A 72,089-nucleotide genomic window follows, 5' to 3' on the forward strand; every position below is an offset into this window, starting at 1 on the left:
ATATTACTCCTCCTCCCATTTGTCCCTCAACTATTCATCTTTATCTTTCCCTTCCTCTTTCTTCCCTTCATCCCTTCCTCTTCCCTTGCCAAAAAGGCTTAGAAACAAATGTTAATCGGATCCAAGTTTTTTCCAATGTTCATTGCAAGATTTACTATTCATTAGTGAATAGTATCTACCTCCTAACACTTTTTATAAAGGTGTAAGAAGTTTAGTTCCTCGCCTTATCGTTCACATCCTTCCATTTCCCTTTCCCTGCCTCTTTTTGTGTCCCCTCATTCTCTTTTCCGACCTATATCCTTTTCCTCTTCTCCTTTTCCTCTCCTCCTACTATTTCTCCTCATCCCCTTACCCCTCCCTCCCCCTGATAATTACCCGCTTCACATTGTAGTCAAGGTCGGTTACGAGTCCGTCATCGACCATCTTTACAAGTTATTATCACCGTAATATGGCATCGACTTAGTGTTCTCGTGAAGGATAAGAATTTAGATGGCAATACACCTGCGCTTCTCTAGAGTAATATTTTGGTTTACATGTATCTCCTTGATAATAATAGATCTCTTGCTCGTGTAACTAATCATTTTAAAGAGACTTTTCTACATCTTGGTTCCCGATACTATGTGAATGGTCATTTGTTTACTCACCCTTTGTTCCAATCTATTTATAGTTTTTTTTCCCCTATTGATTTTATAATATTCCCTTTTTTTTTATGTCCAAAGTACTCTTTTAATGTTTTTAGCATCTCGAATGTATAGCATCTATAAGCGTAACTTTTTTACGATGACCATTTTTATTAGGCAACCATTTTCAATAGTCTACCATTTTTCATGTCACCATAAGCCTATCCAATAATCAGAAAAGGTAACAAAGAGATAAATTACATGATTTCAAATATTAACTACAAAGTAGACCCAAATAAAAACTTAACTTCAATTCAAACATATAGGCTACATTTTCTACATTCTCATTTCTCATCATACTTAAATTTCAAGTCAGTAGATAGCTTGGATTTATTCGTGAAATACCGAGTTATAAATCATTTATCGTGAGGAGTATATGTACCATATACGTGTAATTCAGGAGCATGAACCATCATTACATAAGCGATATAATGTATTTTTACAAAGGTAACAAGGAACTTTCATTATTGAATCATCTTAGAAACGAAATATTTAACTACCGCGCTTTAAAAAGTTGATGGATCTTGTTTTCCAGCTCGAACCTTTAAGAGCAAAGATTCAATACAATTCCTTGAGAAATATTTGACCCGCTATCATAAAGAACACCCAAAAAGACCTTTGCACCTACCCGGCTAGGAATGTCGTTTTTTTTGTTTAAATGTAAGTATATGTGTTAAAAAACAAATAAGATCAAATATACAAAGGGGTACATGAGTCAATTGGCCACAAGAGGCATTGACCTCATTTTTTCAGAGACACGACCATTAAGACAACAAATCCAACTATAACCAACAAAATCAAATTAATCTAATCCCATCAATTTCCTCATCTACATACAACGAAACACATCTTCAGCAAAAGAGCAATCCATTCACCTTCCTTCATCCTCCTCCCTCTTCCGTCTCCATTTACTTCAGTAATCTTGTATTTTGAAACCAGATCTGGTCTTTTTCTCCAAGGGGCAGTTTAATTCTATCACCAATTCTATGCTTTGCATTCTCGATTAATTGTTTCACAACTTTCTCGGGTCTATCAATGGCACCATCTATTTGAGCTTGATTTCGTTGGTTCCATATGCTATACATTCCTGCAACAACTATCATGGCTTGGATCCATCTTCAGAGCTTTGATCCTCATCTACCCATACACCATCTCAGGCTATTGGTATGTGCTATATTCAATCCCGTTTGATAATTCAGATCCTGTATAATTTTCAAATTTGAATTCACATTTTGAGAAGAGGTGATCCGGGTTTCCTCTTCTTTTGTACAGACTCACAGAGGCAACAGTAGGCCTCATCAAAACCCCTATCTTTTTAGTGCACAAACATGAGTCCCCGTTCTCTGCCAAAGTAGCATACTTGATGGTCATGTAGCTTGATGACACCACTTCCATCATTTCTCTACGCAAATTATTCGTTATTATATTTTCACACAGTTCAATAAAACTTATCTTTGAAATTTTAACTTTTATGATAATAAAGGAATTAAAATCTCTGATGAACTTAGGAGGCTTAAATCACTAAGTTGAAATCCCGAAACGACATTCTAGACCCTCGACATTATTAATTCCAAATCAATGCTCTGACATCGATACTTTCTAATCCGTAAGCGCTCTGAAAATATTAGGCACTAAAAAATATTAGACTAATTAACTCCTGAAAATCTCTTATGCTCTGCCTTCTACTTCAACAAGACAGGTTGAGGTAATATTCCATATACCCAAACATAAAGAATTGCCAATAACGACATCTACCGACGAACAATATTACTGTTATTTAAAATTAACTGTATGGCACAATCTCATCCCAGATCATACGCCTCAATTACATATTGTTGAACATATATTGTGATGGTCAGTTACTCGGGTTTCATGTACAGAAGTTCTAAATGATAAATAATTAACTACGGATATACAATGAACTTACAAGCAATAATGAGATTTTCCACGTAAGACATAGTGTCATCTGCCTCAATCTCATTTAGCAGCGAATAAAATTGATAAAATTTAATATATAAAACAGACAGACATGTTATAACCCATAATACCAAAAACGTGTCATCTTCCCTACCAGCCTTTTTACTTTAATGCTTTTCTGGTATTTGGGGGGTTCCGCCTAAGGTTCAGAAGGTGTTGAATTTTTGAAACAGATTAAGGTGAATACACGCATTTTAGCTCTTTGTTTTCTAATCCACTGTTTAATGCTGCTCTGTAATAAGCGTTTATAAATAGGCCATGATACCTAGAGCGTCAACCATAATACATAAATGACTCGCAAATTTATAAATAGGCCTAGCGAATAGATCTCCAAACCTAAGTTTGATGGGGTGAGATCAAAGCTGAAGTCCGTAAACGAAAGTCCCAAATGGACCGAATCTAAAAACAGATTGAAAAAACAACCTCGGAACCAACAATAGGAAACAATCTCAAAATCTAAGCTCGTTGGGGAGAGCTCTCGCTTAAGATCATAGACTACCAAATTTAAACTAAGTTTAGGAATCAACCTGTACATCAGAAGTCGGTGGTGTGTGCTTGTAGTTGATGATCGTAGATGCGTTGCACTTACATTGGGCAAATACAAATCTGCTCCACAACTTGTGCCATTGCCCATCGCCATATCTCAAAAGCGGACCTAGCGACGATTTTGGAGAACAATCTGGAAGAAACAAGGTTATCATTTGAAGACTAAATTAACATAACAATAATAAAACCTTTACGAAAAGAGGTGAGCATACCTCAAGATTGCTGCATAATTTTCCCTGAATCCAGCTGACTGAAAAAAAATGAGAACAATTAAGACAACCATTACAAATTATAACGGCTTCGAAGAATGGCAAAATTCCAAAAATAAATATACGATTAATTATATGGAAAACCAGCTATGACTAATCTGTTGGACACGAAAATGATTTAGAGATACAAAGTGGGTACTAAGCCCACATTTCATACAGTACGTTACCAAAGTAAAGCCTCGACATCAATTACATCATTTTGGAACACAAATACCCATGCTAACACTTAGCCATAAATGCCACACATAAACAACCTTATAAAACACAAACTAAACCAAAACTCGAATACCCAGCACAATCTCAACAACAATTGCGCAACACAATGCAAAAATGATCTCACATGAACAAAGTTTGCTTATTTAAGCAAAATTAAGTAAAACCTTCCTGAAGCCTAAAAAAATGATTTCATAACCCACCAAAAATGAGAAATAAAAATCTAGATCCTAAAGTAGGTGGGACAAAAAGTACACTTATCCACGAAATACCACAGTCTCGATATGTACCTGAAGCTCGTATAAAAGTGACCCGCAAGTTGTTTCAGCTAGTAAAAGCACGTCAGTTGGTGCACTCATCATATTTGGAAACACACCAGAGTTATAATCTGAAGCTACATTAACACGAAAGAAAACCAACCAGGGAAAAAAAGTCAGTCAACCTTGTACTCCCTCCGTCCCGGTCAATTGTTGTCCTTTCATTTTGGCACAAAGACTAAGGAAAGAGAAGAGGACCAATAAGTAAATGACATATGGAACAAATTGAATGAGAATGATCAAATTACTCATCAAGTTCATTCTTAAAATAGAAAGGAGAACAAATGACTGAGACACCCCAATATGGAAAAAGGACAACAAATGACCGGGACAGAGGGAGTACTTCTTTTGAAACTGAGTATTCTGTCTTTTAATTTTAGGAGGAGCCCTTTAGTGATCTGATAATAACAGCGAGCGAAAGCACACTATGAGGACTATCCACTTATATTCAAATTCATCAAAGCATTTTAAACACTTTAAAACACTATAAATTGAATAGCGGGAGAATCTAATAGGCAACTATTACGAAAGCCCGCTATTTGAATGATCATAGTTCTATTAGAATCAGTTTGACGATTTAGATTTGAATTGATTGCAGTACTGCTATTGATAGCAAATGCGAGGATGGAAGGACCATTTAACTTAGACCCAATGTTTTCTTTGAGTAAACCTAATAAACAAAACTAAGCAAATATTGCGCCAACACATATAAAACGTACAATTAAAATTATTCCAAAAATGCTCGATGGTCTGAACTTTCATCATCGTCATCGTAATAATCATCATCGATCAAAAATAATAATAAAGGGGGAATAAGCTAAAACCAATGATAAGATCGAAAACTAAGCATACCAGAATGCCGATGAACGGAATGAATCTGCCAATTTGAACCAGGCAACACCATCTTCGACTGAATCAACTTCTCCACATCCTATTTCATCAAATCAAAGAAACAAGACCTTAAAAAATCATCAAAACCTTTAAAAAATCAAATAGGGAAAACCTAACATTCAGAAATGGCATCTAAACCAATAAAAAATAAAACCAAGCCTCACTATTAGATATCACAAGAACGGCGCCATCGTTCTAATAATCAGAAATGGCAAACAAAATTACCTTTCGATTAACCGATCATATTAACAAAACAAAATCAAATAATTAAATAATCAGAAATGGCAGTGAATCGTTCTAATAATCAGAAATGGCGCCATCGTTCTAATAATCAGAAATGGCAGTGAATCGAAAAATTCACCAAAACAAAATCAAATAATTAATCGAAAGATTAACCGATCATATTAACAAACATTAATGGTAAACAAAATTACCTTTCGATTCGACACCTTCGTTGACTTTCTTAAAGTATTAGGTTTCCATTTCATCTTTTGGGTAGCAGAGCAGGAGATATGGATAAGGTGTGGTGAATGTAGAAGGAGCACATGGGGAAAGATAAGAAAGGGGAAAAGGAGTGGTTGTGGAAAGTGCACATAGAAATGATAGAAAGGAAAAAAAAGGGGTGTGGTTGTGAAGACTGAAGAGGAACACCGAGGAGGGATAACAACCATTTGGGCTTGATAAGAATAAGGAATGATGAGGATAATGTAGAATGTAACGTGAGCCAGTCAAGCCCAAATCGTTGAGTTCCTAAACCCGCACAAAGCAGCCCAACCCAATCTCGTATCACTATTCATTAGTGAATAGTAACTTGGAGCATACACATTTAAGGTAAGGTGTAGATATTTGAAATAATAATAATAAAACATTAGTTTTTTTTACTTTTAATTACATATATAATTAAAAAGTAAATATTATAAATTTTTTGTAACCTTTAATAATAAAATAATAATTAAAATAACTTAATTTTTATAGTTGTGTCAATATAATTAATACTCCCTCAATTTCCTATTATCTTCCCTCTTTCCTTTTTTACACTAATTTGATTATCTTTCCTCTTTCCTTTTTTTGGTAACTTTCATTCTTTTTTTTATTATTTTATCTCTCCTATAAATTTTACCACTTACACTACTTTATTCATTTTTTATTAAGGATTTTTCTATCCTATGCCCACTAGGCATAGAAAAAGAAACCCAAAAAGGAAAGAATTAATGATGTTTATATGGGAAATTGCAATATCCTATCACTTTGCAAGAAAAACATCATTAATTCTTTTCTTTTTGGGCTTCTTATCCTATGTCTAGTGGGCATAGAATAGAAAAACCGTTTTATTAATTATTCATTCTTTATTATTTTCTCTTTCCTATAAATTTTACCACTTACACTACTTTATTCATTTTTTATTAGTTTTCTTATTTATTGTGCCAATTTAGTGTGATTAAGATACTAATATTAAATATGTTTTAATTTTTTAAAAAAATATTTTATCGATTTAAAAATAGTGTAAAAAAGGCGTTGGACACTATTTGTTTTCCCGTATTCTGATCACATCCGATCTGTAACCCAACTCGTAACTCATATGACCCAACCTGTATTCTGAACCGACTAGTGACCTGGCTTATGACCCCACTCGTTCGACCGGTTTGACAGGTCTACCAACATCCGTACAGCATGTGAGCTCAACCTTATATAAAAAGTTTAGTGAAAAATATTTATTGACGCACCTAAAATTAATTTAATGTGATCATAATACCCGGGATTTGTCTGATAAATCATAATTCAATAAAATAAAAGCATTTCTTTGACAATATTAATTAGGATTGGTCCTCCCCAAATAACAAAAGTTACTTTAAAAAAAATTATTACATGTATTTATTCCCAGGAAAAAAAAATTATTTTACATCTACTTTCTTGTATACTGGTTTCGAAGAGATTTTAATTAGGAATAGAATAATTTTTATTTTTTGTTAAAATAACGTTTTTTTCCCTAAATAAAATCTAAATTTATTAAAAGTTTGATATCATACAACGTAATTATTATACGTAATCAATGTCATTAAATTAGGAAATAATTTTAGCAGTATATCATTTTGTTTTGTTTTAAGATGCTCTTATTTACCCATAAAATGACATGTCATATTTGGTGAAATTATATAATGTCATGTCAACAGTAACTTAGAGGATTAATATATTATATTATATTATATTATATTATATTATATTATATTATATTATATTATATTATATTATATTATATTATATTATATTATATTATATTATAGAGTCTAGTGGAAATAATATAATTTGATTAAATATTAATTTTAATGAAAATATAATAGAAGAACTGAATTTTGATATTAGTTTTCTTATTTAGTGAATGAACATAATTATCATCAGTTTGCTTTTTTCAAAATAAACATTTTGGCGGGAAAATGGTAGAAATTACCTATTCCTTTAGTAAATAGGGTATGCACAAATCAGTGAGATAATTTCTTATTTCCGGAACAAAAGTTCCTAGATGTACATAGTAAGATTTGCCATACATGTTCACTACATTCCACTATTTCGCAGTTGAAGCTCTGTTTGGAACCTCGGATATCTCGGCCTTAGCCACGACCACCATGCCTTGTTCTCTAAAATTTTTATATATATCACCTTTGTAAAACTTCCGAGTCCTAAGAACCGAAATAAAAGAAACTAATGACCCGAATAATGTAGCGCCTGTAATAATTAGAAAAGAAATCTTGTAACAATTAGCACCTATACATTTCAAATCTTGTCCTTGTTTTCATGTTAATCCCTTTGCATCTAACTGCCTTAATCCCTCTTGTTCATAAAATTTTCCGGTGATTATGACATTAAACACGTAAGATCCAATCGGGGTAGCCACGGCCCCAAAATTAAAGAGTGTGGAGTATTGTAATATGTAATTCGTATATTTCATATATTCGATTATTCAGTTGTGATAATTACAAAGATACAAGACTAACATATAGACATAATGTATATCGTATATACGGAAGTAAATCAATCTTAACAGCTAGATAATAAAGTAAGGCAGGCAATGGAAGATTGTTGCCTATTATGCACTTATAGAACCGTTGGAATGGGCTTGGCTAGCCGTTGGGTTGGATATCGTATTACCTCCCCTCAAGTTGGTGCGTGGATGTTTGAGACGCCCAACTTGGACAGTACGCATTCAAGGTTGTCTGGCTAAGAGCCTTCGTAAGTATATAGGCTAGCTGAGATTTTGTGTGGACGTAGCTTGGTTTGATAATGCCATTGAGGATTTCGTTCCGAATGAAATGACAATCGACTTCGATGTGTTTGGTGCGCTCGTGGAAGACGAGGTTTCGAGCGATGTAGAGTGCCGATTGATTGTCACATAGAAGATCAATTGGTTTATAGGTGATGCCGAGAAAAGATAAGATACCTTTTAGCCATTTAAGTTCGCACACCGTGTAGGCCATTGCTCGATATTCTGCTTCGGCGGAGGATTTGGACACCGCATTTTGTTTCTTGGTTTTCCATGAGATAGATGTGCTACCAAGAAACACAATATAGTGGGGCACGTGGCGTAATCTGCGTCGCAATAGGCGTGCAAATGAAGATCATTGCCCGAGCGAAGTAAGAGACCTTGGCCCGGATTATTTTTAATGTATCGAACCACCTGAATAGTTGCGTTCAAGTGATAGTGAGATATACCAACCGGCCGACCAGTCTTCGATAAGGTTGAGAGTCAGCGAGGATAGCCGAGCTCGAGGTGGCCAAGTGATGGTTTGACTCCATGGGAACCGAGTGAGGTTTGGATCCTAGCAAACCGGTTTCGGTTAAGATATTGAGGTCGTACTTTCGTTGAGAGATGAAAAGCCCACTTGATTTGCGTGCGATTTCCAAACCGAGGAAGTATTTTAAGTGGCCGAGGTCTCTCATATGAAAGCACTTGTTGAGATACTCTTTAAATTGATCGATCATGGACGGTTGGTTCCCACAAATAACGAGATCATCCATGTAGATAAGGACATGGACTTCGGTGTCGGATTTTGTAAGAGAGAATAAGGAGTGATCATAGGGGCATTGTTTGAAGTCGTATTGAAGTAGAGCAGAGGCAAGCTTGGCATACCAGCAGCGGGGGGCTTGTCGAAATCCATAAAGAGATTTTCGGAGGCGACAAACCTGATCCTTAGTGGCTGTGCTGTACCCGGGAGGCTGTTTCATGTATACCTCTTCGTCGAGATCACCATGGAAGAATGCGTTGTGAACATCCATTTGGTGAATAACCCATTTCCTTGCGGCGACAATGGTGAGGAGGGTTCGTACCGTGACCATTTTGACATTTGGAGCGAATGTTTCTTGAAAATCGACTCCTTCGATTTACCGGTTCCCCATTACTACTAATAGAGCTTTATTCTTTCGATTGTACCATCGGCATGGTATTTAATTTTATATACCCACTTCGAGCATATCGCCTTCTTGTGTGGCGGGAGAGTTTCAAGAGTCCATGTTTTATTTCTTTCAAGTGCGTCGATCTCGTTTCGCATTGCTTCCTGCCATTGTGGAACCTGTATTGCATCTTTAAAAGAGATTGGCTCGTGATTGTCTGCTAGAAATGATTTATGGTTAGTGGAAAATTTGGAGTAATTGATAAAATGAGAGATCGGATATTTTGTACCTGACGATGATGTTGATGCGGTGAGAACATGTGTCGAGGGCTTAATGGGTGGGCGAACAAAACCGTTTAGACGAGAACTTGGTATTTTGGTACGGTGCCCTTTTCCCATGGGCTTGAGTTCGGGGTTGGATGTGGGTGTCGTGTTGTCGGGGGAAGAGTGGGTAGTGTCGTTGGGGATGGTGGTTGTCGAGTTGGTGGAGGGCGGAGGTGGGATATCGAGGGTGGTGTCATGATGGGCAGTAGTAATGGTATTGGTTGTCGGGTTAGGTGTCGGGATGATAATTTGTTCAATGGGGGCAAGGGATTCCTCGAGATTCAAAGGGGTAGGAATTGGTTCGTCATGTATATTCAACGAGACATATAAGAATTCATGTTCAACAAATATGACATCGCGTGAGGAAAGTAAGAGCCGGTGTCTAGGTCGTATACTTTCCAACCCTTTTTCCCAAAGAGATATCCTAAAAAGACGCATTTGCGCCCTCGAGGGGCAAATTTGTCACAGGAACGATTGATGTTGCAGGCATAGCAAAGACAACCAAAGGTTTGAATATGGCTCATAGGACGGGGTTTTTGAAAGAGAATTTCGTACGGAATCTTTCCTTTATGTATAGAACTCGGAGTTTGATTTATGAGATATACCGCAGCGAGAATACATTTACCCCAAAAGAGGATACGTAAACTTGCTTGAAAAAGATACTACGCTATAAGGAGGTGGTCGAAAATCTCTGAAATGATGGCGTAAACCAAAGGCCAATTCGCACCAAAGCAAAAACCGAGGATCACCGAGGCCGCGTATAGCGAGTTGGGGACTCCAAAGGCTATAAGGAGGTGGCCTATGCATGAGACGTGTAGGACTAGAGTCATCATCATAGGACGCGGGAACTTGTACTTGGCTAGGACAACCTCAAAGGCAAACCCTGATACAACTCGACCTAGGTAGTTCCATATGCTCATTAGAGAGACAAATATGGTTATGCTTTTCGGAGGGTATCAGACCCTATTTGACCGAGGATGTGAATGGATGTTAGGGTCCCGCACTCTCGCCTATGCCACATGTTATGAAGAGGATCAACATGTCGATGCTAAACAGCGCTTGGAGTATGGTGTAGTCATCTCCTCTGTTTGGTGGGCTGAATATGTTTGCAAGGCAAGATTCGCGGTTCTCTTTGTCGTCCTTGAAGGCTTCAACCGGTGCTGGTTTTGTAGTCTCTTGAATGATAACCTCAAGACTTGAAACACTCTCAAGAAGCTCATCGTTTCTCCTTCGTTGACCCACGAGATGGTGTTCTTCCTTCGCAACAATTGCGAAGGGGAGGATTAGGAGAAGCACGACAATAGAAACGCTTGCATAGTACTCGACCCTGGTGAAACTAACCCTAATTTGTACTACAATCAAAGCCATGAGAAAATCGGCTAAAGCGAGGGATATATAGAGAAGATTATAGAATACCTTGACCTCATTTTGTTGATGGACAACCTTCAAAACCCGTACAGTTCGAAGAAAGACGATCCATACAACTGTAGGAAGCCAAGCAACGAAGAGAATGAAAGCTTTAGCGTCCTTACCATAGAATGCATGGTAAAGTTGTGTAAGTATTGCTCCGTTTAAACCGATGAAACCCTTCAAAAGCCCTAACACAATTCCTCTGCTTTTAGGAAAGTTGTTTACACGAGTGACTAAAGCTCTTGTGCTTGCGAAAGTTTGAGTGTTCGCCCATACGTAAGTGTACAAACACATTTGCTAGACATGAACACGCTAGACAGGAACACGCTTGAGATGACCTGAGACAGCAAGCCAAATCATGAAATAGCCGAAGTTCATGACGGCTCCAATAGCAAGGACTACCCATGGGGATGTGACTTCGTTGATGAGGGCGGATATAACACCGACATTCCCACCCATGTCCTTGAAGAAACTAAGAAGATTTAGAGTTGATTGATCATAACCCATCACGGACTTTAACTCGTTCGAGTACAAGCCAAAGAGGTAGCCGGCTCTAGCCACCACCATGACTAAGGTTGACGCAAACACCATGAACCATCTACCAAGGATCACCTGTAACCCAAACCGACTCACGTTTGTACAACCACTCTTTGATACGGTGAAAGCCATAATCTCAAAGTCTTTTTTTTTTTTTGTTTCGAAATTAAGCACCATAGCTTCCTGATATATATGCAACTGCTTAGTAGAGTGGGAGACTAATTGAGTTTGTGGCCGAAGTGGAAGACCTAAGCAATTCACATCAGTCAATGTACAAGAAGCGTGAGACGGCAAAGTCTCGCTCTAAGCCTCTAAATTCCACAACAATCATAAAAAAGAAGGGAAATAATTAAACCTACAAAATCTCCAAATACAAAATATGTCATTCCTTTGATTAATTATGACATCCATTATATAGCACTATGGTATAAAATATAGGTTGCGAGTCTACAATACTGCATCACTCACATTCTGGCCTACAATGAAGCGTCCAATTGTCGTACACATTTCCGAGTATTGAGTGTTGTACACGGGTACACGAGGGAATAAGAAGAGTTTGAGTAACTTACATCATTACTAATTTATAAAGGTTTTGGAGATGGAAGCGGACACATTTTCATCGAGGTGGTATCGACTGCACTTAAGACACCACACACACGATCGAGTTGGAGCGATCAATTTCAAAATTACAAGTGAAACGGCTATCGAATACCATATTACCATAGAAACAGTAACACTATAGCATGAGGTATGGAACTGGAATTGGAAATTTTTCCAAAGACAATAATACACACGGCTCTTACACTTTCTATATGACATATAGTACACATTAGCATCATGAGGTAATGTGTACCTCATGAGGTTAGGTTCAAATTCCGCAAATTTTTGATTAAGACGGATATAACCGTTTTAAACAAAAGACGGGTCAAATAAATGGATAGGACAAAAGCAAAATGTCTAGGAAATGATAAAAATCTTGTCTCGTCTATCTGAAGTAGTATTTGACACGTTTTATCCTTAAGACGGACATGACTGTCTTAAGGAAGACCAGTTGTTTTAATTTTAAGCATGAAAATGTGAAGTGCTTCATAAAAAGGATAATTAGTGGTTTATTTAAAGTAGGGTGCGTGGAAAAGAAGGAAGAAGTCAAGAACCAATTTTTTTTTTTTTTTCCTACAATAGTCCCGAGTTATTTGGGATCGTCTGACGTGAATCGTGTAGCTAAGGGATAGAGAAAAAGGAGACAAGAAAGCACTTATACCTTATCAACACATCATACAACATTAATGGTGTGACAGTAATATTAACTGCAGTAATTAGGGAAGACTGATGAATTGATGATGCTGTCATACAGGAAAACTCTCACAAAGAATGGTTAGCAGGATTAGAGAAGGAACACAATTCCTTGTGACGGAGCAATATAATCATTTTATGATAAATTCACTATTACTCCGTATATGATAAGTAATAATTCTTGGACGATTTCTTATCATAAATGTATCACATTTTCTCCGTTGCAAGGTAGTAAAATAACAGCAATCTTGAACTGAAGTGTAGTTCAAGACTTGGAGGGTAAAAAGAAGGAAAAGAAACAGTAGTATAAGTTTCATGTGCTTCGAGAGTTACTTGCAATTTTTCGTTCTTTCTAAGAATGATGAATTCTTTTTCATTCATATTGTTCCATGACGTAAAAAGGTAGCAGGTGTAACCATACTCACAGTAAGAATCACGAGTATAAATATATATACAGGAACATTTACAGGACTGATTTGCAAAAAGTTGAGCCGGCAGCACGGCCAGGCCGAGCCATCCAGTGATGTTGGCCAACCTTACCCTCTGTTTATTCATACATTCTTTTGAAAGGGATCCCTAAATTTGATATAGTTTTAAAAATGACGAATCTTGGCTGATTTAAGAAATTGTATGCGATCCATTGCAGCAACGTATGAAGATTGAAGGGTCCTGAGAGCATTAATCTTCCATATAATTTTTTAATCTCATATATATAGAACAGAAACGAAACTCACACCGGTCACGACTCTGTTTTTGTAAACATTCAGTCCTCCTTTACATGAAAATATCATTTCTTCACGAAACAGGAGATGCTGACACCGATAATGACTCTGTTTTTGTAAATACTGATTCCTTAGAATCAAGTGCATTTATTTCTCTGCAGGAGCCTTTCAATGGAGAGCCACACCGATCAGCCCTCATATCGTCTTACTGTTACTGGCTTGGTTAAAACGCTAAGGGAGTTCACGGTGGAAGACAACAACAAGAAGTCAAAAAGAAAGTAAACCACCGACAAAAACATCACTGTCCTCTTCCTTCCTATACGCATCCCATCCAAAATTCACAGAAATCAACAGGTAAGGAGAATTCATCAAAATCCCACCACAACCACTGACAGCATTTTTGCTATTCTATACGAAACAGGTGAAGTACACGAGAGACCCCATCTCTCAACACGGTCAATTGAACATTGTAATCAATAGCAACGTTCAGCAGGTCTTACATATGCTACCGCGTTATTAAATCAAGGTCACAACACCCAATAAACTTTGGCAAACAGGATTTAAATACTTACATGGTTCATAATGATCACCAACAACCGCGGAGGTGTAAAGCTTCCTAGTTCGAAAGTCCAAACTGGAAGTTTCCAGTTTCCATGACACAGCATTTAAATACTTACACGGTTCATAATAACCACCATGAAGTTATCATATCTATCAACACTGCCTTCAATAATCACTTGGTTAAGATGGGTGCACTCTAATTCACACTAAAAATCTACCAGAATGTTCCATGGTGAAATTCTGCATCCTCACTCCAAATTACAGCACCTAGTTCAAAGGAAATCATGCCTCGAAGTTTATCGTGGAAAAGAGGCGCAATGATAGCACAGTTTAGAAGGATGCGACGGGCACTTGCTCAAGCTCAGTTCAAATCATGGAGTATAAGTAACATAACTGGCAACTAAATGCCAAGTTCATTGAAAATAAAGGCCAAAACAAAACAATCAAGACACATTTTATTGATTTTAATGAGATTCACATTTTCACCAAAAAAAAAAAAGACACATTTTATTGCTGCCAAAATTCATACGTTTTGTAATAGAAACCCAGTCATTTACATACTAGGATACGTGTAAACAGTAAACACGCTTATCTAATGCTTGGTTTCAAAAAGTTTACAACGTGAAGCTCCTCACCTAACATAATAGGCAGTCAGAATATACAAAAGACATAACGTACCAAACCAAACATACCAAACTACAAGCTGGCAAATGTATTACATAATGTAAAAAGAAACAGTACAAAGACAATTCCTTAAAACCATACCGAAGCTCAAATTCAGAGATTACCCGATTCCATTTACCCTGTTGGTGGAGGTCCATACAACATCAGTGCTGTGACCATTGAATGCTCTTAATATCAATACCTTCTTTATACATCTCATAAAGGGGACTCATCTCCCTCAACTTCTGAACCTGCTTCGTCGTCAGCGCAACCGCCCTATCAATCTCCTCCTCAGTCGTAAACCTCCCAATCCCGAACCTAATCGAAGTATGCGCCATCTCCTCATCCACCCCAAGCGCCCTCAACACATACGACGGCTCCAAACTAGCACTAGTACACGCACTCCCACTCGACACTGCCACCTCCTTCAACCCCATCAACATACTTTCCCCTTCCACAAATCGAAACGACAAGTTCAAATTCCCAGCGTACCTCCTCTCCTCACTCCCGTTCACCACTACCGCATCAACCTTCTCTCTAATCCCCTTCAATAGCCTCTCTTGCAAACCTTTGATCCTCTTCTCATCATACTCCATCTCCCTGGCCGCAATCTCACACGCAGCCCCAAACCCGACTACCAACGGAGTCGGCACTGTACCGCTCCGAATCCCCCTCTCTTGCCCACCTCCGTTCATCTGAGGCTCCACCCGAACCCGCGGCCTTCTACGAATGTACAAGGCTCCAACCCCCTTAGGCCCATATATCTTGTGCCCGCTCAACGACATTAGACTGATATTCATCTTGTCAACATCGATCTCCACCTTACCGAGGGCCTGGGCAGCATCGGTATGGAAGGGAATCTTATGCTCCTTGCAAATCTGGCCTATTTCTTCCATGGGTTGTATCACTCCAATCTCATTATTAACCATCATGACGGAGACCAGCCCTGTCAATAGAAGTAGTAAATAATATTAACAACAGCACTTACTAAACTCTATTTCAAGTGTTCTTCCCACTTTTTCAAAATACGTGACAGCTTGTTTGGAACCTCGTAATTAATTTTGAAATTCAGATTTAGCCTAAACTCATTGTTAGCCAATCCTAAATATGTGGATTTAAATTTAGTCAAAAAACATCACCCATTTAAAATGACTCCTTTCGCCTTCTTATTTTCAAATACCAGACAATCTCTTAGCCTACATCATTCCGATACTGCACAAAATCCAATCACTCAAACAACTCCGTCTTCTCTCTTCTACCTAAAGTCTTCTTGCACCTTTTTTTTTCTTATAGGAGTCAATGTCGGTATTGTACTTGGTGGCGAAGCTCTCTAAGATTTGAAAACAAATTAATTCTAAGGTTTTCTACAATTGGTTTAGGTCTCCTTACGCTTGCTTATCATTATGAAATTTCTCACATTATAATAGGTGCTAATTGAACTGAATATGACACATTTTAAAGCAATAAACTGAATACTCTGATACTCTTTTCCCAACTAACAAAACCGAATGCCTGAAACAACATAATTGCAGATTCCCAAACACCTTAACCGAATTCTACATCTAAAATGCAACACTTCACTCTCCAAAAATCCAACTTCACCCATCTAAAATGACTGCTCTTGCCCCTTCTTATTTTCAAATACCAGACTACCTCTTTACCTACAGCATTCAGATACAGCACAAAGTTCAATCACTCAATCAAACAACTCCATCTCCTCGCTAATCCCTTCTGTTTCCATTTTTCTCTTTCGGGAATCGAAGTCTTTTCGCACTTGATGGTGAATCTTTCTAGCATTAAATTTAGTCAAGACAATTAGCATTAATTTTTAAATTCAAATATAGCCCAAATTAATTATTACCCAATCCAGGTATTTAGATTTCAATTTAGTCAAAAATCTTAACTACACCCATTTAAAATCACTCCTCTCCCCCCCTTCTTATTTTCAAATACCAGACTATCTCTTTGCCTACATCATTCCAGTACTGCACAGAACTCAATCACTCAAACAAACAACTCCATCGTCTCTCTCCTCACTAATCCCTTTTGTATCCATTTTTTCCCCTTTCGGAAATCAAAGTCCTTATTGCATTGGTGGAAACTCTCTTAATATTTGTAAACAAATTGTCTCCTTAATATGCTAAACTTTTACGCCACTTCTAAGATACACTTAATTGGTGTTAATTGACCTGAATGCAATACATTTCAAAGCGATCAATTGAATACTCCCAACACTTTTTTCCCATACTAATAAAACCGCAAAAGTGGTAATTAGGCCCCTTAACTCTGATCAATTGTGAAATTAGGCCCCATAACTTTTATTTGGAGCAATCAAGCCCCTTAAGTTTCATCAAAAGTGAAATTCAGCCCCATTTTTTAAATTTACACAAGAATTTTAATTAAAAACAATTTATATTGGTATTAAATAATTTATTAAATAACTAAAAATTACTAATTGCAACTTTACGAATTTTTACATAATTTATTAATCATTGAAGAACATTTTTACATACATATTTGGTAAATTATTTATAATTTATATAACATTCATACATATATAATAAATTGTCTATATATTATAAAATTCAAAATAAAATAATTCTCAATATTTAATATAAATATAAAAGTTCTAAAATTATAAAAAATATATTTTATATTTGATAAATTGTATTAAAAGTGATATTAATATAAGAATTTGGTGAAAATTATGAAAATGGGGTTGAATTTCACTTTTGGTGAAACTTAAGGGGTTTGATTGCTCCAAATAAAACTTATGGGGCCTAATTTCACAATTGAACAGAGTTAAGGGGCCTAATTACCACTTTCGCGCTAATAAAACCAAATGCCTGAAACACAATTATTGCAGATTCCCAAACCCCTCAAGTCCTCAACTAAACTGTACATCTGAATTGCAACATCTGAATCGTACATCTGATTCCCGAATACCTCAACTGAATTGTACACCTGCAGATTCCCATACTAATACATCCGAATTGTACACCTCAACCGAATTGATTCCTTATCTTAATTTTAGGATTTTCTATAATTGGTTCACGTTTCTTCCCGTATGCTAATCGTTACTCCATTTCTAACATTAAAGGTTCAAATTGAACTGAATATGACACATTTTAAAGCGATAAATTGAATACTCCGATCCTCTTTTCCCAAACTAATTGAACTAAATACCTGAAATAGGATTACTGCAGTTCCCAAACACCTAATCTAAATCTGAAACGCAACATTTAACTCTCCAAAATTAAAATGGGAATACCATCAGTGAATCACTTATACGACTCCTCAATTTCCGTCTCAAAGAGAGACAGGGGTAACAAATGACTGAGACAACAAAGGGAATACCATCAGAAACCGGGATAGGGACAAACAAAGGTAAACAAATGACCGAGACCACAAGAGGAAATACCAACAGAAACAGGGACGGGGATAAAAAAAAAGGTAAACAAATGACCGAGACGACTTTTTGATTACCAGTATCGGGTCGAATAGCATCCTTAAGCTGATCAACATCAATCAACCCATCCTGCTTAACAGGCAAATACGTAACCTCAAACCCTTGCTGCTGCAAATGCCGACACGAATCAAGAACACACTTATGTTCCGTCTGAGTAGTAATCACATGTTTTTTCGTACCGGAATGAAACCGCATAATCCCCTTAACAGAGATATTATTAGACTCAGTAGCGCCAGAGGTAAAAATAATCTCTTTCGCGGAGGCGTTAACGAGGGAAGCGACTTGAGCGCGAGCCGATTCGACAGCGGATTCGGATTCCCACCCGTAAAGGTGGGTCCGACTGTGTGGGTTACCGTATTGGGAAAGGTAGTAAGGGAGCATGGCGTCTAGGACACGTGGATCGACGGGAGTGGTTGCTTGCATGTCTAGGTAGAGCGGGCGGCCTGAGAGTTGGACGCCTTTGACGTTTATGGGTGAGTCTGGCGGTGGTGGTGGGTCGAGTACGGTGGCGGCGGCGGCGGTGGAGAAGGGGCGGGGGTGGGGGTGGGGGCGGGTTAGGGTTTGGCGGAAATGGCGGATTAGTTGATTTGAGATTCTCATGCTTTGGGATTTTCGGAAATTAGGGTTTTGGGAGGGAAGAACAAGTCAGATATTGGGGGAATGATTATGAAGAAGGAAGAGAGAATAGAGATTTGGGAAATTAGGGCCACGTCATACTAGGATCGAGCGCTTCTCTACCACAAAGTCCAAAACTCCACGAGTCACGACTGCAACGTATACTCCGTAGTCTAGAGGTGGCAATCGGATCAAGTTGGGTCGGCTCATATCGGGGTAGCCAACTCTTTTGGGTTGGGGTTCGGATCATTATCGGGTCGGATATTTTGGGTCAACTGATGTATCGGCCGGGTCGTGTCGGGTTGGGTTTGAGACGGGTTATTTCGGGTAAAATGTTGTATCAGGCTGGATCCGATTACTTTACCACATTACTTCAATTTTTTACCATTACATTTAGTTTTTAACCATTATTTGGTTTAATTACTTTATTAGTAAGTCAAACATATCAATCTAAATATAAAGTTATTTTTATTTTGATCAATATTAAGCTTAATAATTGTCGGTTCATCAATTTAATCGGGTGAGTATCAGGCTGGTAATATCGGTCGGGTCTGGGTCGGGTTCGAATCACTAATCATCGGATCATGTCGGGTTACGAGTTGTCATCTGGTTGGGTCGGGTCGGTTTCGGGCCACTGATCATCGGGTCGGTTTTCCCCCAATATCTGGCTCATTATTTGGTTTAATTACTTCATGTCGGGTTATGGGTCATTATCGGCCTATCGGGTCAGGACGGGTCGATTTCGAATTGTAATATTCTTAGGTTCTGTCAGGTCGGGTTTGCTCGGGTACGTGTCGGGCATACTTCCGAGCTCTACTCCGTACTTCGTATTAGTTAGGCATTTACTCATTGGTTAACTTGATGAATGATGCCGCAGATTTCCATTTAAGACGAAAGTATCCGTCTTTAAGTTAAAACGGGACAAATAATCACCCTCTTGTATAGTTAAGACAAAAGTCTTTTTATTCCCCAAGTATTTTTGTTATATCACTAAAACTTGGGAGAGACGATATTTTAATAAGTTATTGAGAGATCATTTCGTACATTTTTATTTGTATTTCGTGACCCTTTTGTTATTGATCGTGACATAGTAATTTCGTACTTATTTACATGATAAATGTACCCATTTTATCTTTAATCATGATTTGTACCTGTTCTATTACCTTTAGTACTACTTTTTCTTAAAATTGTAAAATAGTCTTTCAATATGCTTATTGAGATACCGTCTCTCAGGAGACCTACTCGGTGGAGCTAGGGGGCTAGCAGGGGCGTTCGGCCCCCAGACGGATAAAATTTTCGGAATTTTTAGCTAAAATTTCCGAAATTTTTTCGAGTATACCTTATTTCATTAGCACTTTACCCCTCCAAAAATTTGAATCGTGGCTCCGTCACTGAGTATTTTTTTTTATTTTTTTTTGTGTTGACCAGGAGTATTCCTTACCGATAACCGGGGCAATTTCCTGCGGGATACTGAAGACAATTTAATGGATTGACCCCTTCAAAGTTTGGCCTTTTTCATTCGCAAGAGTCAAAAATCGAATCGCTGACTACTTATTTAAGATATGAGAGCCTTTACCACTCACATCAGCCAACTTTAGTATCGCCAAGTAATTTGTGTTAAAATGGTTCATCTTCACTAGTGTGCAAAATGGATTCAAATTATGAGAAGGATATCTACAAGTAGTTTACTTGAAAGATTATTCAAAGGAGTACAATGAAGTCATAAACAAGTTTAATGAGGAAAAATAATTGTATCATGATATAATTAACTGGAATCAATTAAATATTTACCCCTTGAAAAAGCAGTAAAGATCCTCTGTTCTACTTTTGTATCCCATTATGTGTGCCACTCTACTCACATTTTGTCATATCACTTGTTGCAAAATAAAATATTGTATTAATTTGTTGATGTGGTAAAAGGTGATTGGAGTGGCACACACATTGGGACATCAAATGGGACAGAGGATCCCCACTCTTGAAAAAGATTCATTAATCTTTGTATGTCTTATTTCATCCATAAATACGGAGTATTAACTTTCGGTTATAAAATAGTGCAAAACAACGAACGAAATAAGAAATCACATTTTTTTCCAAAACGATTTGTGACCCAGTTATCAATGCACAAATACTATCCTACAACCAGTTGTATAACATTGTACAACCACCTCAAAGTTGTTGAGCTCTTAGACAAAGTTGTTGAGCTATTTTACAAGTTATTGAGTTATTTTACAAAGTTATTGAGCTTAATAATTATTCTGTTAAGCTCAATAACTTTGAATCATATCTCGATAATTTTGTTAGTAGAACTCGATAACTTTATAACAAAGCTCAACTACATTAAATAAGTTGTATATACAACCAGTTGTATAATACATTAACTGTTATCAATGAGGGTGACTCATAACTTAATTCTCATACAGCATTTTCCTGAGGTTTCCTACCGGATATCAGTAGACCATATTTAAGAAAATATGTAATTTTTGCGCATTTTGACAGGTGTTATTGTTGATCAGTTAATATGGATCTCTAAGTTAAAGATTTGCTTTTGGGAAACAAACCAAAGATCCCTTGTTCAAGCACAAAGCTCCAAAAAATATTACCCACTCATATATCAGTCTTTGACAATATCAATTCTTGTACAAATGTTGAGGGATGGGCCGGAAATTGAAATTTATTGGCAAGAGTAAAACCAGTATTCATGTTCACAATCAGAGTACAAAAAGAAATGAAAATCATCTGCCTCAAACGATCCATACACAACTTCCGAGGGCAAATTGAGTATTAGGCAAAAGCCATAAAAGCCTTTTACGGTTCTACCACCGACGGCCAAATCCAACATAATGTATAAGGAGCACTAGATAAAAATAATTTAATGGTGCTCTTTCACCTCAAAAAGGCCATCAGGACCTGCAAATTAAAACAACCATATCAAATGCATAGTTGTGGAAGTCCTGGAAGGATAACAAATACCACACCCATGATGAGTAACACGACTTTTAAGCTATGAACACTAAAATAAAGCGCCCCGAGTTTTAAAATGTCAAAGGAAAAACATATGGAGTTTTGTTTAGGGTTTAAAAAATATTGGACTAGACGTCAGGCAATCAGTTAATTCACGTTAACATAACAAGAGCAGTTTAATCCCATGATTACGATAATGGAAATGAGTAAACGTGATAAGAAACTAGCGTAGAAATCACCCGTTCTTCCATAACTTCATAAGAGAGATGGGTATAAAAAAAGGGCAGCCCGGTGCACGATGGCATCCCCGCTAGGCGACGGTCCGGGGAAGGGTCCCACCACAAGGGTGTAATTGGGGCAAGCCTTCCCTTGCCATTTTGGCAAGAGGCCGCTCCAAGGACTTGAACCCGTGACCTCACGGTCACAAAGCAACACCTTAATCGGTGTGCCAAGGCTCATAAGAGAGAAGGGTATACATAGAACAGAGTAATTAAATTGAGTACTGCTATTAACACTGATGGCATGTTCTTTGAAAGATAATCGACATTACATTGTAACAGCTTGTAAAAGGAACGCGGGGATTGGTCGGATACTAATGTAACATACTAACATCCCCTGTTACAATGTATTGGGATCTATAATCAATTGATGTAATGACCAACGTCCACATAATCGTCACCATATGTAAACAATAAGTACCTCCATCACAATTATAATGTCCTTATTTTGACATTGATTGTTAAGTTTGACCCCTAATTTCTCCAAATATATGCAAAGGCATCATGTTTGATTTATCAAAACAAATATTTTGTTTATTCTTTGCCTATAACTCTTGTACATTGTGACTTCGTGAGATAATTGCTGGTAAAGTTGACCATCAAAGTTTAAGAGAGACAATTAAAATGAGACAAAGGGAGTGAGATAACAATCATGGGATTGATATGTAGACATGTAGTATTATCGCATACGCGGCAACGATCAAGAAATATCGGTGTGGGACTGAAGTTTCTAAAACTTTTATCAAATATATTACATCTTCCCTTCTTAAACATGAATTTTTAAGATGATTGCCCGTGTTCAGAGTCTATATTCTAACTCATCACCCTTTTCTTCACAAATAGATACAGCGTTGCAACTTGCAAACACACACAACTGCAGTAGTAAAGACTAAAGACATGGAGATAACGCTAAAATAACGCCGATATTTTGAAATATTGCTTGATGTGGCAAAACGTCGGCATATTTTTTTAGGCATTATATAACGGGAAATAACCTAAAAGTCACTGAAATTCACGTAACATAACAAGAGCACTTTAATCCCGTGATTACATAATGGAGATGAGTAAACATGATAAGAAACTAACGCAGAGATAACTTGATCTCCCATAACTTCACAAGGGAGAGCGGTACACAGAACAAACAAAGCAAGTTAATATTTTTTTTGTTATGTAGCTATGTAAGTAATTTTGAGGGTCAAATTTTCATACACAGCAAAGCACTGGCCTTGAATGGGTATCCATAATAGGTAGATGTACTAAATCAGGCTAACAGGGATGATGGATGCTGATACTGAAATGAAGACAGCACTTAAATCCGTATACACTAATATACCTGTTAATCTGCCATTACATGTCAATATGATCTAGTGAACTATTAAATCACCCACTATTAATTTGGGCAAAGTTACACACGGAGCTGAGACCAACTCCCTTTGATCCATTGATCCTTCACGTTTGCACAAAATTTCCCTCACCCAAAAAAAAAACGCATAATAAACTATTGAGTTAGAGGGAGTATGAGGTAAATTGGATCGAACGGACAGCCATAGATGAGGCTTTAGAGAAGATATTGTGATCACAAAGGAGACTGTAGTCGAAACTCGAAACCCAAGTGGAATGACTAGATTGTAGGCCTGGAGCTATTATCCATGATTATGACGGGCACATGAGGGCATACAATCATCAACAGGTGAGGATTAAATGGGTTTTGGGAATCACAGAGGCCAAAGTGACAGAAATTGGTCTTCAAATAGTATGTCAACATGAACAAGACAATGCGATAATGATATATGCCATCTCAAGGATTAATCTGCTCAAGTCTGGAAATTACCCCTCAAATTATAACTGTGGCATTGGTAAGTCGATGTCTGTTTTAGCTACTCCTCTATGAAATAAAAAGCTAGACCCTTTCACTCAAAAGTTTAAATGCGGAAAAGCGGAGAAGGCATAAACTATGAGGTGGGGCATAAACTATGAGGTGGCAATACCAACAACGACCTAGCTAAACACAGATACGAGCTACCATTAAGTCATACAAAGTAGGAAAGAGGGTGTAAAGTCATACCCCATGGGAATTCCTTGTTGCGAATGTGCATGTGGGGGTATGCCTGCAGAAACAAATACAAAGAAATAAATTGAAACCCAAGCATTCCTCTCATACCGATAAATAAGTATTTAAGTATCAGACTGAAAAGCAATAAGAATCGCCATGCATTTAAGAAAATATGCAAAACCGCGCTCTAAACCCTATCATTCTCATAATCTACATATCCTCGTGATCTTCATAATGCAAGCAAATGTACAAAAAAGAATGCTATCAATATCACTCTCCTCACCAAATAATTTTGAAAAGATGATCTTCATTTGGGAGCACTAAAGGCTTCACCAACCCAAACAATAACAACAACGGCCATCCATGAGGTAAAGTCAATTCCACACATCCCATTGTAGACGATAAAAGCCAAATTAATCGTAGCAATTAGCGAAAGCGATAGATTTTCTCAAGGTAATGTTATCCATAAGCAAACATTCAATCACAAAAGTAACACAAAATCTCAAGGTAATATCACAAAAAGTCAAATATTGAATCAAGAAGACAAAATCTGAAGAAAAGACGGACCGGAGGCTCATCGAAATGAGGGTGACCCTTGGACAAATTCCAAACAGCCAAAGCAGTACAAGATACAATTCCTAAGTAGGTTATCTTCTCCCATTTGCTTGCTTCCTTTGCCTCATCTATTTATTTAATTCAACAAAGATCAGAGGTAGATTGAATTTATCAATACAGTAGTAAATCAAATTAGGGAAATGGGAGGATAATGTAATATGAAACCCTAATTATTGTAGAGAGAGAGAGGAGGAGGGAGGGATTACATGCTACGTCGCTGTGAGCGGAAGAAGAGAAGGAACGTTTGATAAGATCGGAAGAAGTACGGCCATGGCGGATGGAGGATTGGAGACCAGATCTGAGTTTCATTAGTGTAATCGCCATTTTTGACTGCTTTCTCTCTCTTCTTCTTTCGTTTTTGCAAATTAATGAATTTTTTTGGGAGAAGACGAAAATGGTTGAACTGTGGATAGGCTGAACAAGCTTAGGTCCGATAAAATGGGTCTGACTGATTTTTTTAGGCCCAGCCCCCAACCCTTATTTTTTGAAGTTTCGATCTTTGATCCGATCTCGTTTAAGGTCGGTTATTTTAGGTCCAGGTTTAATGGAACGGAATATAGGGCTTTCAATCTTTTATGCCTTTTTATTTAAAATTTGTAAATCAATCGAATATTTTACGCTAAAATGCCATTATAAACTCAATTTTAAGAATTATTTATATTAAATAATAGTTCAAATACGGAGTATTTATTTTATTTGATTTGATAAATTTAAAATTCGATAATCATATACTCCGTACTTAATAGCAACAAATCGTACTTTTTTGGATATTTCGGTCAGAAAACGGACCGGATCGAAAATTCGGGTTTGCTCCGGTCCAGGACCAAAACTCTTAGGTCCGATCTTCGTCCACTAAATTTGTTCTCTCGGTCATCAGTTCCGTCCAATTTTGGACCGATGCTCAACCCTAACTATGGATGATCAGTTACTCACTAGTCACTACGGACTTTAGGGCTAGCCACTTGGTCGAGTTGGTGAGATCGGGCCGTGTCAGGGGGCAGTTTGGGCTGGGGTGGAGGAGCTCGAGTTCAGCATTAGGGGAGGTATTTTGGGTCGTGCCTTGCTAAAGCTGGTAAAATTGGGCCGAGCACAGCTTGTATGGACGAACAGTTGATGTGGGTTGGCCCGACCGGGCTAGCATAATTTTTTTTTCTTTAGAACAAGCTTAAAAGGTTTAGTCGGGCAAGGACGGTGGTGTGCAGTGTCGTGTGGTTGGCCACAGGGGCCACCAAAAACTGGCCTGATGTGGCGGTCTGGGCCGAGCTACACCGTCACGTTGACCACCGTAAACTACGGTGTCTCAATAATAAACTTAGTTTAGGTTACTAACAAAAAATTGTTAATAATAAAAATAATAAGAAAATTTCAAAAAATAGTTTCAAATGTGAACTTCATTTTTGAAAGTAATATTCGTTGAAATTATCTTTCCATTGTTTTAAATTTAGTCGTATCTTTTCAAATGTCTTAAATGTAACCTCAACAATTATCTTGTTGTGGCACTTGATGAAATTAAGTTTAAAAAGAGAGAGTAAACTAGGTTGGGGTGAGTGAAGGTGGTGGAAGAAAGGTAGAACTAGAAATATAATTTTGAAATAGTTGACACAATTTTTTAGCACTAGGGACATTTTTAGAGGATAAAATCAACTTCAATGAAATCACACTTGATAAATGCATGAAAATCGTATTGACGCATTAACATTGGGTGATTAATGACTAAAAATTATGGTGCAGCCGTGCAGTAGTTATGCACGGTTAAGCGATGTTAGAATTGGCGGTAATCACAAGGATGCGAAGTTTTAAGGAGGTACATTACCAAATTACCAAATCCATAAGATTGTTTAATTCATGAGAAATTATCCACTGAAAATAGAATACGACATTACGACTGGCAAGAAAACCACAACGCAATGCACTAGTAACAACAGAAACAGTAGCAGAAACTATCAAAGTATCAAGAGCAATTAGTCCTCGTAATCAGCTCCTTCATCATCATCCTCTGCACCCTCAGCACCAACTTCCTCGTAATCCTTCTCAAGAGCAGCCAGGTCCTCACGAGCCTCAGAAAACTCGCCTTCCTCCATACCCTCACCCACGTACCAATGAACAAAAGCCCTCTTGGCATACATGAGGTCAAACTTGTGGTCAATTCTGGAGAACACCTCAGCAACACTGGTCGAGTTGGAGATCATGCAGACTGCTCTCTGAACCTTGGCAAGGTCACCACCAGGTACCACGCTTGGGGGCTGGTAGTTGATACCACACTTGAACCCGGTTGGGCACCAGTCGACAAATTGGATGGTGCGCTTGGTCTTGATTGTGGCTACAGCAGCATTGACGTCCTTAGGGACCACGTCACCACGGTACATCAGACAGCAAGCCATGTACTTGCCGTGACGTGGGTCGCACTTGGCCATCATGGAAGATGGCTCGAAGGCACTGGTGGTGATCTCGGCAACTGAGAGCTGCTCGTGGTATGCCTTCTCAGCTGAAATAACAGGGGCATATGAGGAAAGCATGAAGTGAATTCTTGGGTATGGCACAAGGTTGGTCTGGAACTCATTGACGTCCACATTTAGGGCACCATCGAACCTGAGAGAGGCAGTGAGGGATGAAATGACCTGTGGATTAAGAGAGTATAACAATATTAGACATCTGTAACCGTCTCACCATAATATTTTCATATGAGGAATAACTGCATCATGATATATATATATATATAATCAGTGTTCGTCACCTGAGAAATCAGACGGTTCAGGTTAGTGTAAGTAGGACGCTCGATGTCAAGGGACCTCCTACAGATGTCATAGATGGCTTCATTGTCAAGCAGAACAGCAACATCAGTGTGCTCCAGGAGGGAGTGGGTTGAGAGGACACTGTTGTAAGGCTCAACAACAGAGGTTGAGATCTGGGGTGATGGGTAAATAGTAAAACCCAACTTCGATTTCTTTCCATAGTCGACAGATAGACGCTCCAAGAGGAGGGATCCGAGACCAGATCCAGTACCTCCACCAACAGCGTTGAATACAAGGAACCCTTGAAGACCAGTACAGTTGTCAGCAAGCTTACGGATGCGGTCCAAGCAAAGATCAACGATCTCTTTGCCAACTGCCATTCAAATTACAAACAAAGAGATGGTTAGCAAAACAAGAGTAAACGGAACATAACAAAGTACAGCATAGAAGATATGGGAATTAAATACGCACTGGTGTAGTGACCACGAGCAAAGTTGTTGGCGGCATCCTCCTTGCCACTGATGAGCTGCTCTGGGTGGAAGAGCTGGCGGTAAGTGCCGGTCCTCACCTCATCAATGACAGTGGGCTCAAGGTCAACAAAGACAGCACGAGGAACGTGCTTCCCTGCACCAGTTTCACTGAAGAAGGTGTTGAAAGCATCATCTCCTCCTCCAACAGTTGTGTCACTTGGCATCTGACCATCAGCCTGTCAAACCATTATTGCAAACAGATTAGCATAACAAAGCCAAAAACGAAGATAACAATCAACTATTATCAAGTAAGAACTGAACTCGGAAGATTCATAAATGGCATGGCCTTAATTTACTACACATAACAGGCTTAAACGCTCAATGCTCACCCAAACACTATTGTCATTCCTTCAACAGACCCTATATGTCGACTGTTACAAGCATTCTCGTGTATAATTTGGTAGAAACGCTAGAATGAGAAACAAGAATTATTTACTCATTGTAGAGTGACCAACAAATAATACACGCGAATGCATAAGCACTACTATCTGTGATTTAAATTAACTCATATATCATCTAAATCAGCAAGTCTTTTGCTCACATTATACTCAACATTTGTACACTCAGCTGAAATTTATCATATTTCGAATAGATTGACTAATAAACTAAAAAACCTTCCACCAAATCGGTATCAATTAGTCCGAAATCAAATATCAACCTGCACTAGTTAATTATTAGGTATGTTCTGCTCATATCAGCTGATGTAATACTCATCAACAATTCAACATCTTCAGAATTTAACAACGTAATCAGATGTAATTGTTACAATATCATCATCAGATTTCAATCACCAACAGAAAACGCAAATTACTTTTATTCAAGGAATGAAGGAAATAACAACGAAACCACAGATCTGAACATTAGAAGTATAGATCTTCAAATTAATCAAATAACTAAGCACAAGTACTCAACAATTTATCAAATCAACAACGATCTAACAGTAATCAAATAAACATCAACATTTCGCAAATTCAAATCATTCAACAAACATAAAATCAGCAATCAAACATCATATACAAATCATCAAGTGCTAAACATATCAAATCAACCGCGATCTAACAGTAATCAAATAAACATCAACATTTTGCAAACTCAAATCATCGAAACAAGCGTAAAATTAAGCGATCTAACAGTAATCAAATAAACATCAACATTTCGCAAACTCAAATCATCGAAACAAGCGTAAAATTAAGCGATCTAACAGTGATAAAATAAACATCAACATCTTGCAAACTCAAATCATCGAAACAAGCGTAAAATTCAGTGATCTAACATCATATATAACAAAAATCAACGAATGCGATCATCCAATACTTAACAAAATATCGAATCTAATCAAATAACATCAACATTTCACAAATTTAAATCATTCATCAAAAATAAAAATCAATAAATCATCGATCTAACATGAAACGTAACAATAATAATCGAAATCGTTAAAGAAATATCTATACCTGAATTCCGTGTTCAAGGCAGTAAAGCTCCCAACACGCATTTCCGACCTGAATACCGGCTTGACCAATGTGGATTGAAATGCACTCCCTCATTTTCGTTGAAATTCAAACAAAAATTAAAGGAAAAAGAAAAAAGAAGATTCTAGATCTGAAATGTAAGGAGAAATGAAGAGACGGAGGCGTTTATGAAGACGCCTTTTTGGGGAAATTTGAGGAGAGAGAATGAGAGATTTGCGTTATGCGAGTAATGTTGTGGTTATGTAGGTTTTTATAGTGCAGGTATTTTAAGGTAACCTTGGTTTGTTTGGTTTACTATGGTTACAGCAAGTTTTCACAGATTAACGGTTGGGTTTTCAAATTTCAAATTTTGGAATTATCTATTTTGTGTGTAAAATAGAGTATGTCAAAGCCTCAAGACTTTGGATAATCTCACGAATAATCTTATTTTAAGATCACCTTATATATAATTGTGGACGTTAATGGGTTGTACATCTCCTATATACTAAAAGATTAACACATAAATTTTTCCGCCTAAGTGACACCTTACAATAAAATATTTGCCTTCTATTTAATTGATCTCATTATCTATATTTACTCTTATTACAAAATTTACCTCATAATTAATCATATACCATAAATATTAACGGTAGTTTTGGTCATAATCCTCCTATGTACTAAGAGAATAAAATTTATCTAAAGTTTTCTCTTCAAAGTGTTCAAACTTAAATATAGAAATAAATTAGATTTTCATTCATTAAACTAATTTTCATTAAAAATAATCTTTTCATCATCAAATTTTAAAATATACTCTTTTAATTAAAACAAAACAAAATTGGTATAAAACTATAAACACTACTATACATAAACATAAACTATTACAGTATTACCCATATTATTAACTTCGTAACGAAAAAAGGATTTATTAAAATAATTTGAGATAACTAAAAAATTTTCATAAAAAATACAGTTCAAAGAATTACTCAATTCTCTTGATTAAATTTAAGAAAATTCATGAGATATAAATCTAAAATCTATAAGTAATACAATAAAAAATAAAACTTCTATATATACCGCGCATTTGCGCGGGATATATACTAGTATACATATCAAAAGCACTAATTCTCATATTAGATGGACTATTCTATTTGAAGGTTTCAGACGGCCTTATGTGACATTTTTATGGTAAAATGTGATCATTTAATGACGAAATGTTCTAACTAATGTTTGTTGTTCATGTTACCTTTTGTCACAAAAAAAAAACGGTCACATTTGACCGTAAATGGGTCACATATAGCCGTCTAATGCATTTAGACGGAAATGATCCATCTAAAGGGAGATCAACTAGAAAGAAAGACTTGCATTTACATTTGTCATATTTTTTTAAAGCCAGAAAGATTGGAGTTTTTCATTATAGTTATATGGCTCATTAAACCATACCTATAAACTACAACATAAAACAACAAAGTACATTTATAATTTATTATTACAATAAGAGCTTAAACTATGGCTCGTGTTGACAAGCAAAGCACGCTTCTTGAAGGGACGATCGGATCTGGCCAATTTCATGAACATTTCTTTGTCTTCTTAATAAACTGAGCTTCAGAGGAGTACCTGCAATAAGACACACTTACGCCACAAGGACATAGAAAATTTTGAGTGAAGGATCTACTTTCGAGGAAAGTAGACAAATTATGTCTTGGAGATATTCATCCTCTTGGCTATGATTTTCCTTGGAAACGGTAATTCTCCTTCCCTGTTTCACTTACCTGCAATCGGACAAGAGAATACTCCAACAACTACATCTAACTGATCTAACACACCAGCCAGATGACCAACAATCCAGGCAGTCCTGCAAAACGACAAGTACGAGTAAAGAATACCCCTTTACCAAATCCCTTGTCAAGACCACAAAACTCCACTTTGTGGCAAATCCGACATAGCTCACAACATAGCCAAACCATAGTCCTTTATTTTGGAACGAAATAGTGCAAAGGGCACCAACGCCTAGTGGTGTAGCTAGGCGGGGCTAGCCGGGCGGTCCCCCTCCTTGGCGGATGAAATTTTCAAAGTTTTTAGTTAAATTTTTCAAAAAAAATTCGAGTATACCTTATGAAAATTTCGAGTACACCAAACACAAATCTGTCAAAGGAGTGAGGTTAAGAAAGAAAGGGGCCTATCCAAGATGCTGAAATGCATCATGTTGATGACGAGAATGCAAGGGTGTTGGTTCCAAGTGCGGGGGGATGGCTGGATGAGGAGGGCGAACATCAGGAGATGTATCATAGTGCTGAGGAGGACTTTGGTTCACATGGGGAGGGTTTTAATAGGCAGTCTAATGAAATTTTGATGCAATTGCAGGAGAATGATCCATATGTTCTTTATGCTGGTGAAGGTAATGTGAGTGGTGTGCTTGATAGGGATATGCGGATCCAGGAAGCTATCAGTAATAGAGTTGAAGGGGATGAGCAGTGGGCACGTTAGGATGATGAGCTAAGGGGCTTTAATCAATTTTTTGACCCCCTCTGCTAGTGGGATGCCTATCAGGTACCACTACCCTGATGGGTCTGTTCATCAGGTAGTTGAAGGAACAAACTTGAATGGTTATAATCAAGCTGCAGGAACTGATCATGGGGCTTTGAATCAAAATGAGGTTATAATCATTAGTGATTATGATTCATCCATGTCAGAGGCTCCTGGTAACGTCTGGATTGAGGATCATAATGCTGATTCAGAGTCTAATGAGGAATCATCTAAGGAAAGGTTTACTGATGCTGTCATTGTGATCTCATCTTCTGAGGAGTCTGGGACAGAAGTGACCGCTAATCCAGTGGTTATGGGGGGTACAAGTGCAGTTGATATGACTGAGCGAGAGCTGGAAGAGTTTGGTGAGCATGGGTTTGATGGGGAGCCTCCTATTTCCTTGAAGTCCGTTGGTATTGAGAAAAAGGACAAGGAGCTGCAAGCTGGGTCTTCTACTCTGCAACCACTGGAGAAGGTTTTTCAGGAAGCTAGTAGCATGGCTAGAATTCTTCTAGATATGGGTGAAGGAAGCAAGAAAGGAAAGACTAAGCTATTTAATATCCCTGCTATTGGCTCCAAATCTAAACTGATTGCTGAGGTTTCATAAGGAAACATCTCTGATGGTTTCATGGGGTTGGCTGATGCATATCATATCTCTGATCTGCAATTGACCCATAGGGAGGAAATAAGGATGGCCAGAAAGAGGAAGTGCAACACTGATGTTGTGGAATATATCGTGCCTGAGAAGGCAAAGGAGTCTCTGGAAAGTGCTAAGGAGTATTTGAGGCAGCTTGCAAAGAGGAGCTGTGAGGGGGACGGAATTTTGGCTGGTAGTGTAACACCCCCATACTCCAAGTGCCTTACCAGGACCACTCAGGTATGAAGGTATTACCATCTCGGTTACCCGAGGCAATGATAATCAAATAAACAATAAAGAAACAACGTTTAAATAGAAATACTTAGTTAAAGGTTACAATCTCGAAACCAAAACCAAAAGTATAATACATGATCTCAAACTGATGCATCGTTCTAATCGAAATGTAAAGAAACTACTAAGCTACAAAGCGGAAGACTTCTATCCTCATATCGTGGCAATCTCGGCTATCCCAGACTCATCTCATACCGCTCAATATCGCTCACCATCCCCGAATGGATCACCGCAGTTTACAAAACAACAATCGGGGTCGATACTAATCACACAACTCAATATATATCAACAATAAGATAAACAGACAACTTAATTGTCACACACACACAATCACGCCAATCCCAATCATCTCATTCATCGATCGTCCCTTTGGACCAGCCCCTCGCTAGTGGGGGACCGCAGCCGTACCCACCAAATCCCCGCTCCTCATAATGAGCGATAACCCTGTCCATTAATGTGCACATCCCTTCTGTGGCGGGTTCCACAGAAGGTTAAACTAGGGCGTGAAGCCACTCCCGCAAGTGACCTCACTCAGCCGAGGACACGCCTCGAGAACCATAGACAACAATCACAGTCACAATCACAACCGTCACATTACAATTACTATATCAAACAATCAGTCTCAACACATCAACAATCATCCCATTATGGGACTAATGCGAGTAGAAATCCTACCCGGAAAGCACACTATCGAGACGGTCTCTACCGCTGTATCAAAAAGCTTCATCTACGAAACCTCCTCCTATCATACAACATGCAAATGCTACCAAATCACATACTACTCAAAAACCCCCAAATCCCCATATTAGGGTTTAACCAAAACAAAGGAAAGACAACAAAAAGGGTACATAGATCTTACCCTCGATGCAAGGATCTCAACGGTATAACCAACAATGAGAACCGACCTTCCAAACTCTGGGATTTGCTAACGATGCGATTAGGATTAAGAACGTACATTTTTTCTCTCTTTAACAGTAAATTAGGTTTTGCAAAAGTGTTTAGAATAGTGACGACGAAGGTTATATATCTTAATCGCATAATTAACAAAACCCGAGAAAAACTCCCCAGAAATCGGCTTTTACTCGATCGAGTACCCAAGGTACTCGATCGAGTACCCCCTTACTCGATCGAGTATCCTAGTTACTCGATCGAGTACCCATCAGGTCAGAAACTTTTCTAAAACGCAACTTACCCTTACTCGACAGAGTAAGGCCTACTCGATAGAGTACCCGAAGACTCATAAATACGGAGTATTACAGGTAGAAAGTAAAGTACACGTTATGGCTTTAGGGTGAGTGTTCAGGATGTTGTTAGTGTAATACTCAGGATATTCAGAGACCCTGTTGACCGACCCTGTTGACCAAAACGAACAGTAGGGATGAATGGGTGAGGGATCAGGCTTATAACATGAACTTTATAGGATTGTTTACTCGACCTAGCAGAGGCTACTCGGCCGAGTATCACCTATACTCGACCGAGTAGAGCCTACTCGGCCGAGTACTCTAGTACTCGACCGAGTATGGCTGCTGTCGACGAGTTAATATAAAACGCAAGTTCGCGAGATTCATTTCATTTCTCATTCCCTCGACAGTTCCTCTTTCTCTAACTCTAGCCTAAACCTTCGCCATGGGAAGGACGGGATTCGCTTAGGAAGGATGGCGTGCGTGGTTGTCGTCTATGTCACCGTCGATGCGTTTTGTTAGGTAAGTCTCTGCCTTGTGTTCTTTTGGGTAGTTCATTGAGGATAGTTGTGTAATAGGAAATGGTTATCATTGTAGGATGCGTACTGGAGTCCTGCTTGGCTGTATATAGATGTCTCACATGGTTGTGACGAGGTAGGTTTTCCTACTCAATACCGTTAATTGATTGTGATTGTTATTGTTCCATATCTATTGTTATCTGCTGATCATAGGTGTTTGGGCGTTGTTGCGACGATGTTGGTGTGGGGGTGTTGTGACAGCTGTGGTGCTGTGTGTGTTGTGATTGTAGTGGAGTCACTTGCGAGAGTGGCTTCACACCCTAGTTCGCCCTATGTGGAACCCGTCATGGGAGGGGATGTGCACATTAAGGGACAGGGATTGTTAGTCGCTCGTTGATGAGTTGGACTAGGTGGGATGGGCTGCGGTCACCCACTGGCGGTGAGGATTACCTGTTGCGATGGGTAATCTGGCAGGGCTACTCACTTCGGTGTGTAGTCGGTTACGGTGCGAGATCGGGGGACTGGGTTAGAGGATGATCAGCTGGTTACATTGCTTACCTGTTTTACATTTGATTAGTCGGTACTGACCCCGTGTTGTTTTGTGGTATCTGCGGTGATCCATTCGGGGATGGTGAGCAGTTGGCTTAGCAGGTACTGTTGATTGTGGCTACTAGGATTGGAGGGATCGAGTCATCACGCTACCAGTCTAGAAGAGCTGTGTCATGAGTTGTTGTAATCATTATCTTTGGTATAAGAAGTTTGTATTGAGTCGTATTATATAAGGTACATTAATATTTTATAATTGTTCTTTTATTGTCTGATTTGATCTACTTCCTCGGGAAACCGAGATGGTGACACCGTCATACACTGGAATGGTCCTTGGTAAGGCGTTCTGGTGTGCGAGGGTGTTACAAAGTGGTATCAGAGCCGACGATTTTGGAACCTAAACCAATGAATCTAATGAATGTAGGGTGTCAATTAAAATGAACCTGGTGTATGTGCGTTGGGAGCACCAGCCGATGCTAGATTTTGGGTGAGTAGGCGCCCTCATTTCAAAATCATGGCCCCATCGAACTTTAGCCAGACACGGGAAAAAGGGTAGCTAGTAAGAGTCGTTGATTGCTTAGTGATGGTTGTTGTGTGCATCTATGTTTATGATAATGTGTGTCAAGGTGTGTGTGGAAAAGTTTAGAGTGGGTGATGGAATTGTTGCGATGTGCGACCAGAGGTAAGTCAATCAATTTGTTTGACGATGAGTGCGTTGTGTGTTGATTGTTGTCTTGTAAATGTGGTTAAGGTGTATACCTTGTGATTAGCGGAATCTGTGATGATGTGGTATAGGAGCTAACCCTTGCAGGTACAGTAATTAATTGCTAAGTATGCTAAAAGGTGTAATGTAATCGTTTTATAGCAAAGTGAGGAATGAAGGTAGAAATGATGATCGAATTGATAATGGATGTACAAAATTCGTGTTGACATGTGTTTATGTGGTAGGATAAGCTCTAACAGTGACGAGCCGATTACACGGAACTCCGAACTATGCTGTTTGTTTTGCAGGAACAAAGAAAAGTTCAATTCCGTCTTCATTCTTGAACACTCGACCGAGTAGGAATTTGTACACGACCGAGTAGACGATACTCGGCCGAGTATGAAGGTACTCGACCGAGTGTCTATTTTGGTGACTATTAAAATCGCTACTGTTCTTGAAAACTCGACCGAGTAAGAGGAATACTCGACCGAGTATTCGACACTCGGCCGAGTATGCCTAATACTCGACCGAGTATTGCTGTAGCGGGACTTACACGGGTTATACAAAAACCCTATTTTCGTCCCATTCTTTCTTATTTCCGCCTCCCATCTTCACATCTCCTTCTCTCTAAAACTCCATATTCCTCCTTCCTCAAGCTTTTGGGTAAATTCTTGGTGTTCAACTTGTTCTTACTTGCCCCAAATCAGTTTAAGGTAAAGTCTTAACCCAATTTCTTCCTTTGTTTTCAAGGTTATGGTATGATTTTATTATTTTCTCGAAATTTCTCTATGGGTAACTGAAATTGAGTTTTATTCATGTTATACTTTTGATCTAACTGTATATAAACCTCGATTATACCGTTATTTGAGCAATTTCTTGATTTAAGTTGGATTTTGAGTTCTAGGGTTTGCTAAAATCGACATACCTTGTCCTTTGCTTGATTATCATACTGTCTTAAGCCTCTTGATGTTGAAAAAAAGTGTTTTTGAGTAAAGAAGTGGTGTTTGAGTAAACTACTTAGTGATTTGCTGAGAAATTGTCTTAAAAGTTCGTCTCAAAATTTTCATACAAGTAAAAACAGTCCATCTTTTGAAAGGTTTTGGTGTGCTTAGAATCTTTGTTAAAGCCTTGTCTTTTGCAGCATGGTGAAAACCAGAGGTCTACCCAACAAGAGGACCCGTCCTAACGTCCAACTTGAGACGGGTTAGTCAAGCGGTGGACCCGTGGTTCCACCGGTGGAGGCATATCCATCGGTAATTTTCTCTGATTTCAAGCAACGCAAGGCCTTTGTAGCCTTGATGAAACGTCCTTTCCGACCTACTCGGTGTGTGAACCCCGAGATTTTAGAGACCTTGGGGATTAGGGGAGATATAATTCATATGTTTGAGATTTTGGGAATGGAGGGGTTATATCACTTGAGGAAGAAGTCCTACCCCCATCTGACCTTAGAATTCCTGAGCTCTTATGAGTATGATAAGAAGGAGAAGATCGTCTCCTTCCGCCTCATGAATGAGGATCGTGAGCTGACTTTGGATGAGTTTGCGGGCCATCTGGGTTTGGAGGAGGAGGGGACGGGATACCTGAGTGATGCTGCTAAGAACAGTGGTGCTCCTCTTTACCTTCCTTTCTTGACTAGCCGACCTGCCCCTAGTGCCAGTGCTATGCTGATTAATGATGTGCAGCATGTTTCCCTTCGTATGTTCCTGAGGATGATGACTTGTTTGTTGTATGCGAGAGATGATGTGAGTAAGCTTAATTCTCATGAAGTCATGTTACTTGTGTCTTACCTTAACTTGCACCGTAGGAAGCCGGTTTATTATAGTGCTCCAGGGATAGTGTGCTTTAGTTTGGAGCGTATGGCACAGTCTGAGACCCGACACATTGCTTGCGGGGCCATAGTGACCCGCCTAGCTCAGCGACTGGCTGATTTTGAGGCCCCACCTGAGGGGGGTGAGTATGTAGAGATTGTTCCTACCATGGACGCCCAGTATTTGCGTCAGAATAGGTGGTTAAGGAAGTTGGATGACGGGTCCTATGCCTAGAGGATGAGGTGAACTATGTGGATGGTACTTCCTGACCCTGTCCATCTCCCTGTTGTTGACCATTTGGCTGAGTGGGAACCCTGTGCCATACCTAGGCCTGAGCCCCAGACCTATCTGATTGATCCTACCATTCTTTTGGACCTACCTGAGCCGGTCACCGTACCTGAGGGACAGCAGCAGGCACCTCCTCCACCTCGGGAGCGCCGTAAGGTTAGGCAGTCTAGGGCAGACCCGGTTGTACCTGAGCCCTCTTACTCCGCCCCTGACTTCTACCCTTACCAGTACTCGCCCTACCCCACAATGCATGACCCCAGGATGCAGCCGAGTGACCTGGCTGAGCGGATCTCCACTACTTTGGTGCTCCGCAACATGCATGAGATGGCCCATAACCAGGGCATAGGGACACGCCTAGCACAAACACTGTCCTGGTGGAGAGGACCGGGAGTGGACACGAGAGTCTTCCACAGCTACGGAGTTGATCCTGGTTACTGGAAGCCACCGGAGGAGACAGAGTTTGGCTGCCTCGCGGGACGATGAGGAGCCAACTACGGCAGCCAGCTAGGAGGGGATTACTCAGCAGCAGCAGCTTTCCAGGAGCGGGGAGTTGGTGCGGTACTTTAAAGTGCAGTGGTGGTGACGATGACATGGAGGAGGGTCCTGACTTTTGACCCTTTTGTTATATTTCTTGGATTATTTCCGTTGTGTGGGACTAGTTTCTTTTGCGTTGGATGTTATTTTCGGGATTTATTATTTACTGTTGGATGACTGTACTCGTCCATAAGGCCGTTATTTACTTTAGCTTATCATGTGGAGACGTGTTGGATTTCGTTATGTTTGGTACTATTGTAGGGAGTTTGGTTGCAGGATGAGTCGTGAATGCATCGTGTGAACTGCGTCAAAATGCTCTCTGCTTGTCGTAGCTCGACCAAGTATAAACACTACTCGACCGAGTAGAGCTTACTCGGCCGAGTACCCAAACATACTCGACCGAGTAGATACTCATACTCGGCCGAGTGTTACTGTTACAGGGACGTTAGGTGTTTGATAATTATGTCTTGTAAGGTTTATGTGAACATCGGTATGATTAGGGGTGCTTCATAGTGCCGTTTAGTGTAATCGATGGCCCAAAAGATGGGCTATGATCACGTCACAGGTATGCAATTGCTTAGATCACATATTAATTTGTGAATGTTTAAGTTATATGGCAGTGGTTGACATCAAGGAACTTAAATTGTTCAAGGTGGTACATGAGTCTTTAAATAATATGGGAATGTAATACAATACCCAGACGATGTTGTAGCTGTCACCAGTCTTATACGTGTATATGTTTGGTTACAATTATAGCAAGTTCAGCTGGATGAGTGAAACTAGCGGTCGGTATATGACTAAAATGACAAATTAAAGAATAATGCTGCTAGCAATCGATAACACCATATTTCGATATATATATATATATATATATATATATATATATATATATATATATATATATATATATATATATATATATATATATATATATATATATATATATATATATATATATATATAATTCTTGATTGCCATATTATTCTGTTGCTATGGGTCACAAATGAGTAATGTCGTAGGTTAAGTTTTATAGCATGAGTCTAAGTCATTTCAGTCGGTGAGTAATGTTATGGTTCGGACGTATGTGTTAATTGTGGGTGTGGGAAGTGATTAGTGGGGAACTTCGGGGACGAAGTTCCTTTAAGAGGGGAAGAGTAATGTCGCGGAAACAAATGTTTAATTATGCCTATAATACTGGAAGTCACATGTATGTATGTATGTAAGTATTCAGAATTACATTCACGTTACAGGTTAGTTACACTTATGTTTCCTTGAAGCTGTATCTACGTTACGGTCAAGTGACATGAATGTGGGTTGAACCACTCTGTATGGGTGTACGGAATGTGTACTTTTGTGACGTGTACTGTACTGTTATGGGCGGGTATTGCTTTGTAGTTGTGTATTGTTGCTAGTCGCTGTGTTGCTTTGTAGTTGTGTATTGTTGCTAGTCGTTGTGTTGCTTTGTAGTCATGTATTGTTGTTAGTCGTTGTGTTTCTCTTAACAAGAGGGTACTTATGAATTCATTATTTCCCGTAACTTTTGTGTGTGATAGTTGATGGCCGGTATTATTTGGAAGAATAGTTGTGATGGATGATTGTTGTTTGAATAATGTGTTGTGGCGGTAGTGTCAGGATGGTTTGAGTTCGTACGCCTTTAGGTAGGTGGATGGTGTCACAGTGCGGGACCCTGAGGTGAGCGGAGTGTGGGCTGAACTTCGGGGACGAAGTTCTTTTAAGGGGGGAAGACTGTAATACTCAGGATATTCAGAGACCCTGTTGACCGACCCTGTTCACCAAAACGGACAGTAGGGATGAATGGGTGAGGGATCAGGCTTATAACATGAACTTTATAGGATTGTTTACTCGACTTAGCTGAGGCTACTCGGCCGAGTATCACCTATACTCGACCGAGTAGAGCCTACTCGGCCGAGTACTCCAGTACTCGACCGAGTATGGCTGCTGTCGACGAGTTAATATAAAACGCAAGTTCGCGAGATTCATTTCATTTCCCATTCCCTCGACAGTTCCTCTTTCTCTAACTCTAGCCTACCTCCCTCTTTTATCACCCCATTTCTACACACTCTCATGAATATAGCCTAAACCTTCGCCATGGGAAGGACGGGATTCGCTTAGGAAGGATGGCGTGCGTGGTTGTCGTCTATGTCACCGTCGATGCGTTTTGTTAGGTAAGTCTATGCCTTGTGTTCGTTTGGGTAGTTCATTGAGGATAGTTGTGTAATAGGAAATGGTTATCGTTGTAGGATGCGTACTGGAGTCCTGCTTGGCTGTATATAAATGTCTCTCATGGTTGTGACGAGGTAGGTTTTCCTACTCAGTACCGTTAATATATTGTGATTGTTATTGTTCCATATCTATTGTTATCTGCTGATCATCGGTGTTTGGGCGTTGTTGTGACGATGTTGGTGTGGGGGTGTTGTGACAGCCTAGGTTGCACCAAAACGGACACGGACACGGACACGACACGGACACGTGACACGGCATCCCATGAAATTTAGGACACGGGACACGTTATTTAAATTTAATAAAATATATATTTTGTAGTTATATATGTGTGATTTTATTTTTGAAAAAGTACTTGATATTAAATTTAAATAAATGAAGGTAAAATTTGACGTTAAATATAACTTAATCTCATTTCTAAAACCAAAAACTAACTTATAATCAATCTATTTCGACATCTCATTACTTGTCTAAAGAACATCATCTGCCCACCAAATTCAACCATATAATATTTCACGCCATTTACCTTAAATTCAACTTTCCGTATGAAGGTGTGTCTAAATACCATAGACACGGCTCAAAATACCATGGACACGCGTTGGACACGTGCCCAAATAAAAGATGAAAGTTAGACACGGCCTTACAGGTGTCCGACACGTTTTGACGTGTGTCCGACGAGTGTCGTGTCCGACACGGGTATCCGACACGGGAACACCGATTATGAGGAGTGTCCGTGCAACCTAGGTGACAGCTGTGGTGCTGTGTGTGTTGTGATTGTGGTGGAGTCACTTGCGGGAGTGGCTTCACACCCTAGTTCGCCCTCCGTGGAACCCGCCACGGGAGGGGATGTGCACATTAAGGGACAGGGATTGTTAGTCGCTCGTTGATGAGTTGGACTAGGTGGGATGGGCTGCGGTCACCCATTGGCGGTAAGGATTACCTGTTGCGATGGGTAATCTGGCAGGGGCTCACTCACCGGTGTGTAGTCGATTCTCGTGCGAGATCGGGAGATCGGGTTAGAGGATGATCACCGGTTACATTGCTTTGTTTTACATTTGATTAGCAGATCGACCCGTGTTGTTTTGTGGTATCTGCGGTGATCCATTTGGGGATGGTGAGCAGTTGGCTTAGTAGGTATTGTTGATTGTGGCTGCTAGGATTGGAGGGATCGAGTCATCACGCTACCAGTCTAGAAGAGATGTGTCATGAGTTGTTGTAGTCTTTATCTTTAGTATAAGGAGTTTGTATTGAGTCGTATTGTATAAGGTACATTAATATTTTATAATTGTTCTTTTATTGTCTGATTTGATCTACTTCCTCGGAAAACCGAGATGGTGACACCGTCATACACTGGAATGGTCCTTGGTAAGGCGTTCTGGTGTGCGAGGGTGTTACAGTTAGGATTGATTCAAGTGAATCATCATCTTACTCCGTTAATGGAGCTGTTGCTGATGCTGGAGTTGATACTTTTGATGGCTTTGCGGAGGTTGGGCCTTCACAACCTCCTTTATCACCATGATTGGCCTTGTATGGAATTGTAGGGGTATCAATAACATGCTCGCCCCTACAATTCCGAAGATAAGGGCGTTACTAGATAGTAAGTATTATGATTTTCTATTTCTAATGGAGACTAAATGTAATGCAAATAAAGTATTCCCTATGTTTGGAACGTTAGGTTTTGTGAAATATTTTGGGGTGGGCGGTAGGGGCATCCGGTGGTTTATGGGTGGGGTGGAAAAGGGAGGCGAAGATGGATCTTGTAAGGGCTTGCAAGAACTTTATCTTGCTTTTGGTAAAGAAATATGATGGTCTCTTTTGGTATCTTGAGCTTTTTTATGGTGCCCCGGAGTTAAATTTACGTTCTTCTGTTTTGAGTGAGTTGGATGCATGGATTGAGACTTGTACATATCCGTATCTTATTATTGGGGATTTCAATCAGGTGGATTGTTTTTTGGATAAATGGAGTTGTAGCCAAAATTCTATTAGGGGAGCAAAAGAATTTATTAACTGGAAACTTAGGAATGAATTAATTGATGTACCTTTCAAGGGGTCGAGATACACTTGGTGTAACAATCGCAAAGGGGATAAAAGGGTATATGAGAGGATAGATAAGGCTTTAGGCTCCAAGGACTGGCTTATTTATTTTCCAAATACGGGTATTAAACACTACCCCATTCAAATATCGGACCATGCCCCGATTGAGCTTGATTTACAACTTACTGGGTGTGGGGGGGAAAAGACCATATAAAATGGATGCTTGGGTGCTTGATCATGATGAATGTTTGCAGGGGATTCGTGTGGCCTGGAATTTTGTGGTGGTTGGTTTCCCGGCTTATCAAGTAGCTCGGAAACTTGCAAGGGTACGAACTACTACAAAAAAGTGGGCTCTGGATAAAAAGGATGAGTGGAGGAAGGTTTGGGATGATTTTGAAAAAAAATTGAAAGAAGGTATAAATGTGGATGTTACGGGTAGAGGAGATGAGGTGTACACACGGGCAAATGAGGAAGTTAAGGCTTTTGCGAGTGCAAATGCGATTTTATGGAAACAACGTGCCAAGATGCGGTGGATAGTAGATGGTGATACATGTACAAAGTTCTATTTCAATTGGCTTAAGGGGAGGAAAGGAAGAAATTATATTCATGGTCTAAAAGGGGATAATGGTGTGTGATTTATGATCACAATCTTGTAAGTTCTGAATTCCAAAAGAATTTTAAGGCTCTTTATGCTGCTTGTGACGGAATTCAGGATGTTGTGGAGTGGAGAACGGTGGCCTCCTTTGATTGGATTCTCGCCCATGTTAAAAGGAGTGTCTCGAATGATGATGCAGATCATCTTATTAAGCCTTTTACAGCTAAAGAGGTTAGTGGTGCAGTTTTTCAGATGAGAGCTTTTAAGCCGCCGGGGCCGGACGATATTCCTGCGTGTTTTTTCCAGAAATGTTGGCCTTTGGTGAAGAAGGAGGTAACTAAAGCTGTGTTATCTATTTTGAATTCTGGTCGAGTCTTAAGGGAACTTAATAGAACTTTTATCACTCTTATACCTAAGACTGACAACCCGGGGGGTGTCTCGGACTATAGGCCTATAAGCCTTTGTAATGTTTTCATGCGCATTGTGTCTAAATGTATTACAAATAGAGTGGCAAAGGTTATGGGGTCTCTGGTGAGTGAAGCACAAAATGCCTTCATTCCTGGGCGTCACATTAGTGATAATATTCTTCTTGCTCATAAGACTATTCATCGTATCCTGAGCCATAAAAAAGGAAAATATGGCCGGTGTGTTTTTAAGGCTGACATGAGTAAGGCATATGATAGAATCAAGTGGGATTTTTTGGAGGCGGTCCTCATTCGTTTTGGTTTCCCACAAAGATTAGTGCACCTTATTATGAATTACGTTACCACGGTCTCTTATAAGGTCCTGTTTAATGGTTCTCCATTACCTCGCTTTCAACCGCGCTGTGGGTTGCGCCAAGGTGATCCGTTATCTCCCTATCTTTTTATACTATGTATGGAGGTGCTTGGAGGGCAGATTGAGTTTGCGAAGGAGGTGGGGCTTCTGAAAGGGATCACATTGTGTTAGCAGGAGAAACCCATCACACATTTATTTTTTGCGGACGATTCCGTATTTTTCTTTCAGGATAAGGGACAAGCGGCAGTTAATTTAAAAAGGATTATGGATGATTACTGTGATGCATCAGGACAAAAATTGAATTTGGATAAATCAGGCATCCTCTTTAGTCCAAGTACGACCTTAACAAAGGTTCAAGAGATCATAAGTGTTCTTCGTCTACGATCTACAAATGGTATTGGGAAGTATTTGGGGATACCCGCTGAATTTCAGGAGTCCAAGAAGGGAATTTTTTATTATCTTCTTGATTATGTCACTACACGCATCTCTTCGTGGAATGGAATTTTCTTATCGCCTGCAGGTAGACTTACCCTAATTTCTTCAATCCTATCAAATCTCTCTAATTACTTTCTATCAGTCTTCAAAATTCCGGTAAGTGTGGCAACAAAGCTCAATTCTCTGTTGGCACAATTTTGGTGGGCTGAGTATAATCTGGGGAAGAAGCTACATTGGTGCAGTAAGAATTTTCTAATTATTTGGTTGCCATATTTTTTGAAAAATGGGGGAATTAGAAGTTCCCATGAACTTCCAATGCCTACATGATGTAGGAATTGGCTTACCTACTCCCCCAATGGTAATTGGAAGTTCCCATGGAATTTAATTCCTACATGAGCAACCAAACACTATTGTCAAATTCACCCGAATTGGATGCAGGAACTTAATTCCCATGAAATTGAAGTTCCTAGGAAAATTAAGTTCCTTGATCAACCAAACGACTCCTAAGTCTTCCAAAGAGCTCGGGAGGTTTGGGTATTCGAAATGTTGGGTGCCTTAATAAGGCTCTGCTTGCTAAACATGGTTGGAGACTTGTCTCGGGCGATGATTCTTACTTTAGTAAAATCTTCAGACGAAAGATATTTGGAAATAATATTTTTGTTGAAGGAAATCGTCCTAAATATGGAGTGGGTTATTCATGGGGGGTTAAAAGTATTATATATGGTATGGAGCTGATCCTGGAAAACATCGGTTGGAAACCGGGACTGGAATCTTGTCTTAATGTGTGGAATGCAAAGTGGGTGAATGGGGCAACGCCTGAACCGAAGGATCGGTTTCTTGACTTTGCCTTCCTTTTTCTAGGGAGCCTTCAAGTATGTGAGTTATGGAATAGAGATTTGACTTGGAATGCTCCTCTAGTGCGTGCATTCTTTAAAGAGAATGATGCGGAATGGATAATGGCAACAACGTTATGTAAGTCTTGGAAATATAATGAAGTTTTTTGGCCTCTCACCAATGATGAAGTTTATTCGGTGAAGAGTGGGTATGGAATCGCTTTTATGGAGCATTTTGAGAAAAGAGGTACAATAAAAGATAAATCTAGGATTACCATGACAGGGAGGGGCTTTTGTAAGTCACGTCTATGGAGCTTACCTGGGCCGAATTTATGGAAAATTTTGATCTGGAAAATCGTTACAAACACCCTTCCAGTAGGTTTTGAATTCCAGAAGCGACAGATTGAAGGGAACCATACTTGTCGGATGTGTTTAGGGGATCAACTCTACAGTGAGACAATGGAGCATATCTTTAGGGATTGTGGTTTGGCATCTAGGGTTTGGGCGGGGTCGGAATTAAGAATCCGGGTTGAAGGAGCTGCGATGATTCCGCTTAGTGATTGGATCATAAATTGGCTCCGGTATTTGGAGACTCTGGAGGAGGGGGAAATGAGGGTTCTTGTCTTCCTGGCAATGTTATGGGGTCTTTGGATAACTCGTAACAATGCGGTCTTCAAAGGTAATTGGGTTATGTCGCGATTACTCCTTCAGTTTGTCGCTAACAATGTCGAGGTTTGCTTACAATCTATGCTAAAGGAGAAGGAGTACAATGAGAAGGTGCAAAGACAGGTGAATAGACCAGTAGGAGGTGATGATATGATGTCTATTAGGATGGGCATCCTGTTTACATGGTTGGTAGGCGGGGTCAGTGCAGGGGAATCCGGGTTAAGGTTGATGCTGGTTGGTTAAAGAATTTTGACGCGGCAATAGGGTGGGTGGCTTATAATGGGTATGGGGTTATGATTGAGAGCGGAAGCAGGAAAATAGCGACAGAATCAGCTTTGCATGCAGAGGCCTTGGGTATCTCCGAGGTTATTCATTGGGCTGTTGGTAAAGGCTTCCTCCATCTGGAGGTGGTGACGGATTGTCTGCCCCTAATTTGTCAGATTGCAGGTTATGCAGGAGTGAACCATGTCATCAAAGGCATGCTGCAGGATTTCAAGAGTCTTTATGCTTGTTTTCATTGTCTAAGTTTCTCTTATATTGCGAGGAACCTCAATTCTGTAGCACATGGCCTTGCTTCTCGGGCCATGAGATTGTAAAAACCTTCATTTACAGTTGCAAAAAAAAAAAGGGGGTAAAAAGAGATGTGACCATCGCCGACCTATGGACCCATCTCCGGTGATTAGGTAGGGGAAGTAGGGTGGGCTATATGTGGAAGGTGGAGGCGGCAGGACAATTAGGAGGATTTTTTAGGGTTTTTGTTTTTGAGAGAAGTCAAACGTAAAAAATAAAAAAAATGTGAAGAGTTTATTAGACTAGAAGAAGCTATTAAGAGAGTATGATAGATTGATCTTACATGCCACAATTACTGGACTGCAGATCTAGGCCTCGATCACTCGAGGAGAGGAGCAAATTCACATTATTATAGTTGATTCGGAAGGGCCAAAGAGCGAGCATATGTAAAGTAACCACTCCACCAAAAACCACCAGTCATGTATGTTGCTGTGGAGTTTGTAGTAAGGCGGTCGAATAATTATTATTTATAAATATATTTCTCTTCTCTTTTTTGTTAAACGATTACTATAAACAGAGGATTAACCAACAAATGATTACGTAAGAATCCATGGAGCTCAAATTCAGCAGCCAACAAATTTCAACACAAGAAGAGAACACAATTGCAAAGGTCCATTCTTAACACCAGTACTCTTAAGATCCTGGGTAGTTAACATTATCTGTATTCTGAAGAACTAATAAGAATCAAAACTTTTACAAGGAAAAACTATAAACACAAAACACAAAACACAAAAGCCGAGGATGTTGAGCAAATGTGTCATGGCGTTACATGAAAAGAGTGTTCCTTCATGAATGTCGAGTCTGAGCGACAAGCGTTTCTCAGTATCTTTGTACGGCGGGTATAAAGAGCCACATAAATATCTGGACTTGTCCATATCAATAGGAATTATTCGTATCAAACTCAATTATACCTGCTTATTCAACCAGACGAACAGTTCCTCCGTAACAAAATGGAGGGACAATTGACAATAGCTTGTTCAGTAAATTGATGCCATGTGGACAGATGTAATCGTCATCAGTAAAACAGAAGAATACCCAATACATCCAAGTCAAGATCACCAATTCACCCGCGCAAATGGCTCACATTTCCACACACCCGGGTTAAACTTATGGACCCCGGGTCACCGTTGACTCATTTTACGCCTTTTGGCCTTCTTTTTTAGCTCTAGCTTTTCCTGTCTTTCTTCTTCCAAAATCTTCACAAGCTCGGCAGCATCTTCTTCTTTAGCAATTCTCGCACTGCAATAAAACACAATCAATGCCAAATTTTACAGAATGCCCATATGGCTGATACATGAGTTGACAAATACTGTACAATATTAGTCGCTCATTAACAAAATCACAAATTCTCAAATGAGATGGTCTCCATAATAACCATGATAAGATTATTATGAGCCTGATACATGTTACAGGTTAGTTATCTGAGCAGCGATTAATAGTTTTTAATTGAATAGGGTTGGTCCCACGTCATATCATTACTACATTAATATAAAGCCCTCTCATGGGAGACCAATCTTTAAAAAAAAAAGGGATATTCTCTCGTGTACCCCTGAACTTTTTCGTTTTCTATTGTGTACCCCTCGTTTTTCATAAAAAATCTTTGACCGACAATAATTCTCTATTACGAGTTCAGGAAATGGTAATTTTTTTTTTTCAAACCAATTATCTCGTCAAGGCCTTCAATTTGAAAAAAAAAATTCACCGCTTTTTGAACTTGTAGCCGGAAGTTATGGTTGGTCAAACATTTTTTAACGAATAAACTTTGACCGACCATAATTCCCGACTATGAGTTGAAACATCGGTGAATTTTTTTTCACACGGAAGACCTCTTAAAGACGGTCAATTTGAAAAAAAGTTTATCGTATTCTGAACTTGTAGCCAAGAGTTATTGACGGTCAAAGTTTTTTTGAATGAAAAGAGGGGTATATCATAGAAAATGAAAAAGTTGAGGGGTACACGAGAGAATATCCCAAAAAAAAAAAGGTTCAGCGAAAAGAGAGAGAGCCCCTTTTTTTCCTTTATGTCAGGAAGGGGATGGGGAAGACCCAGAAGTATTGACAGCATGATGAAGATTATCCAGCATCTACTCCCAATCATTTGTTTACCTTTGATTATAATACCCCCCTCACAAAGAATATAAGAGGTAAACAAATAATTGAGACGGAGGGAGTAGTACACAAGAAGTTATAAACGATTTACAGTCTGTAGTAGATAGTAGAGAGACTGTTAAAATAAAATGCAGCTATCAGGGATAAGCAAATCCAAATGCCATGTCATCATTCTTCTCTTTTACTACGTCACATTAGCTCATTATAATTTGTCATCATAAGCACATCACATAAGCATATATGGCATTTGCAAAAACATTGGTGCAGGGTGCTCAACAGAGATGAAATTATTAACAGCAACTCACCTCCTACGTTCTTCCTCTAGTAGTTCGTCAAAGGGAACCTCCATGTCGGCGCTGGAGTCGGAGTCGGAATTGTAATCAACCACATTTCTATCGCCTCTATTTTTCCTTCTATGAAGCAACCAAAAGGAAAGCCCATGTTATACACATAAGTGAAATAGAATATACATCCAATAACAAGAGTAGATGTCCCTTGAAAGGACACTAGAAAAGAAAAAGGGGGGGAAAGGCACTACATGAACTGAATGAAGACTAACAAAAAGTAAATATACGAAGACAGATTATATTGCCTATCCATCGGTTTCATGCTCTTAACTTTTTTTACAAGACTACATGCTAAGCTATAAAAGAGAAATTTATATGCAGACTAAAGACGAATAAAAGAGAAGAGGCAGTTAACCCTATGCCAGAAACTCTTACCCGTACAACTTCGCTATAACGGAATGAATATCATTATCAGAATCATCATCAGATTCATAAGCCTTTCTTTTCCGAATGTTAGAATCCTTACTAAGGCCACCAGACTGGCTTCGCGCTCGCAACTGCCCATGAGGCTTTTGGACCCTAGTATGATCTCTATCTAAATCTCTCCGAAGAGAACTTGGCCGAGGTGGCTTCATCTGGATTTAACATAATGTTATACGATGAGATTCGGAAAATGTTAGGAAAACAGACACACAATAATCAGCATAAAGAGCCGAACAAAAAAGTACCTGTTTTTGCAAAGTTGCCACATTGTCCTTCTTGAAAACTCTGTTGTCTCTACTATGTTGAACTCTTACGATACGGTCCTGGGGTCTGGGCACACTAGGCCCCCTCATCTTCTCTACAGGCATCCTTTGCCCGTTAGGCAACCTTTGCCCGTTAGGCAAAGGATGCTTTGAAATGGGAGGTACCTTGCCATTAACTTTAGCAGGAGGTGGTCTCTTCTGCAATGGCATTTTCTTGTCTGTTGAAGATAATGGCTTCCTCGGAGGCATGGCTCGGGCCAATGGAGGTTTGACAGACCCATTGCCAGAACTAGGGCCCACCTGCTTTGTGGATTGAGGCTGGGGCTGCTTTCTCGGATCCAGCTCCCTTCTTGCATTAGAAGAAACAACACTAGCCCTATTGTCAGAGGTCGACTTCCGAACGGGCGCAGGGCGTGCAGAACCTACTTGGGGAGTCCCATGGGCCTTCCTTTGTTCATTCCCACTCACTACTTGCCTGCTAGGAGGACCAGATGGTCTATTGCTTTGTGTTGGCAACTGAGCTGGTCTTGCATCTTTAAGAAAAACAAAAAACATGTTTGCATTGTTATAATAAATAGTGTGACTGTTTGAAACTCGGCCAATGAAAACGTGATAAAATTGAGACAGACCAGGCCTTGAGGCTAGATTTTTTTGTTGTCCATTATCCCTTTGAGGCTTCGGAACATCTGCGTCATCAGATAAGAGAAAAGAATAATCCCTCGCGTGCTTCATTGTTTGAACTTTTGACTTACCCTACAGGCAGTGATACCCATATAAACACTGTATTACGGACAACTAATTTAAGCTGATTAAGAAGTAAAAACAGAATACAAGTTGTACCCACCCCAACCTGACTCGCAAGGGGCTCACGGTTAACTCCATTCCTTGTTCCCGAGGTGGATGGCAAGTTGTATCCATTTTTTCCTCCAGAGGTGGATGGCATGTTGACCTTCTTCCCCTGCAATAAATAAAAACATCAAACTACTGAAGTTATAGTAAGAAGCATCTCCTAGGTTACAAGGTTGATACATGATGACTGCAAACCAATGTTTTGTAAATACTAGAAACTCACTCGCCCCATATAAATGAGACACTCAAACATCACAAGATTCGTAGCATCGAAGTATCAAACTCTTTATGCAGATAAGCAAGCTTGACATAGTTATTTTCATGTAAAAGAGACCTTTAATGTGTCCAAACTCTAATTACCCCCAAAAATTGTGTCAAAAATTAGCTTACCATTACAGTATTAATTAGTTGGAAGAGTTCTAAGAAGTATTAATTACATGGAAGAATTCTAAAATCCGGTATATATCCTAATCCTGGTGTTTTATAATAATAATATAATACTCCCTCCGTCCCGCTCATTTGTTGTCCTTTTCCATTTTGGGATGTCTCAGTCATTTGTTGTCCTTTCTATTTTAGGAATGCATTTGATGAACAATTTAGTCATTCACACACAATTTGGTCCACATGTCATTTAGTAATTGGCTCTCTCCTCTTTTCTTGGTCTTTTTGCCAAAACCAAAGGACAACAAATGAGCGGGACGGAAGGAGTATATACTCAAGGAATAATCAAAACTGTATGCAAAGTCTCAAGATCGCTTACTATTCCAAACAAATAAATCTACACAAGGCTCTAGTAGGTGATATGATAGATGGCCTCGTGTAAAACCTACTGCCATAAATTTCCATCCATCTCCATGAGTATGTCATTACAAGTGAAACTTTAAGCTGGTATAAAACCGATACGAACAAGACACTGAAACAATTTAGACTTTAACATTGGAAAGAAAATGTCCGAGCAAACTAGCTTACATTGTTTTGAGAGGTAGATGCTTTTGGAGCCAAATGCCGCGTCTTCAACAATGCCTTACTTTCTTGTACAACTCTTTCAGCAATCACAGGCTGCGAAGGACCAAAAAACGATCCAAAACTGTCGAAACCAACACAGAACATTAGCTACGACAAACAACCAGTCACCTAAACAACCATCCACTTCCTATCATAAATTGTACTTCCAAAATATATTAAGACAAAACTCCATACTTGTTCAATGGCGGTTTCCTCCCTTGATCAAGCGACTTACTCAGACCGCTACCATTCTCCTGCCTTAACTTACGCCTAAGTTGTTCTTTCAACTTTTGCCTGTATTTGAGAAGTTTCAATGCCTCTTGTGACACCGGCTCTTCCTCGACTTCTTCTTCCTCCTCTTCCTCCTCCTCCTCCTCATCATCATATCCTTCGTCGTTTCTTGCAAAGCGATACTTACTCGGACCAACACCCTCATCTGGATCGTCTATAAAATCATCGTCATACTCATCCAAATCATCATTCTACAATCACAATTATCACATTCCACATCACCACACCAATAAATTTCCCAATTACAGAAACTAAAACTTCAGAAAACTTAGAAAATTGATAAAACTTTCGTAAATTCATTCTTACCTGACCGTAACTCCCCATTATTCGCTATCACAGAATCACTCGATCAAAACTGCTGATTAACAAAATTAATAAAAAAATCAATCAGAAACCGAACAAAACAACTTCAATCAATACTTGAACATTGAATTTAACAAAATCAATTAAAACAACAAAAATTGCGAACCTCGTAGTGTGATATATGAATTCGGCAGAAAACACGAACAAATATATGAATCTCTTCGTCGAAACGGCGCCCGAATTGAAGAGCCGACAATGTTAGGGTTTCGAACTCTTCGCAACTATTGATTAATCGATTGATTGAACGATTTAGGGATTCAAATCAAATCAAACCAAACCAAAGGAATTGATGAAGAAAAGTTGATAGGCAACCCTAGAAACGCCAATATATATATAGGGAATAGGAAACCCTAGAAACGGATGTAAAATATATAGAGAGCTGAGAATTGAAATCGATGAATGAATTATGTTGGGTAAAGGGGGTATTTATAGGGAGGTATGGGAGATGGACCGGACCGGACCGGCGGCGATTAAAGAAGAATCACGGTGGTTGACAGAGGGAAAGATGTCGGAGATTTGAGTGTTTGATTTATCAGCAATTATTGATGATTCTATTTTATGGGCTTCGTTTTGGACTTCGTTGGAGCCACCCATATAAAGGTTAGGACTTAGGACTTTAGGAGTCTTCGGGAATGTTCATTACTCACATTTTAGGTTATCTCAATTTCCTAAGACGATGTTATCCACAGACTCAATACGAGTCAGTAAAATATTATCTATAAATCTATAAAATATAATTAAAAAATTATCCTAAAATGACTAATAAACGTCACGTAGACAAAGCCACGTATCCAAAAATGTCACGTAAATGTGAGCATCAAAACTCATTGCCACGTAATTGTCTTATTTTATAGATTTAATTCATTTTTCTATAAATTAATTTAATTAATATAACCCTTACAAATTTACATCAAAATTTCATAATTTATAATCAATATTGACATTTTAATTGAATTTTTGTAATAAAAACATGTTAATAAATGTCATAATTTATAATTAAAATTGACACTTTAATTGAAATTTTGGTAATAAAACATGTTAGTAAATTAAAACTTTTCATATTACTTAACATTCACCCACGATTTTTATTAACACTTTTTCCTATTTAATTCATTTTTTTAATTAAACATTATAATAAATTAATTAAAACTCTTCATAATACTTAACACCCACCAAATTAATTAAAATTTCTTCCTATCTAATTAATTTTATAATATAATATGTTAATAAATTGATTATATTTCTGTATACTACTTAATACCCATAATTTTCATTAACATTTTTCCCTATTTAATTCACCTCTTGAATTGCTCAGCTATCAATTATCTAATTTAATAATACCACAAAATAAATTAAAAATAAAATAAAATATGGAAGTCTATGGTTTTGTGATGGCTATAAAACCTATAATACTTATGATAGTTTATATTCACAATATTTATTTAAAATCTACTACTCATTTGCCCATGAGTTTCTAAGTTGTGGATTGTATTTTATGGTTTAATTTATTTATTTGATTATAGAGAGTATATTGAGTATTATTATTGAGTATTGTTGTTGTTATGTCCAATAAAGTATATTTTAATTTGTTGTGTTAGTCGTTTTATAAATCCTTTGATTTATATTTAAATTCATGTTTTCCATTTGGTTTAATTTCAATGATTTACATGTGACAATGTTGATTCGTTTGTGAAGTTTTTGCCATGTTGATATTTTACCTATTGGTCAATATATTTTTTATATGAATTTTAAAGCATCGTGAAATGTATGTGAATGCACATAAGACAAAGCATCACGTGGGTAGTCTGAAGTGGGAAGAAATACAAAAGGTACGAAACTGAGGTAAAATCTATATACAATATAATTAAAAGGCTACTTAAAATATTTAATTTTAATTCACATGGCATATTTATAGAGGTTAATACTAATTCATCTATATTAATTACTTAATTATTTATTTTTATACAATATTATAAAAAGGCAAAACTATGTATTAAAAAGTTAATTATCTCCAAAATTGTCACATGCTTATAAGTACTAAAAAAAATTTAAAAAACAGTAGTTGCAATCTCTAAAAACTAATATAAACTCTTTATTTTCCACTCATAAATTTGGTTATTAATCTACCTATTTATTTAACTTTAATTCCATAAGATAATTAAAAAGCAAGCGATACTATCTACCATTATTATTCTGCATGTCATATTTTAATTTCGGAAGATAATTTTTAAACCATTCTCATGCAAAGTAGATTGTGTAAAATAATAATAATAATAATAATAATAATAATAATAATAATAATAATAATAATAATAATAATAATAATAATAATAATAACAATAATAATAATAATAATAAAGCAAATCTTTCACATTCCATTTCTCCTCACACCATATTTATGTCTATATTAGACTTCATAATACTGTGAAAAATCTATAACTCTATAATCTATAAATCTAATTAAAAGGCAAGCCAAACTATCTACCATAATCTATATGTCATATTTAATTACAAACGATAATATATTAAACCACTCTTTTATAAAGTAGATTTTATAAAAAAAATACTTCCCCCATTCTCCTTTAATGTTCCCATTTTCCTTTTCGGGTCATCCCACTATAATGTTCCCATTTCATTTGTTTCTCTTTTTGGGCCTAAAAAATGACCAGATGGTCCTTGATTCATCAACATATTTACACTAAATACCATTGTTTAACTCATATAATCTACATTACACACTAACCTATTTGGTCTAATTACTCCCTCCATTTTCTTTATTTCCCACCAAATTTCCCACCAATACTCCTGTTCTTCATTTACTCCCTCATTTATTTTCAACCGTCCCTCCATATTTCTAGAGTTTTCCAAAAGAAAACCCTAGAACTAACATCTCCTTCTCCGCCGTTTCCTTTTTCTCTTCCGTCTACCACTCTCTCTAGATCTACATTACATACTCTCCTTTTCTTCATTATTCATCATCTAATCCATCAAAACATCAACCTTGGTTTCCTTATTTTGCGATTATGTCATTAAAGAAGCCCCATATTCGTTGTGAATCTCAATCCTCTTCGATGAAACCACCCTCTTACCATGAATCTCTTGATCATCTCTTATTTATACCCGGTATTGGGCATGTTGCACCTGATACATACTCCGGTTATGGCTCACTTCTTGATTCCGATGTTGACGATGATACCGAGGCTACTTCTGCGTTTTGTGTTGAGTCAAATACCGTTGTTCCTGATTCCGTTATTGACGATGTCCCTGATTATAGGGAGAAAGTTGATAAAAATGTTGATGATTTTAATCCATGTTTTGATGAAGGGGGGATTTTTCTAAAAAATGGTAGATCTGGTGATTTGTCACCAACTACTAAGAAGTTCAATGCGTATTGTCGGAAAGTCGTAGAAAAGCTGCGAAAAAAAAGTGGATGAAAATAAAGGTTAATTCTTATACTCGTGTTTTTATTGTTTTCTGTTTTGTTTTCTCTTAATCCATTTTTCCTGATTTTGTCTTTGTAAAAAAATTTCATCTTATTTAACCGTATTGTTTTCTCTTTTTATTTTGAAGGTACTCATGAATTTCTCCCAAAGAAAGTCGTTGATGATGTTGATTTGTCACCACAATCAAAGAAATTCAAGAAATTTTGTGAGAAACACAACTGTGCTTAAGGAGGTTTATCTCTTAAACTCTTTTTTTAATTGATGTCCATTTACGGATTTGTTGGGTATTTGGTTCTGTTAGCCATGATTAAATAATATGCTGGATTCTGTTTGTTTTGTGATGTTGGATTCTGTCTGTTTTGTGATGCTGGATTTTCTGATGCAGGATTTTCTGAGTGTCCTAATAAAAATACGAGTGTCCCTGCAAAATATGAGTGTCCTAATAAAAAACCTGAGTCTTAACTCTGTTGGTGATGCTGGATTTTCTGATGCAGGATATTCTGTCTGTTTGTTTATTGTTACTCCTAATTCTCTATGATGTTCCCATTTTCCTACTGTGTGCCCTCGTTGCTGCATTTGGCTTTAAACATGACATTTGTGTATGTGGTGTTGAACTTTTAAGGTTACTGCTCTATATTTGCTGCCACCAAGAGGATTTACATGTTGAGATACTCTCTAATTTTGTTGAGTTTCCATGTTTTGTTTCCTCCTGATGAGGCACTTATATGTTTTCATGTTACTCCATGAGGCACAATTTCTTGTTGAGAGTAACCTTCTTTGTCATCACTAAACATAAAATGTCATGTTTTACTTGTCTTTGCTGCTGTCATATTTAACCTCAGTGAAGGTCTTTACTTGACTGAGAGGTTAAATATTGTTGTTGCCTTACTTATAAGGACAGTACACATATACTCCTAAGCAGAGTGCTCCATGTATCCCATGTTGAAGTGCCCTTGTTCATAGGTGTATATGGTTATTGATCCATATTTGATGCCACCTAGGGTCTTATCATGTTTAGACACTCTTTTTGCATTTTTTGAGTTTCCATGTAATCTCTTGATGAGGCACCTATATGTGATCAAGTTACTCAATGAGGAAAATGTGCTTGCTGAGAGTAACCTTCTTGCATTCATTTAGATTCTGATGTTTGATTTATCTGCATTTAGTTTTTCATTTACTTTGTGATGCTGAGAGTAAAGTTCAATGACATTTTTTTCTATTTCCAAGTTCATTGCATACATACTTCATAACACAAAATGGAGTCTTACAAAATGGAGTCTTACAAATTTCATGAACTAAATAAAATAAAACAACCTTCACTTTGTGTTGTTTGATTTTGGCAAACTATCATGTCAAAATCAGCCTTTATGATAGTTTGTCAAACAAACAAGCTTCTTGATTGTTCAAAAGGGGACTTGGATACCTAAGTCTAACATGAGTTGATCCAATTCACCAATCATACCACATGTAATTAAGAATTGAATGCATTCCTTCACTAAATCTTCATTTACTTGTAAATCTCTTGGAAGTGTCCCTTGCCTCCTTTGTGCAGCTTTTGCCAAGTGTGGTAGTGGGTAGTTATTGTGCCCCCTTTTTTGCATTATTTCAACCATACAAGCTTGCAAGCTTAGCCAAACATTATCTAAAGTTTCAAAAGTTTCATCTTCATATGCTTGAGTCACATTATTCACTAATTGTTCAACTGTCTTAGCTGGATTTTCATCTTGTAAAGATTGAATGGATCTAAAGAAACCTAAATCCAATATGTTTAAATCTGGAGAGTTTGCTGGTTGTTGTTCTAAAATGATGTTGAAACCATATGAAGTGGCTGCTTCTTTGAATTCTTTATCTTTCCCACTTATATGAGGCTTGGCATTATCTTGTTGTATGCTTATATCCTTTGATGCAGATGCTGACCATTTTTGTTTAATGGCTGGTATCACTAAGTTGATTAAAGCTTCTTTTGTCACCTTCTTTGTGATAGATTCAATTGGTTTTGTGACTATTGTTCCAGCTGCTCTATTCTTGCTCTTTCTTTTTGCTGGTTAAGAACATTATCTTTGTTATGTACCTCTTGCTTTTACAACTTCTGTAAGGAAGAGCTTCATTGCTGCCAATGTAGTATCGACACTTTGGATTGGTCATATAAAACCACTTTTCATCAATATGAATGATATGGCTCATATCCTTGAACATGACACACCTCAATATCCTATCAAACACTAATTTACCAATGACAAAATGCAACCTGATGATTTTATGCTCATTACTCAATGCTGGATGTATTGAATTTGTATGAGACTTTATAAGACCTTCTTTTACCCGTCTGTCAAATTTGGTTTTTTCATTGTAAAAGTAGTTTTGAAGTGTGTAATTTCAGTTTTTGGTTTACTGTTTTTGAGTTGTGTAAAATATTTGGGGTGTAATTTGGTTTGTGTTTTGAGAAATGTAATGGCAATCAGTTTAGTGTAAGCTTTTTGCCTATTTGTAACCTAATTTTAGTGATGGGGTGTAATTTGGTGGGAACTTTAAAATTTCATGTGAAATTTTTCCTCCCTTTTTTGTAAAAAACCGGGAAGAGTACTGTGTGTACTTCCTTTCCAGATTTTTTTATCAATTTCCTACTTCCAATGCAAATTAGTGATTTTGTTTAATTCTTACCCACTTGTTTACAAATCTGCTTTTTGCCTAATTATTCATGCTAATCAACTCTCCTTGGTTGTTGAGCCATTTGCAAATGGGAACATCAAATAAAGATGGAGGAAGTATATAATTATTAGTAATCAAGCAAACCTTATACATTTTATTTCTCCCTACTCCTTATTTATGTTTATATTAAATTTCATAATAATGAAAAAAATGATGCTCAAAACTCAAAAGTCATTAACCTTGATTCATATTTATACTTATACGGAGTATTAAATTTGATAATAATGAAAAAATGATGCTCAAAAGTCATAAATGCATCCTTAATTGTTTATATATTTTTGTTGGAAAGCAAAATTTATAAACCAAAATTTTTCTCATCCCTTGTTAGTAGAACTAAATGTGTCACTAATCTTCCTATGATTCTATTCCAATTAAGGTAAATGTATTAAGGTTTTAGATTATTAACTAATTTATTTCTTTTTTAGTGCAAGTTCCATTGATATGAAGTTTTGATCACATTTTTCAACTTCATCGTATGTATTTGTTTTGTTCTCATTTAGGGTCTAACAAGATTTGTGGTGTTGGCCTATTCAAAGGTTAACATACTTTTCTTTCTCTGTTTAAGAGGAAGTTTAAGTTAATAACGATAATATTTTATAAAACAAATTCCACTGTTTTGTTGGTTAATTCGCACTAATTACAGAGTTACTTTTTTTATAGGGACGATTCATTGGAGAAAGAAGACTATATGGAGAAGTAAAATATTAGGATTGCTTAAATAAAGAACTATATATTAAAAACTAAGTGTAAGATTGACGACATCAACGTGAATGAGTAATAGTTTTTTGGTTTTTTTTTATCAACTCTATTTATTATTTTGGTATTTGTTGATTTTTTTTCATCATTTTACCTTTGAAAAAATAGCACTCTTTAATTTATCGACTTTGATCTTTATGTTAACATGTCAATGCCCGTATTTTTAGTACACGATTTATCATGAATTATTAATGAGGTAATCTTACTATGTGATTTGATATTTTATAAAGTCTCAATTACTAGAAACACTAAAAACAAAATATCCCGTGAAATTCACGGGTCAGAAAACTAGTTATTTTATCTTAAAAACTTAACTCAGACTTTTTTATTTCTTCCACTTTATACGTCAGACCCATCAAAATTATCAACAATTAAATATAGGACCCCACTAAACCTACTTTATACACAAACAAAACACTATTTACGGGTCTTAAGTCAGGTCTTGAATTCCCAAGACCCACTCTAAGAATTTGCTAAGTACACTTGCTTTATCCATGTTGTGCTGCAAGTTTGAGGCTGAGATCTTTGCTAAGACCCGGTTAATCTTAGCCTTAAAGGAATGAATTGAGACTATTGATTCGGGAATATAGTAAATTATTCCTATAACATATGAACTATGTGTAAATCAGCCCCTTAAGTTTCACTTGTAGTAAATTAGCCCCATAACTTTCCAATAATATGCAATTAAGCACAAATTAAGTTTTTTACCTTTTTTTTAATCTAAAATCTATTATTTTATATTATAAAAACTATTATAAATATGTTCCGGGTGTGATTACGGAGCAGTGTTGTTACCACGTAAGCTTTGTAGAATGATGACTTTGCTTGACTCTTCCTTTCGGCCTCTCCTGAAACAATGAACAAACTGAGGGCTCGGCTTTGCACCGAGCGAACTCACTCCGACGCTCAAGTCAGTAAACTTAAAGGGATTAAGTTGTGTGATACTTGGCAAAGTATATTGTAGAGAGATAAGGGAGTTTATACCAGATTAATATGTTTAACTGATTATTTTCGGATCCTTTCCTCAATGAAGGTTGAGGAGTATTTATAGACTTTCACCTTTTGTCACGTAGTGGCCAAGTGGCTAGCAGGTGGAAAGACTGATCTACCCTCGACCGAGGGACCCATGGCAGGCCGGCGGGCCCTGTTGACTCCATGCCGAGGGGTCTTGGATGTGAGTACGCGGATGTGTATCCCTGCTGGCTAGTTGTCCTAGCCGAGACCCAAGTGACAGGCCGACAGGCTGCGTCGGCTAGGCTGTCTAAGGTGTTGACTTGCTTTGGATATTTTTGACCTTGCTCAATAAGTTGACTCGGTCAGCGGGTGCAGAATATGCCCCATCAATTTGCCCCCAGCGTAGTCTATGCGGTGGTATGGACCTTCGATGAGTGTTGAGCGTATTCTGCGCAAGTAAAAATTTCTGCCCCGGCTTCTTCTTCATCGGCTTGGTTCTGCTTAGGCCGTACCGTATCCTCCCTCCACATGGATGTGTAAAGGGCATTAAATGTGGAAAAGATAATGGCGCTGGCCGAGACCGAGGTTGTGAGTGCCGTGTGCTTTTGATTGCTCCCAGCCGGTGCTGCCAAGCTTGGTTGAATCAGCGGGCCGTTTGGCGAGTAGATACCAAGGAGCGTGTTGAAGAAGTTTTGTAACTGTTTGTCGATTGACATTCCATGGCTGCATGCTTGACACGTGGCTCGGCGTTGATTGGTTGACGCTTCATGGGCTTTGCCCTGATTGGTCGGATTGAGTGGGCTTTGCTCTATAAATAGGGCAGTTACCCCCTCATTTTGGCCTTCCAAATTTCATTTTCTCAAAAATTTCCTCTTGCTTAGTTTTTCTTTCGCAGAGTTCCTTTCTCTTTCTAATTTCTCGAAGCGTTACTCGGTGTAACATTTCCTTCCAAGGTAATCAAACAAATTCTTCAATCTTTTTTCTTGTTAAATATTCGTTGTCATGTCTTCTGCTGATAAAGGACCTAGTAATCCTGCGCCGGGGCTCCCCGTCGCGTCTTGATGAAGAAGAGGCACTAGCCGCCATCCCGATAAGGTCCGGGGGTCCTAGGTCTCCTTCTCCTGAGGTTGACGATCAGTATTTGGATGGTTTCTCGGATGATGATGATGATGTTGATGATGACGGTGATGATGAGGAAATGACTCATTCCGATGAGAGGCCGCATCTCTTGGATCACGGCGACGCCTGTAAGATCAGTCCTGATCGTGCTTGGACCAACAAGTTCGCCAGTTGTTCTGGTTCTGAATTTTTCGAACATCATTTCTCCTTCGGCAGGGAGTATAGGATTGTTATCCCCAAGGAGGGTCAAGCGGTATGTTGCCCTCCCAAGGGCTGTATCGGCGTATACATCAGACACCTGGAGTATGGGCTCCGGTTTCCTCTGAATGAATACGTCGCAGCCATCCTTAAAGCCATGAATGTCGTCGTGGCTCAACTGCATCCGTTGGCCATTAGGACTATAGTTGGCTTTGTGTGGCTCTGTCTCTTTAAAAAGGAGGCCCCAACGGTTAACTTATTCCGCCGGCTTCATCACCTTCGGCCGTCAACCCCTGGTGGCACGGGGTGGTACAACGTGCAGACAGAGCCGGGTTACGTCTCCGTCTCTAAGCTTACTTCCTGCAAGGACTGGAAGGCGCGGTGGGTGTACGTCGAGGTTCGGAGGATTATCCCCGCCCGGTCCTTTGAGCACCGTGTCAATTTGCGGTGTGAGAGTCGGGGGGAGCGTGAGAAATATGTTTCCCGGAGTAAGCTTAAGATGGATGCCATCAAGGTCCATCTTAATGAGGATGAAAAACGGGCAATGAAGCTATTTGAGGCTGAGAAGAATGGGATGCCGAAGGGATGGATGCCCCCGACGCAGATCATTCTTCAGGATGAATCGCTCGCCACTCGGCCTCATACCGGCCCTCGAACGGGGGTGAGTGGGGTCGGTGTGAGGCCCATCTCTGCTTTTAATGTTTCTGTTTTTGAACTTTGATTTATTTCTTCTACTTAACTCTTGCTTCGTTTCCTTTGCAGACCGTTTTGGCCCGGATCTGTCTGAGGATACCCTTAAGAGGTTGGGACTCGGCAAGGACGGAAAAGTTGTTGATATGCATCCTAAGGCCGAGACACGTGATCGCAGACCGGCGCCAAACGACCTCATAGATCAGCAGCTGAAGGCATTGGATGTAACGGCGCCGGCGAAGGTTGCGATAAAGCTTGCCGCGCCGAACGCGAAAAGCAACGTCTTCGGCGTCGACGGCGTCAACTTCAATTCAGCCTCCAATCCCTGCAGTCCAAAAGGAGACGGTGGTGGTCGTCGATATTACCGATGAGGAGGTCACCGTGGCAGAGGTATCTCTGTTGGGGCTGGTGTCCTTAACAGTTAGTGCAAGGACTTATAAATCTCTAAAAGGATCAAAGGGCATACTTTTGGTATTATTATCAGTTGATCCACGTTTATCAATAACGGTTGGCTTGCTAGATAAGTTTGACGTTATTGTCATACAGATGGCGGTGATCAACTGGTCCCTAAAAGTCACACCTATAGGATACGTTTGAGAGATGTGACAAGATGAAAATACTGATCATGTTGATGCCAATTTTGACTAACCGATTAGTCCGAGTTATTGACTAGTAATTAGTCAAACGTGATGTTGAGATATTTTATTTAATACGGATTAAATAAAATGGGCTAAGCGAATTAAGCGATTAATTCAGTAAATTGAATGTAAACGATTTATATTCGATTAATGTATATTGAATAAATTAATTATACAATATCGTCTTTGTCGGACATGTATTAATACTTCAATTAACCCGTGTTATTAGTTGATATTTTAATAGCCGATAACCGATGACGATTTATAATAAAAACCGCGTCATATATATTTTATCTCAACACTATGGTCACTCGTACGATCATGTGATTATGGTGGACTATAGATAGGATTTACGGAAATCTATCGACCAAGAGTTCTTACGGAAGAATTAGCTAAACAGTTGGCTTATCAATTTACGGAAATTGAGTCTTGGGATCACTTGTATTATTCTTGAGGGAGATCTATTATGCAAGTGCAATGAGTCTAAAATGAATTTTAAATAGACTTAAATCACCTCGATGAGTTGCTTATTTCGTTTTTGTTTTCCTTTCTTTTTCAGTGTAGAACACGATCAATTAAATCGCGCTATAACGAAATGCATTTGGTCCTACTAACGACCCAATGCCAAGTGCCACATTGGACGGTGAGTCCCGGCCGGATCTTCATGAATCGGATGAATCAGTCTACTCGATCGAAGAATGATGGATCAAACTTCGCGGATCGGGAGGCGGCATTACGGAATCTTTTGCCGCTGCCGCCGACGGAAAGCTCAAATATCTAATTGAGCCCATCCCGCCAAACCCAGGTCCCACGGCTAGAGCTAACGAGATCGCCAAGTTTAACGATTTCTGTATGGAAGCGGGTGCGATTAAAAACGTACTCATTTTTGCAATGGAACCCAATTTGCAGAAACGCTTCATAGCCCATGGTGCAAACAAGATTTTCACCACGCTCACTAAGGAATTCTCGAAAGCACCGAGAATCGTGACCTATGAGCATACCACTCGCTTCTTTGATGCGAGACTCGAAAAAGGGCCAACCAGTTAGCCCACACATTCTCAAAGCATGATTGAGAATGTCGAGAAGCCGGAGACGCTTGATTGTAAAATCAGCGAGAACATTGTGATTGACCGCATGCTTCATTCACTCCACGATGGTTTTGCGCTCTTTAGAGCGAATTACTATATGAATGATTTGAAGAAAAGTCCCCATGAGCTGCACTCTCTTCTCGTACAGACCGAGAAGGACATGAAGTTCAGTGGGAGCATGAAACAGGATGTTCTTGTTGTGTCAAACAAGGGCAAGGGTAAGGGTAAAGCTAAAGCAGACCTAGCAGTAGGTAAGGCGAAGTTTAAGAAGTCAGGTTCAGGCAAGAGTGGGCCTGGTGAGTCGAGCACCTCATCAGGCGTGACAAAGAGCAAGAATGAAAACATGGAATGCCATCATTGCCACAAGACTGGGCATTGGAGGCGTACATGTCCTGTCTATCATGAGGACATAAAAGCAGGTCGCGTTAAACCTGTTGGTATGTCTTCTTCTTCTACTTTTATTCATATGATTGAGATTAACCACGCAAGTTACGGAACTTGGGTACTAGATACAGGTTGTGGTTCTCATCTGTGTAATCATGTGTAGGGGCTCGAAACATCGAACCCCTCGTAAAGGGTGAGGTGGACTGCGTGTCGGGAATGGAGCACGAGTGGCCGCCGTCTCGAGGGGAACATATGTGATCCAGCTTCCTAGCGGATTTGAGTTATTTTTATATAATTGCTATTATGTACCCAGTCTTTCTAAAAACATTATTTCAGCCGCACTTGATAAACTTGGTTTTTCATTTGTAATAGAGAATAATACTTGCATTTTCTCATTACACGATATGATTTACTGACAAGCGAGTCTCCATGAATGGAATTTATGTTTTAGATCAGACCACCAAAATATTACACGTAATGAATAAAAAGTTAAAGGTTGGTGACAAAGATCAAACGTATCTATGGCACTGCCGTATGGGACACATTAATGAGAAACGCGTAAAACAGCTCATAAAAAATGGAGCTATCTCGGCCTTTGATTTTCAATCATTTGGCACGTGTGAATCATGTCTCATCGGTAAGATGACTCGTATTTCCTTCAAAGGTGTTGGAATGCGCGCTGCTGACCTATTAGGACTCATACATACGGATGTGTGTGGGCCTATGTCAATCACCGCACGAGAAGGCTATAGGTATTTCATCACTTTCACGCACGATTTAAGTAGATATGGCTATGTCTACTTAATGAAGCACAAAAGTGAATCCTTTGAGAAATTCAAGGAATACCAGAATCGGGTACGTAACCTCTTTGGGTAGAAAGATTAAAACACTACGTTCGGATCGTGGTGGCGAGTATCTTTCTCACGAGTTTGATCAACACCTTAAGGATTGTGGGATTGCCTTACGATTAACTCCACTGGAACACCTCGGTTGAATGGTGTGTCCGAACGGAGAAATCGAACACTACTGGATATGGTTCGATCCATGATGAGTCACACCGTGTTGCCTGACTCATTGTGGGGTTATGCTCTTTTGTCAGCCGCTCTAATACTTAACCGAAGTCCGTCTAAAGCTGTTGACAAGACTCCATACGAACTATGGAAGGGAACGGTCCCCAACTTGTCCTTTATACGGGTTTGGGGCTGCGAGGCTTATGTCAAGTGGAGACACGAGGATAAGCTCGGCCCGCGATCGGTCAAGACATACTTTATAGGTTATCCTAAAGGAACACTTGGTCATTACTTCTATTCGCCAACCGAACAACGTGTTTTTGTTGCGGCTAGTGCGACATTCTTAGAGAAGGAATTTCTCGAGAATGCAAAGAGTGATAGAACTTTCGACCTGTCGGAGATTCCAGAACCAAACACCGAGCAACCATTGGAGGAACCAATTCCTTCAATCCCGGCTGCGGTAAATATTCCTGAGGAACCTAGGAGGTCGGGTAGAGTCTCTATTCCTCCGGACAGATACATTGGTATGGTCGAGGAACATGACATAGATGACATCCTACTCTTAACGAGTAGTGAACCTGCAACCTATAAAGGTGCCATGACTAGTTCTGACTCAAAGCTATGGCTTGAGGCCATGCAATCCGAAATGGACTCCATGTTACCATGTATGAGAACAACGTGTGGGATCTTGTTGACTTACCTGCTAAGGTTCGTCCCCTTCAATGCAAATGGCTTTACAAGATAAAGCATTCTGTGGAAGGTCAACAAGATATCTATAAAGCACGACTAGTTGCTAAAGGTTTCACCCAAGTGCCAGGTTTGCACTACGATGAAATTTTTGCGCCCGTAGTCATGCTGCGTTCCATTCGGATTATCTTAGCGATTGCCGCTTTTCATGACTATGAAATTTGGCAAATGGACGTGAAAACCGCCTTCTTAAACGACTTTTTGGAGGAAGAGTTGTACATGGTACAACCCGAAGGTTTCATCGATCCACAACATCCTAAGAAAGTGTGCAAGCTTAAGCGTTCCATTTATAGACTTAAGCAAGCATCTCGGAGTTGGAATCATCACTTCGACCAAGTGATAAAAGACAATGGATTTACTCGATCGGTCGAGGAACCATGTCTATATATCAAGTCGAGTGGGAGCAAGATTGTCTTCCTAATATTGTATGTTGACGACATACTCCTGATTGGGAATGACATACCTCTCTTAACTTCGGTGAAAGTATGGTTGAAAAACCATTTCCAGATGAAAGATCTGGGTGAGGCACATAGAATTTTGGGCATCCGTATCTATCGAGATAGATCACGTCGGATGTTATCTCTCAACCAGGAGTCTTACATAGACAAAGTCCTAGAGAGATTCAGCATGACTAACTCCAAAAAGGGGTTTCTTCCTATGGCTCCAGGGGTGCATTTGAGCAAGTCTCAGGCACCAGAGACACCGGAAGAGAAAGAGCGCATGACACGGATTCCTTATGCCTCGGCTATAGGATCAATCATGTATGCCATGATATGCACACGTCCGGACGTGGCATATGCATTGAGTATGACAAGTCGATTCCAACAGCATCCAGGTGAATCACATTGGCTGGCTGTCAAGAACATTCTTAAGTACCTACGGAGGACTAAAGATTGGGCATTGACTTATGGAGGCGATCAAAAGCTATGCGCAACCGGTTACGCAGATGCTAGCTTTCAAACGGATCGAGATGACTCGAAATCTCAGTCTGGATTCGTTTTTACTCTTAATGGCGCTGCAGTCAGCTGGAAGAGTTCCAAACAAAGTGTTACAGCAGATTCTACGACTGAGTCCGAGTACTATGCCGCGTCTGAAGCTACAAAGGAAGCGATATGGATGCGTCAATTCTTACATGGACTATCTGTAGTGCCTAGTTCGAATGACCCGATCACCATCTATTGCGACAATAGTGGTGCCATCTTCCAAGCTAAGGAGCCAAAGTCTAGCAACAAGTCTAGACATGTACAACGGAAAGCTCATCTAATCCGAGATTACGTGGAGCAAAAGGAAGTAGTGATAGAAAAGATTGCTACAGATGATAACATAGCAGATCCTCTCACTAAACCATTACGACAAGATAAGCATGAAGGGCACGTTAATTCCATGGGAATTAAACGTGTTCCTAAGTTGTAGTACTCTTTTATGGATTAGATTCATTCCCTTATGTACTCTATACGACATCATCGTTTTGATATTTATATATTTTGTTTTTCATGTGGAATTGTACAACAATTTTGAACACCACAAAGTGAACTGAACAAACATTATATTTTTAGTCCTTAATTGCCCACATGAGCTGATAACTCTGGCAATTATTTTGTGACGTTGGTTGATGGTGGGTTCAACGAGCCATAAGTCAAAAGGTTGACTGACCAATCACAGAGGCGATTTATACGGATATTTCGTAGGACACAATTGTGACATCGACGTGGAGTCCTAAATGTTTTATAACATTCGGTGCCCGGTCGTGGATAGGACCTCCATGGTGATCCTAAGAGTCGATTCATTTGACTATCGACTGTCTCTTGAGACTACGGCAGATTTTGGGTGACTTTGGTTTCTTTCTCACGGTCATCCGTAACAGGGGGCCAAGTAGATTTTTTCTGGGTCATTTCATGCTGTGCTTAGATCGGAAGGAGTCGAGTTGAAGGAAATATTCAGCCTTTATCAGGTACTCGATATTTCTCAGGGCCACTCGAGGAGTCAGAATCGAAATGCATGGCCATGCTCGGATACGGATTCGTTTTATCAGTTAAGTTACTCTCTAGTCGGGGAAACCACTCTTGATACAGATCGATTGTAAAATACGACCTTTGCGGATTCGGATCTGCAAATTGTTTTACATTGAGTGGGAGAAATTTTTAAATGAATATGAGAATCGGTTATCGCACATACACTTGTACGGACAAGTGGGAGTTTGCTGGAGCTGTGTCCTCCAGTTAGTGCGGATAACGTCATTGCACATACACTTGTACGGACAAGTGGGAGCTTGTTGGGGCTGGTGTCCTTAACAGTTAGTGCAAGGACTTATAAATCTCTAAAAGGATCAAAGGGCATACTTTTGGTATTATTATCAGTTGATCCACGTTTATCAATAACGGTTGGCTTGCTAGATAAGTTTGACGTTATTGTCATACAGATGGCGGTGATCAACTGGTCCCTAAAAGTCACACCTATAGGATACGTTTGAGAGATGTGACAGTATGAAAATACAGTCATGTTGATGCCAATTTTGACTAACCAGTTAGTTCGAGTTTGTAGACACCTCGTTTCTGCACCTCCCGCAAACCACCCAGTGATGATTGGGCCGCATGTTTGATTCGCGGAACGATTTGTGACAGTTCGTAAGATTATCGTCAAGTGTTTGCTCAAATATTAATGTCAACCTCTTAGTTGTCATCTACGTCCGGATACGGTCGTTTTGGCAGTAATTAGAGTACATTCGGAGTCCGGGTCAAAAACCGTCTCCATTTTCTGATAGTTGTTAAATCCCGAGTCAGAATGTTCTGGAATGTTCCGGATATTTCTATTCCATATTTCACAAATTTTATCTTTTGGCAAAATAATATTCCGTAATATTCACAAGATAATTGGATTATTTCCGTCCTACCATAACTCAAACGCGGAAATCTTTCTTCAGCAGGAGGAAACCTCCTGGGAATAGAAGCAAAGCCAGTGCGCCTCTTCCAAGGGACGCATGTGGTCGCTGCGCCTCTTCCCAGTGCCCTTCTTTGCATGATTTACGTATCTTTTTTATATCTTTCCGAGATTCACTTCCAAAGAGTCTCCGAAACCCTATTCCTCCGTGTGATTAGTATAAATAGGAGCTTTCGTTCCTCATATTTCTCACGCGAGTGTCCGCCCTTCTCTTCTCCCTTTGCATTCTAGACTTCGTTCTTACTAATTGGCGCCTACGTGCTTGGACTTCCGACCACGTAAGCTCGGATCTTTCCGGGTACCAGCCTCTCCGTTGCATGACCGACCAATTTGACCAACTACACTCAATCAATCTTAATTAATCAATCGTTTTCCTCTTACGAGGGCACTCTTTCCTTGCATTCGCGTCGAGCATTTACTAGTCGATACTTAGTTCATCTCGTTTCGTCAACATGTAAGTCTGAGGGTGTATAATTCCTCTTTGTTTATTGTATTTTACTTTTCGTATCAATTGTAAGGTTTATGTCGAAAACATCTAATTAAAACCGATTTCTAAAACCGTACTTTAAAACCTGTTTTTGCGGATTTCCAGTAGACAGACGTCGAGAAAAGACGCAGCAACTGATGCGCCTCTTCGAAGGAGCGCAGTTCCTGCTGCGCCTCTTCGTGAGGCTGCCGCAGTTCCTGCTTCTTTTCTTCTTCCTCGTCCTCTGTAATTCGTCCTTCTTATTTGTTTCTGTTCGTTTTTCGTCAATTCGTTCGCATGATAGTTTAATAATCATATGTATATTTATTCATCATCATGTTCATGTTTTAATTGTCATAAATCCGACTTAAATCTCAAGTAATCAATATTTGCGGGTTTTCGTTATTAAATTCAATCTGAGTTTTAGAGATTCAATTTCATCAATATTGAGTTTCTGGAATTCACCTTTGGTATATTTGCATCCGTATTCATTGTTAATTCATTGTATATTCATCATGTTAGCCTAATTAATTGATCTTAATAGAGGACTCATTCATTAACATCGCTCCTTCATGTAATTAATTCGTCTAATTCCGTCTTATTCATGTTTTACTGTTTTTACGACCCATTCATATGTTAAATAACCTATTAATCACTTCCATCCGAGTCAAATATTATTAATCGATCCTTTAAATCACCAATCGACATTAACGATTTGCAGTTCCGGCTTCACAGCCAGAACTCACCCTTGGAACAGACGCAGCAACTGCTGCGCCTCTTCCAGAGGGCGCAGTCTCTGCTGCGCCTGTTCCAGGATGAGTTCTGTCCCTGAACTCCGTTTCTGCCTTGACCTAGTTTAATTAGCTTACGTATTAACTGTTATCCGTATTATCACCTAATTCCTGTTCGTAATTTATTCTTTTTATTCCTTTTTCCCAAATTATCCGTTTTAAAGGTATTTTCGACATAAATCGCCTAATCCGTTGTAATTATTGTAATTTTCTATCATTGTAATCTTTATTGTTTTGTATCATTTGTATGCTTTCACATGTAAATGAGCATTAAATCCAACTTCGACCCAATTGTATGCTAATTAATTGTCCACCGACTTAGTCTAATTCTTCACATGTTAGGATTAATCTAATGGATGTTGCATTGCATGCATATAGCCGACGATATATCAAGTACGAATAACTTCCCTAATCATTAGTAGAGGCCGCTATCGAGGCGGGCGGGATTAGGTGTTCGATCAAAAGAGCTTCCTAATACGTACCCTCACCCCTTACTCCAGATCTCCGTGAGCACCCGTGTTCATTGGCATCCACGAGAGTCATTCTAGACATAGAATGCTAAGGGTAACGATTGCTTAGTGTTCATGTCACTACTTTGTGTCTTGACATGACACGAGGTATTCGAACAGTTCCAATTTCCCATAAAAATTGGTGGCGACTCCATACAAAATGCAAACGCTTGTCCCCGTTTCTCACCAAGCGCCCCCGTGGGCGGCCCGCTGTCCACAGTTTGGCGACTCCGCTGGGGATATACACTTACGTGTAGCTAGGGTGAAACTCGAACAAGGTTAGGGAATAGTTTGTACAAGACAATTGTCGGTTTTCATAACTCGGTCTTCCTAGATCGTTTAATTCGGCCTTCCTAGGCCCAACCCAACCCATTCGACCAATCGTCCCGTCTAAACGGTCCTAATTCTTATTTGGGCCTAAGGATGGATAGCGATTGACGTCATCCATACCATGATGCTTACTCTTGTTTGTATCAAGGGCCTTCACTACTTGAGGAAATGGACTAGGAATCGGCCTTACTCTTGTTTGGCACGAGCCTCTCCACAGACTTCGGGTTTGATGGTTCGGTATGGCAACCCACCCTCTTAAACCAAAACCCTTTTAAATGCACTCAGCATCCCGTTATAATGCTTGTATAAATGTGTAAACCTTACGTGATCACCACTTCTAAACAAAACCATGACGAATTTTCGAAAAAAAATCAAAACTCATTTTCAAACAAGATTTTCGAAAAAAAAAGTAGGCCTTCAATTAGCGCAAAATCCGGTCAAGACTCTGTCCGTTTGTCAAGTCAAAATCCGGGCCACAAGCCCATTTCAAAACCTCACTTCGAGTCCACTCCTACAACTACACTACAGTTGACTAGGACACACATTTTCAAAGACCTTGTCTTTCTTCAAAACTCACTCAACACAAGTGGCACACACCCACTTCACGAGTCAAAACTTTTCTTCTTTTAGCAAGTGTGATAGAATGGTCGATCGTGTTTTGATTCGTCGCCGATCTCTTATCCAGTTTCCAAGATGCCTGGGTCAAGTGATGAAACAAACCTCCAGCAAATTCAAGAAAGTAGTGATCGAATCCTAGCCGCGATAGCCCAAATGCAAATCACTCAAGAACAAACCTATGACCGCCTTGAACTTATCGAAGGCCGTATCTTTGATGTAGAGGGAAGGTTGCCTCCCCTTAAAGGTGAAGTACTACAATTTTCTGATGACGAGTCTAAAGATGAGAATCCCGCCCTAGGGACAACCGGTGAGAAAAGACTCCAATACATAGAGGAACAATTGATGTACCTTAAGGGGGATGACATCTATAGGGAGAACAATCGC

General features: G+C 39.0%; 5 protein-coding genes and 1 pseudogene across 11 annotated transcripts; 1 reads left to right on the forward strand and 5 right to left on the reverse strand.

The window, feature by feature from the left end:
• Positions 1-1,482: 1,482 nt before the first annotated feature.
• Positions 1,483-11,678, reverse strand: LOC141600664 (protein NUCLEAR FUSION DEFECTIVE 4-like; annotated as a pseudogene).
• A 2,949-nt stretch (positions 11,679-14,627) lies between these two features.
• On the reverse strand, positions 14,628-19,042 carry LOC141599278 (cysteine desulfurase, mitochondrial). The gene is made up of 2 exons (XM_074419253.1): positions 18,272-19,042; positions 14,628-15,731 (listed from the first exon to the last, which is right to left on the reverse strand). The coding sequence occupies exons 1-2, from the start codon at positions 18,852-18,854 to the stop codon at positions 14,950-14,952; spliced, it is 1,365 nt and encodes a 454-aa protein (XP_074275354.1). The 5' UTR covers positions 18,855-19,042; the 3' UTR covers positions 14,628-14,949.
• A 2,480-nt stretch (positions 19,043-21,522) lies between these two features.
• On the reverse strand, positions 21,523-25,196 carry LOC141599279 (cytochrome c oxidase subunit 6a, mitochondrial-like). Its single transcript, XM_074419254.1, has 4 exons — positions 24,983-25,196; positions 24,729-24,844; positions 24,174-24,216; positions 21,523-21,776 (listed from the first exon to the last, which is right to left on the reverse strand). Exons 1-4 carry the CDS (start codon positions 25,098-25,100, stop codon positions 21,739-21,741), a joined length of 315 nt encoding a protein of 104 aa, XP_074275355.1. The 5' UTR covers positions 25,101-25,196; the 3' UTR covers positions 21,523-21,738.
• Positions 25,197-26,593: 1,397 nt separating this feature from the next.
• Positions 26,594-29,803, reverse strand: LOC141599280 (tubulin alpha chain). Its single transcript, XM_074419255.1, has 4 exons — positions 29,493-29,803; positions 27,980-28,214; positions 27,511-27,881; positions 26,594-27,394 (listed from the first exon to the last, which is right to left on the reverse strand). Exons 1-4 carry the CDS (start codon positions 29,583-29,585, stop codon positions 26,738-26,740), a joined length of 1,356 nt encoding a protein of 451 aa, XP_074275356.1. The 5' UTR covers positions 29,586-29,803; the 3' UTR covers positions 26,594-26,737.
• A 2,837-nt stretch (positions 29,804-32,640) lies between these two features.
• Positions 32,641-46,695, forward strand: LOC141600665 (uncharacterized). The gene is made up of 7 exons (XM_074420907.1): positions 32,641-32,842; positions 42,157-42,245; positions 43,048-43,422; positions 43,506-44,303; positions 44,394-44,685; positions 45,267-46,222; positions 46,264-46,695. The coding sequence occupies exons 1-7, from the start codon at positions 32,641-32,643 to the stop codon at positions 46,693-46,695; spliced, it is 3,144 nt and encodes a 1,047-aa protein (XP_074277008.1).
• A 568-nt stretch (positions 46,696-47,263) lies between these two features.
• On the reverse strand, positions 47,264-52,936 carry LOC141599282 (uncharacterized). Of its 7 annotated transcripts, none has more exons than XM_074419259.1 (10): positions 52,425-52,936; positions 52,262-52,313; positions 51,860-52,146; positions 51,629-51,746; positions 50,655-50,768; positions 50,440-50,563; positions 49,793-50,343; positions 49,500-49,699; positions 49,083-49,187; positions 47,264-47,908 (listed from the first exon to the last, which is right to left on the reverse strand). In XM_074419259.1, exons 2-10 carry the CDS (start codon positions 52,277-52,279, stop codon positions 47,791-47,793), a joined length of 1,635 nt encoding a protein of 544 aa, XP_074275360.1. In that variant the 5' UTR covers positions 52,280-52,313; positions 52,425-52,936; the 3' UTR covers positions 47,264-47,790. The 7 variants fall into 7 exon arrangements, with proteins under 7 accessions (XP_074275360.1, XP_074275358.1, XP_074275364.1 ...); XM_074419257.1 differs by having other exon boundaries at positions 49,083-49,190; XM_074419263.1 differs by having other exon boundaries at positions 50,661-50,768; positions 52,425-52,921.
• Between the last annotated feature and the right edge of the window lie 19,153 nt (positions 52,937-72,089).

This window comes from Silene latifolia, chromosome 9, assembly GCF_048544455.1.
Source record: "Silene latifolia isolate original U9 population chromosome 9, ASM4854445v1, whole genome shotgun sequence".
Taxonomy (NCBI): Eukaryota; Viridiplantae; Streptophyta; class Magnoliopsida; order Caryophyllales; family Caryophyllaceae; genus Silene; species Silene latifolia.

Coding starts and splice junctions, on each gene's coding strand:
- LOC141599278 (XM_074419253.1), bottom strand. CDS start 18,854: ATGAGAATCTCAAATCAACTAATCCGCCATTTCCGCCAAACCCTAACC. Junction 15,732..18,271: donor TGCTATTCGACCCGATACTG/GTAATCAAAAAG, acceptor TTCTATTGACAG/GGCTGGTCTCCGTCATGATG.
- LOC141599279 (XM_074419254.1), bottom strand. CDS start 25,100: ATGGCGATTACACTAATGAAACTCAGATCTGGTCTCCAATCCTCCATC. Junction 24,845..24,982: donor CGCTCACAGCGACGTAGCAT/GTAATCCCTCCC, acceptor TTAAATAAATAG/ATGAGGCAAAGGAAGCAAGC. Junction 21,777..24,173: donor CAACAAGGAATTCCCATGGG/GTATGACTTTAC, acceptor TTTAATTTGCAG/GTCCTGATGGCCTTTTTGAG.
- LOC141599280 (XM_074419255.1), bottom strand. CDS start 29,585: ATGAGGGAGTGCATTTCAATCCACATTGGTCAAGCCGGTATTCAGGTC. Junction 28,215..29,492: donor GCCTTGAACACGGAATTCAG/GTATAGATATTT, acceptor ATGGTTTGACAG/GCTGATGGTCAGATGCCAAG. Junction 27,882..27,979: donor TGCTCGTGGTCACTACACCA/GTGCGTATTTAA, acceptor TTTGAATGGCAG/TTGGCAAAGAGATCGTTGAT.
- LOC141600665 (XM_074420907.1), top strand. CDS start 32,641: ATGGGGTTGGCTGATGCATATCATATCTCTGATCTGCAATTGACCCAT. Junction 44,304..44,393: donor AGATTGAGTTTGCGAAGGAG/GTGGGGCTTCTG, acceptor TTTTTCTTTCAG/GATAAGGGACAAGCGGCAGT. Junction 44,686..45,266: donor AATTTTCTTATCGCCTGCAG/GTAGACTTACCC, acceptor TTTTTGTTGAAG/GAAATCGTCCTAAATATGGA.
- LOC141599282 (XM_074419257.1), bottom strand. Junction 51,747..51,859: donor AGGAAACCGCCATTGAACAA/GTATGGAGTTTT, acceptor TGGTTTCGACAG/TTTTGGATCGTTTTTTGGTC. Junction 47,909..49,082: donor CTAGAGGAAGAACGTAGGAG/GTGAGTTGCTGT, acceptor GTTTTATTGCAG/TGCGAGAATTGCTAAAGAAG.